Here is a 72,089-nt window from a genome sequence, read left to right on the forward strand (position 1 = left end):
GTTCTACTCGTGCATATAACATCTACGCATAAACCTAGCTCGGATGCCACAGTTGGGGAATGTAGTAATTTCAAAATTTCCTACGCACATGCAAGATCATGGTGATGCATAGCAACGAGAGGGGAGAGTGTTGTCCACGTACCCTCGTAGACCGAAAGCGGAAGCGTTATGACAACGCGGTTGATGTAGTCGTACGTCTTCACGATCGACCGATCCTAGAACCGAAAGTACGGCACCTCTGCGATCTGCACACGTTCGGCTCGGTGACGTCCCACGAACTCATGATCCAGCAGAGTGTCGAGGGAGAGCTTCGTCAGCACGACGGCATGATGACGGTGATGATGAAGCTACCGGCACAGGGCTTCGCCTAAGCAGTGCAACGATATGACCGACGTGGATTATGGTGGAGGGGGGCACCGCACACGGCTAAGAGATCAATGATCAACTTGTGTGTCTATGGGGTGCCCCTTGGCCACGTATATAAAGGATGGAGGGAGGAGGAGGCCGACCCTCATAGGGCGCGCCCAAAGTGTGGAGTCCTACTAGGACTCCCTAGTCCTAGTAGGATTCCACCTCCCACATTGAATAGGAAAAAGGGAAGGGAGAAGGAGAAGCAAGGAAGGGGGTGCCCCCTTTCCCTAGTCCAATTCGGACTGGTCCATGGGGAAGGGGCGCGGCCACCCTTGAGGCCTTTCTCTCCTTTCCCGTATGGCCCATTAAGGCCCAATACGAATTACCGTAACTCTCCGGTACTCCGAAAAATACCGGAATCACTCGGAACCTTTCCGATGTCCAAATATAGCCTTCCAATATTTCGATCTTTACGTCTCGACCATTTCGACACTCCTCGTCATGTCCTCGATCTCATCCGGGACTCCGAACAAACTTCGTTCATCAAATCACATAACTCATAATACAAATCGTCACAGAACGTTAAGCGTGCGGACCCTACGGGTTCGAGAACTATGTAGACATGACCGAGACTCATCTTCGGTCAATAACCAATAGCGGAACTTGGATGCTCATATTGGTTCCTACATATTCTACGAAGATCTTTATCGGTCAAACCGCATAACACCATACATTGTTCCCTTTGTCATCGGTATGTTACTTGCCCGAGATTCGATCGTCGGTACCTCAATACCTAGTTCAATCTCGTTACCGGCAAGTCTCTTTACTCGTTTCGTAATGCATCATCCCGCAACAAACTCATTAGTCACAATGCTTGCAAGTCTTATAGTGATGTGCATTACCGAGAGGGCCCAGAGATACCTCTCCGATACACGGAGTGACAAATCCTAATCTCGATCTATGTCAACTCAACAAACACCATCGGAGACACCTGCAGAGCATCTTTATAATCACCCAGTTACGTTGTGACGTTTGACAACACACAAGGTGTTCCTCCGGTATTCGGGAGTTGCATAATCTCATAGTCATAGGAACATGTATAAGTCATGAAGAAAGCAATAGCAATGAAATTATAACGATCATAATGCTAGGCTAACGAATGGGTCTTGTCCATCACATCATTCTCCTAATGATGATCCCATTCATCAAATGACAACACATGTCTATGGTTAGGAAACATAACCATCTTTGATAAACGAGCTAGTCAAGTAGAGGCATACTAGGGACACTTTGTTTTGTCTATGTATTCACGCATGTACTAAGTTTCCGGTTAATACAATTCTAGCATGAATAATAAACATTTATCATGAAATAAGGAAATAAATAATAACTTTATTATTGCCTCTAGGGCATATTTCCTTCATGTACATCCCACACGGTAATCCAAGAAAAATATTTCCATAGGTATGTACATCCCACACGGTGAATCCCAGAAAAACATTTCCGTTCGTATGTATATCACACACAGTCAATCCAAGGACTACGTTTCTGTTCTTATGTACATCCCATAGAGTCAATCCAGGGAAAACGTTTCCGTTCGTATGTACATCCCACACAGTTTTATGTATACGCTCGTGTGTGAAAGGTGTAACTATCACACACGCTCTTCCTTGGTTAACTGTTTGCTTTCATTAACTACATCACACACGATTTGATGTAGAAAACTGTGTGGCATTGGGCTATCCATCACAAGCTCTTTTACTGCCAGAACCGTTTGCAAAGTTCCATGACCGTCTGTTCTCTTTTTATTTTTGCCTGTAATTTATTATTCGAATTGGAAATTTTGAAATATGAAACGTGCAATTCAAATTCTCAGCACAATGTTTCAACAACGAATCCATAAATAAAATTGCCAGTACAATATGTTCAGTAATTACAGGATTAGGCAACAATTAACTATGATGAACCACATTATTTAAAGGCGGTAAAGGTGAAGAGACAAGTGTAAATCATTTTGACTGCTAAAGTTCACTATTGTCTTCGACGAAGTGTAAATAAAGAGCTTAATTCCAATCACCCGTTTCTTTCGCCTAACAATCTTTCTTAGTTTCCTCACTAGACGCTTGTTCATGAATATCTCATTGCCCCATACGCAAAAGGGATCGAAGCATGGATCAGAACCGCTCATATATGTACCTACAAGCAAACAGTAAATGTTGGAAGCTAAACTGAGATTGCACAAATGATGTAAAATACAACTACCTATGTTCCTAAGTACAAGTATTTTTTTTAGATTTCAATATGAACTACATACGAATGTATGTAGAATTATAGATATAGTTTAGATTAGAATCTAGATTCACTCATTTTGCTCCTTATGTAGTCTATATTGGAATCTCTAAACATACTTATATTTAGGAATAGATGTGTATAAGACATGGGATGCAGCTAACCTCGACGGCAAACAACATCATCGCCCATTGTAGCCCTGTGTAAGTACACGGAAAGCCAATGTTCACTGCAACAGGGTTAACATCCACCAAAAATAGCAACTGGTAATAAAACGGCAGCATCTGTAGTGATATCTTCATTTCGAAAGAGTAGCACGGTAGCAAAGGGGCGGATTAAAAAATGGATACAACTGTTAATTGCAACAGGCTTAACAACATCCTAATTCATGTTTTGTAAGTTTGTAGCCATTGAAATACAACTCTTTAAAAAAATGGATACAACTGTTAATTGCAACAGGCTTAATGGCCGTTGAAACCGGTACTGATAAAAATGCAATTGGCAGAGTTAAACATCACAGGGCAGGTGCTGCCAGAGCAGATAATGGCTCAGTTGTCTATAAAAAGGTAGGGAAAATAGCTAAAACGTGTTAGGCATGTTTACTACAACATGCTTAATACATCGACCGTACAAAACATAGCCATTAATTGCAACTGGTATTGGTAAGATTGAACTGGTGAGTACATACTTGGTAAGTCCTGAGAGGTAGTTGCTGGGGCACTTCATCTTGGCCAGAGCTCGCCCAAAGTCAGCAACGGCGAAATCGAGATGTTCCTCCGGGTCGAAGCATGGATCAGTGCCACTGACATGTGTACCTACAGGCAACCAGCAAATGTTACAAGTTAAACTGCAATTACGCAAATTATGTGAAGTACTGTAAGACATGGGATGCAGCTCACCTTGACGGCAAACAAAAGCATCGGGCTTTATGACCCTGCGTAAGTACATGGACATGCATGTTAAGTACAACAGGGTTAGCATCCACTAAAAATAGCAAATGGGTAGCATCTCTAGTGATATCCTGAGTCACGTATTGTAAGTTTGTTGCTAGTATTGGTGAAATTGAGCTGGACACGGTAATATTTGAACATCACACAGTGTGTAGTACTGAAATAAACAAGGCACGAACATGCTTAATACATCAACCGAACAAATCATAGTTGTTGCAAGTGGTATTGGTAAGATTTAGCTGGTCATATCTTACCTGTTAAGTCCTGGGGGGTAGTCGCTGGGGGACTTCATCTGGGCCAGAGCCAGCACCATGTCGGCGGCGGCGGCGGAGGCGAGGTGTTCCTCCGGGTCAACACGCACAGCGGCCATCGCGCCATGGACCGCTATCAGCTCCTCGCGGGGGGATTTGGAGGCATGAGGATGTTTCGCAGGCGCCATTTAAGCAATCAGGCCAGGGCCATGATAGAGATCGGTGGGTTACCTGACTAGATCCGAGCAGAATGTAGATGTGGTTGAAGTTGTGGTTGCGGCGGCGGTGGTTTGAGATGCCGGTAGGGGAAGGCGCAAGGGGGGGATATTGAGGGTGGGGATGTGGTTGGAGGAATAAATTCTAAAATCGCGCGCCTAATGAAAATTTCGCTGCGAAACTTGAAACTTGGGCGGGGGAAACACACAACGCAGACGAAGCGCGTAAAATACTCGTGTGCGAGAAAAAAGAAAGTTGGCAGATCCCGTCTCCAAAAATGTACATGTGTACTTGATTTTTTCGGTCAATGGTAAGCCTGGTTTATTAGGAAACATCGCACAGGTAACAGACTTACGGGTCATTAACGCAAAAAAGCAGACGGGTACGACATCGAAACCGTGTGTTTTGTGATCTTCTAATGATTAACGCAAAAAAACGCACACGGGCACACATGCTAATCAACACTCAAAGCCCTCAAAGGATGCTCTGACCGACATTGTACGTTAATACTACAAACTTAAAGTACTACTGGTAATTTGCTCTAATACTACAAACTTAAACTACTTCTCACATGCTGCCATCGGGGCATGCTGGCTAGACGTCGGCGTTCTCCTTCCCAGCCTTGTAGGCGGCAGCCCACCGTGCTTCGATCTCCGCCAAGCTCTCCTCACCATGGCATGCGGCCTCTTTTTTCTTGCGCCGTCTGGACTCTCTTTTCTTGACTGCTTTCTTCCTTTTCCGCTCCTTCTGTGCGGCTTTGGCCGCCTCTAGATCCACTGCCCATTCGGCCATGGCAGCCTCAAAGTCCGCCCATGTAACTGTCTGGCCGCCGGCGGCGATGAACTCGGCGCGGCGAGATGCCATCGCTTCCTTACCATGTGTGTGGTCGCGGGCGGCGAGGAACGCGGCACGGCGGGATGCCATCGCTTCCTGACCAGTTACTGTGCGCCACGGTGCCATGGACGACGCCTGGAGAGAGCTCTGGGACGGAGGGGCCGGGCAGCCGTATAGTGCGGTGGTATTCAAGAGCTCAACGACAAACGACAACAGAAATTTGGCTTCCCTTACAATTTTGCTCGTTCATTATCGCACACGGTTCATCTCCGTCGCTTCCGGAAACAGTGTGCGCTGAGCCTATTGTGTGTTGCGTTATGATTGGCAGGAACCCCAGCCACGCGGATCGCGCGTGTGCACTGTAGGATGCGCCGCGATCGAACGGCAATCCACGTCCCTCACATCACACCCGTGCACCTGTAGCTGGATTGGATTTATATGCACTAGATGCCTAGAAAATGCACATAATCCCCTAAATATGGTAAATGAGCTCGAAAAAATGCCAAATTTGAACACGGTGATTTGCAGGGTGTATGTTCGCCGTAGAAAAGAACTCCAGGGCAAAGTAGGAAGAAAATTTGGATTCCCCTTCAATCTTGGGGATTTCCCTCTCGAAAGCGTGGAACTTCCTCGGTGATGGTTCGATTTATGAAGGGCGTGCATGATGACATAAGCCAAACCTTCTCAAATTTTTACCAGGGCATGGTGAGGTCATACCATGGCACCATGCCAGACGTCATGTTTTTAAGCATTTATTCCATTTTCTCTATAGTTGAAAACCCAACAAACAAACATTTATGGTTGACTATTGCCACACATTTCACCGAAATATCTGTCCATTCCTTGTAAAAGGCATGAGAATTTACTAAATGGAACGACCATGGTTTTCCAGGCCGTTCTTGTGGACCCTTTCATGCACCGATTGTTTGAACTTGAATTATGCGCATTAATGCCTAGGAAATGCACATAATCCCCTAAATATGGCAAATGAACCCGGAAAAGTGCCAAATTTGAACACGGTGATTTGCAGGTTGTATGTTCATCGTAGAAAAAAACTCGTGGACAAAAGGACAAAGGAAATTTGGACCCCCTTCAATCTTGGTGATTTCCCCCTCGAAACCATGAAACTTCCTCGGTGATGGTTCGATTTGATGAAAGGCATGCATCACGACATAAGGAAAACATTCTCCAATTTTTACCAGGGCATGGTGAGGCCATACAATGGTACCACGCCAGGCGTCATGTTTTCCGACCATGTGTTTCATTTTCTGTATAGTTGTTAACCCAGTAAGCGACGCGTTTATGGTTGACTATTGCCACACATTTCCTTGAAATTTCTGCCCATTCCTTGTAAAAGGCATGAGAATGTACTAAATAACACGAGTATGATTTTCCAGACCGTCCTTGTGCACCTTTTCATGCACCGATTGTTCGAATTTGAATTATGTCAATTAATGCCTAGAAAATGCACATAATGCCATAAATATGGTAAAAGAGCCCAGGAAAATGTCAAATTTGAACACATTGCATTTGAGGCGGTATGTCGATTGTTGGAAAAAAACTGAATGAAAAACTAGGACGTAAATTTGGATTCCCCTTCAATCTTGCGGATTTCCCTCTCGAAAGCATGGAACTTCCTAGGTGATGGTTCGATTTATGAAGGGCGTGCATGATGACATAAGCCAAACCTTCTCCAATTTTTACCAGGGCATGGTGAGGTCATACCATGGCACCATGCCAGGCGTCATGTTTTTTAAGCATTTATTTCATTTTTCTATAGCTGAAAACCCAACAAACAAACATTTGTTGTTGACTATTGCCACACATTTCATCGAAATATCTGTCCATTCCTTGTAAAAGGCATGAGAATTTACTAAATGGCACGAGCATGGTTTTCCAGGACGTTCTTGTGGACCCTTTCATGCACCGATTGTTTGAACTTGAATTATGTGCATTAATGCCTAGGAAATGCACATAATCCCCTAAATATGGCAATGAACCCAGAAAAGTGCCAAATTTGAACACGGTAATTTTGCAGGTTGTATGTTCATCATAGAAAAAACTCGTGGACAAAGGACAAAGGAAATTTGGATCCCCCTTCAATCTTGGTGATTTCCCCCTCGAAACCATGAAACTTCCTCGGTGATGGTTCGTTTTATGAAAGGCGTGCATGACGACATTTTTACCAGGGCACGGTGAGGTCATACCATGGCACCACACCAGGCATCATGTTTTCCAAGCATGTATTTCATTTTTGTATAGTTCTTAACCCAGTAAACGACGCGTTTATGGTTGACTATTGCCACACATTTCCTTGAAATATCTGCCCATTCCTTGTAAAAGGCATGAGAATGTACTAAATAACACGAGCATGGTTTTCCAAACCGTTCTTGTGCACCTTTTCATGCACCGATTGTTCGAATTTGAATTATGTGCATAATTAATGCCTAGAAAGTGCACATAATCCCCTAAGTATGGTAAATGAGTTCGGAAAATGTCAAATTTGAACACGTTGCATTTGAGGCAGTATGTTGATCGTTGGAAAAAATGAATGACAAACTAGGGAGGAAATTTGGATTCCCTTCAATCTTGGCGATTTCCCTCTCAAAAGCATTGGACTTCCTCGGTGATGGTTCAATTTATGAAGAGCATGCATGATGACATAAATCAAACCTTCTCAGCTTTTAACCAGGGCATGGTGAGGCCATACCATGGCACCATGCTAGCCGTCATGTTTTTCAAGCACATATTTCATTGTTCTATATATAGTTGATAACCCAGTAAATGACGCGTTTGTGGTTGACTATTGCCACACATTCCATTGAAATCTCTGCCCTTTCCTTGTAAAAGGGTTGAGAAATTACTAAATACCACGAGTATGGTTTTTCCAAACCGTTCTTGTGCACCCTTTCATGCACCGATTGTTTGAATTTGAATTATGTGCATTAATGCCGCACTTAGAAACATTTGCCATTGTGGTGGATGTAGAATGGCTCTCCCCCACCTCTCCTCCTCCACCACCACCGAGCCATGCGCCCCTTGATCTAGGAATTCATGGAGGGCCTCCTACACTGGGACTTCTCGCCCGGCCTCGCGGTCGCGGCTCAGGTGCGTCGCCGTTTTGGATCTTCTGTTCACTTCTCCCCCTCTGGATCGACCAAGGAATTTTTCTTGGTCGTATACTTATCGTCGGCCTCCTTTTCTCTTTCCGAAGAATCAATGGCCATTGCTCTACAATGCTGCATCGGAGGTCTCCCTTCTGGTCTAAATGTGCAACATATTGAGGGTCGATCCTTTAGGTTTTCCATGGCTTCAAATCGTGTGGGACACTTCATCTATGGCCTCAAAGATCGGGTTTGGCCCAACTTTGTTTGTCATTTTCAACTTTATCGTGATGGTTTCATTCGATCAAGGCATTCGGACAGTCATAGTCCTGAGGTTGCTTCTCGTTCTCCGATCGCAATCAAATCAAAACTCTCATTCCTGGCAGCTGGTCATTCTAATGATACTAGTGCTCATTCGGAGCTTCAAAAATTTGGTCTTGCTCTACCGTCGACAATGGTCACTACGCTGGAATCAACATCTAAAGTTTCATTTCCGGTGAAGGACTTTTCTGCAATTGTGGCTAATTCAAATTCTCATGGTAAGGCTCCATCCACGAAGCAAGTTTCGTCAACTTTAGTGACAGATATTACTTTTGGCAGTCTTCCATCAATTCATTATGACAGAGTTATGGCACATAATGCAAAGTTTGAAGGCTGTCGGTTTAGGTGGGAAACTTGGCAATCTATCCCAAATTTCATTATGTTGCATATTACGGATTTTTGACGCGTTGGTCACTCGAAGCAACACATTCCAACCGTATGGAAATTAAGCAGTGTCCCCTCACAGGAATATATCTACATGAGGTTAAACTTATGTACTTCATGCAAGGCCAAGGGACACCTAGCCGAATCTTGCCCTGGCACGTATTGCACCATCTGTGGGGACAGACCTTGCACATGTGGCGTGGTGGTTACTACTGAAATATCCAACATATCCAACCCGACGAGTGCTACGTCTGGGAGCCCACCTCCAGGCCCATCATGTTTCATTTGTGGCTCTTATACCCACTTCACATTTGGCTGTCCAGGGGCTTTTCATTGTCGTGCTTGCACATTATTGGGCCACACTACTCCACAATGTTCTGACCTCAATGCAAACCGTTACTTTTGGAGTCCCAAACTGAATCAGCCCTTTACGACCTGTACCTCCTCTGGTTTGGACAAAAAATTGGGCACTAATCGTGAGGCTCCACAAGTTCATTTGGAAAGTAATCGCGATATTCATTTGGTATCCTCTACTAAGGAATTTTCTGTTTCTATGGGAACAAATGATCCTCCCAAACAATGCCACAAATCAGCACCGGTCACGGTTGACACTATGGGCAAGGAAAAATCCCATGCAAATCACTCAGGGCCACAGAATCATCAAACCAATTTACCCCTGCCATTTACCACACCTACCAACTTTGGCTTGGGAACACAGCTGCTGACCGGAGCCCTTCAATGTAATAATTGTGGACTTGGGGACACATGGCTTCATCCTGCTCTACCCGACGGTGGAGAAAGGGGTGGCGTTGGGTCCCCAAGTCACTCCCAAAGGCTGCCGCTCCGCATTCCGCCTCGACCTCCACACCATCCCCTGCTCCGCTGCAGAGAACCCCAACAATGGCCAACTTTCCCATCAATGTCATCCCCTACCTTCCGCCGGGCATGACCGTGGAGCTTGGGCCGCCGGATCGCATGGTGCATGATGACATGGTAGTTGGTCCGATCCCTCCACTGTGACATGACTTCCTCGCCATTGCTGAAGCAAACAGGGTCATCCCCTTCTACCGCAAGGCCGAACTCCTCCACATCATTGAAGGTTTGCTCCATGAATCTGAGTTCTTTCCCACAGAAGTAGGTGACCACCCCCTTGGTGTTGGTATCTTTGGATTTACACACACTGTCACTAGAGATGCAGTAGTTGGCACCGCATTTGAGATTGATGAAGATGAGTTTGATGAACATGTTGTGATTTCTTTCGTCCCACATGATGCTGCTCTAAATATGTGTGTTCCTTCCTTCAGGCCTGAGATCTGGTTGCTTTACATTGGATTTCCATATGATTATCGGACTCACCATTACATGCATAAATCTGTTGATAAGTTTGGGCAGTTGGTTGAATGGCATAATCCTAGAGGCGATCGTAGAATTGTGCTGCTGAAGGTTAGAGTGATCCATCTCAAGTTCGTACCTAAGAGTCTGGTTATGCGTCAGCTTGGGGGTGCCCAACACAGCTGGACCGTGGATGTAACTATGCTGCGAAGCAGCGACTGGAATGCCCACATTCCGGATGTCCCTCTGGCCAGCGAGGATCCGCCGCTAGAGGATGGTATCCCTCATCCCCTACATGGCGACAACCTAACTGCAGAGCAGATCTATCAAATGCAGCTTCATAATTGGATTGCACAAAATGTCGCTGCCAATGCGAATGCGCATGCAGCTAATGCTAATGCAGAGCAGGAGGAAGATGGAGAATTTCAGTTTCAACCACAGTGGGGAGTCTGGCCTCCTTTCCCACCACACTCGCCGCCTACAGTGTTCAACTTTCAAGCTTGGCTTGCTGGAGAAGGGTTACAGGTCTACCATGGCATTCCTCCCACCAATAATCTGCAGGATAGCCCGGCTGCAGCATGGAATGACTCAATCTCCATCTTCAGTAGCTCTGACTCTAGTGCTACTCTGTCTGATGGGTATGCTGTGGTTCCTCTGAATATCTTCAATCAACTCCTTTCTGCCAGTGGTACTGCCATAGATATTATGACTACGGATGTACCTCAGTCCAGTGCCACTTTCCACAGCCCAAGTGCTGCCTTACAGGAGGTAAACCCCATGGAACTGTCTTTGACTATATCCAACGCTGGTTTGCAATTTTCCATGCTCTCCAATGAGGATACAGATGCATCTCTGCTACTGAATGATTGTGTGCCCATGTTGAGGCTGAATACTTATCTCAGAGCTACTATCAGGCCCATCATTGCAGCTTATGGCCCCTGGAGTTCAGGGTTTGGATTTCATGACAGCTCAGTGTAGTTCAATGTCAGTATTGTTGAAACAGATGGCAGTTCTCTGTGTTGTCAGCATCCAAAACTGTCTACCATTCTGTAGATTCAGTTCCCTACACTAATCTGATCCCAGGCAGTACTTCTTGGGCCTTGTCTCCTGGGAATGACGCACTCATGCCACTTGTGGATACTGTCAACGTCTCAAGGGCTCCTAATTCTAGTGTGGTCATTACAGAAATTGTGGAAGAGGTAGATCAGGCATCTCTGGAAGATGCAATAATCCCTATGAACACTATGGTTCCCCCTGCTGGGTCTGATGACATGAGTCTGACAGTTCAGGATGATGCAGTGCTTCCTCGGAGCCCTATTGTTCCCTCCTCTGGTTCTGCAGCGTGTGCCCTGACTTGTTCTACTGCTGATTCTATGAGCTCGGGCAAAACAGTGACTAGGAGGGGGAAAGCTAAAGCTCCTGCCTCTGCGGTTGAGGTTCGTCGGAGCAATCGCTCCAACAAATATGATGGCTTCAATATACCTTCTGTTTCTGATAGCAAGTCCAAACCATCCAAAGTTAAGCCCAGAATTGTTCCAACTGCTGCTGCTACTCAAGTTGACCTAGCTGATTCGGTCACCCAACAGGAGGACTGCATTCCTCCACCCACCCCTGTCCAGGTGCTGCAACACATTGGGGTCACCAAATGTGCCATTCCGCCAGAAGAAATCACTGTTGAAGCTCTCATGGCAGAAGCTGAGGATGGCCCATCCAACGCTTGAATTACCAGACGGCTCTTGCACCGCTGCTTTCATATTTTGCTCTAGCTTATCATGTCGTTTATGTTGAACTGGAATATTTTATGCTGGAATGTACGTGGCTTAAATTCTGAACCTAAGCTTTTGGCTCTTTCTAATGCTATCTCTTCCAGTGGTTGCGCAATCATTTGTCTGCAAGAAACAAAAAAATCTGTTATTGATAACATGTTCATTAAATCTTGTTGCCCGAAGAGATTTGATAGATTTGCATACATCCCTTCTCGTGGTGCATCGGGAGGCATCACCACAATTTGGAATAGCGCCATTTTCACTAGAACCGTTCTCATGGAGGAAGAATTTTCCTTGGCCATCAAATTTCGTTCCACATAATCGACTCAGGAATGGACCCTAGTTAACATTTATGGCCCGTGTCAGGGCGATTCAAGAGTGACCTACACCAACTGGCTGCATAATCTTAATATCCCTCCTAATGAAGATTGGCTTATACTTGGGGACTTTAATTACATCCGAAGCCCCGCAACAGAAACAAACCTAGAGGTAATCTGAATGACATGATTTCTTTTAATGACATCATACGCTCTCAACAGCTAATTGAACTGCCCATCAAAGGTCGTGCCTACACATGGAGCAACATGCAGATTGACCCTCTCCTTGAGCAATTAGATTGGTTCCTCACTTCCAATAACTGGACCTCCTCTTACCCCAACACTATAGTTATGCCCTTGGGGAAACTAGTTTCAGATCATATCCCATGTGTTGTTAAAATTGAAACATCCATCCCTCACAACAAAATCTTCAGGTTTGAGTCATATTGGACGGAACATCCCGGATTTTTTGAACTGGTGCAATCAGTCTGGTCAAGACCAATTAGGCATAAAAACGCAAATGCTGCCACTTTGCTAGCCAGAAAGTTCAAGGCCCTCAGATATGAATTAAAACGGTGGAGCAAACACATTTCTAAACTGTCAGTGGCAATCGAAAACTCGAACCTTGCGTTGGCCAACCTTGATGCTCTTGAAAACCTCAGAACACTCACCACTCCAGAGCACAATTTCAGGAAAATTCTGAAGAAATACATCCTCCGACTGTTGAACTACCAAAGAAAATACTGGCAAAAGAGATGCACTATTCGATGGGTTAAGTTTGGTGATGAAGACCCTAAATTTTTGAAAGCCCTGGCCTCGAAGAGATACAGGCGTAATACAATTCCAACACTCAAACTATCGGATGACACGGTGGTAGAGGACCACACCCGTAAAGAGGCAGTCATATACCAAGCTTTTAAAGAGAGACTAGGAAAGTCAGGGGAGTTCCAAATGAAATTTAACCTGCAAAACATCATCAAAAAGGTGGAGGGACTGGATCACCTAACTTTCCCTTTCGCCAAGGAGGAGATTGATGCTATCAGCAAGGAAATGCCTGCCGATCGTGCACCTAGTCCGGATGGAATCTCTGGTGTCTTCTTCAAAAAATGCTGGCACTTCATTAAAGAAGACTTTTATGAGTTATGCAATCAGTTCTATGGGGGGGACTCAATCTTGAGAGTATTAATGATGAATTTATCACACTCATTCCCAAGGTTCACTCCCTGGAGACAGTATCTGATTTCAGACCCATCACATTGCTCAATTGCTGCCTCAAGATTCTCACCAAACTACTTGCAAACAGACTCCAAAAACTCATACTTAAAATTGTACACCGTAACCAATATGGCTTCCTCAAAGGTTGATCAATACAAGATTGTCTGGCCTGGGCCTTCGAGTACATACATCAATGTCAAGCTTCCAAAGAAAAGATCGTCCTTCTAAAACTGGATTTTGCCAAAGCGTTTGACACGATTGAACATGATGCAATGATTAAAATTATGGAACACATGGGTTTTAATGATTAGTGGCTTGACTGGATTAAATGTATCTTCTCCTCGGGCAAGTCAGCGGTGCTTTTAAATGGTGTCCCAGGTAGGCAATTTATCTGCAAATGTGGGGTTTGCCAAGGAGATCCTTTCTCACCACTTATATTTGTGCTAGCGGCTGACCTCCTTCAAGCTGCCATCAATGATGCCTTCAGACAAGAGAGAATCCATCTTCTGTTCCAAGAACCAACATGATTACCCGGTGATTCAGTACGCCGATGATACGATCATCATTCTCCCCGCCTGTCCCGATCAAGCCCGAACGATTAAGGACATTCTCTCTGACTATGCAGTCTCCATTGGGCTGAAGATAAACTTTCACAAGTCCACACTCATCCCAATCAACTGTGATGCCAGCAGCTACAATGAGATCTCAACTATCTTTGGCTGTAAAGTTCGAACCATGCCATTCACTTACTTAGGACTACCCCTCGGGACAACCAAGCCCTCGGTTCAAGACCTCATGCCTCTTGTTTGCACGATGGAAAGAAGAATGACAAGCACACTAGCTTTGATGTCCTATGGGGCAAACTGTCACTCCGCAATACAATGATCACGTCCCTAACCATCTTTGCTCTCTGCACTCTCAAAATGCCGCCAAAGATACTAGAACTCCTCGACAAAATAAGAAGGAAATGCCTTTGGACAAAAAAGACAGAACAAGGGGACAAATGTAAATCGCTGGCGGTCTGGAGCATGGTTTGCCAACCAAAGCAATGTGGTGGACTTGGAATAATAAATCTCCGTATCCAAGTGAAGCTCTGCTCCTAAAGTATCTACATAAATTCTATAACCGACACGATTTGCCATGGGTGGAACTCATATGGTCAACTTACTACACAAGCAAGATCCCCCATGCCACGGAGCCATGCGGATCGTTCTGGTGGAGGGATGTGTTCAAGCTCACCCCAATTTACAGAGGTATATCCAAAGCAAATGTACACGATGGAACCACGGTACTTATGTGGAAGGATCTGTAGCTGGACAACACACTGGATGAAACATATCCGCGAGCCTTCTCCTACGCAATAAATGAGGATATATTAGTTAAAGCTTTCCTGGGGTCAACGTCACTGCATGAAATGTTTCACCTTCCCCACTCAGTCCAAGCACTTGAAGAAGTCCGTGAGTTGCAACAAAAAGTGATCCATATAGGCAACAATGCAGACCCAAATCCTCATGACACCTGGACATACTGCTGGGGATCAAAGGAATACAAGGCCAACAGATACTACAAATTCTACTTTAGAGATCTGCAGGCACACCAATCATACCAATGGCTATGGAAAGCGAAGGTGTCGTTGAAAATCAAAGTGTTTGGGTGGCTCCTGCTCTCTGACCGCCTAAACACACGCAACATGCTCAAGAGGAGACACTACAACATTGGGGATGATTACAATTGCCTTTTATGTGATCAACAAATAGAAGAGGACGTGGAACATACGATCTTTCAATGCTCTCTCAGTAAGCACTGCTGGTCCATCCTTGGGATCACATGGGAAGACACTGGATCCAGACTTCAATGGATAAGCCATGCAGCCACTAATTGGACCAAGCCCATGTTCATGGAAATATTCCTACAGGCTGCTTGGAGTATCTGGAAAGAGAGAAATAACAAGCACTTCAGAAGCACCACCCCCCGCTTTCCATTCTTGGCTTGAACGATTTAAACATGATTTTAGCCTCCTCCAGCATAGAACTAGGACTGATAAGAGAGACTTCATTCTCTCCTTTGTACAAAACTTGGCTCCTCCTTAACCTCTCCAACATAAAGTAGTTGTTACTCCCTCCCAAAGTGGAGGATGAGTATCTTGTAATTATGTTATGTACATTGTACCATACTTTTGAGTAATACAAACATAGTGGGAGCCTCTCCCACTGTCTGGTCTATCAAAAAAAGCACATAATCCCCTAAATGTTGTAAATGAACCCGGAAAAGTGTCAAATTTGAACACGGTGATTAGCAGGGTTTATGTTCATCGTAGAAAAAAAACTCATGGATGAAGGACAAAGGAAATTTGGATTCCCATTCAATCTCGGTGATTTACTATCGCACACGATTCATCTCCGTCGCCTCTATGAACCGTGTGTGTTCACTCACACATGCAAAAGGAAAAAGAAAACCCTCGCCCATTTCGTCCCCACTCATTCGCCGTGGACTCCTCCGCAACTCTACACCCTAAGCTCGACGGCTGTTGGCGGCGGGCGTAGGTCGCGCTCCAAATGGCACCGGATTTCACCCCTACCGCTTTCCGCGCCTATCTGCACCGACATTCTAGACTCTGGTCGACTGGGGTTTTCTACGGGATTGGGCCGGGGATTTTTCTCATGGAGAAGGTAATCAACTTAATTAGTGAAATATTCACTCATATCTTATCGCAGTCTGTCCGTCGCTGTTAATCAACCGGCGGAAATCACCATGGAATCATTTTTGTTCTAGCTGATTCGTGGGTGTTCATTCATGTGTCCACAGTGCGAGCACAAATCGGGCAACTGTGATCGTGGCCAGTTGGAAACGAAGTTCTATCTCACCATTCCGGATGACTTCAGGGAGCGCTCGGTATGTTCAATCTCGACCTACCACGGTCGGCATGGCCTAAATTTGTGAACATATACCGTCTGTTGCTACATTATCTATATATTTGCATCAAATCTTTGTTACATTATCTATTTTTAATTCTATATTTTTGTACTCTGCTTTCATCTATATATGGATCGGTTCTATCAGTTACTCCCATATTTGCATCTTGCTCTGTTATTTCAATATATCTAATTTATGATCTTAATTTTCATTTCAAGCAGTACATCCCTTGCTTTGCAAGAACATGAGTAGAAGGAAATCTTGGGCTTTACTTTGCTGATGACTCTCAGGATGTCATATTGACAACGCAGCATGGATTTACAATGACGGTTAGCGTAAAACTTGATAAAGATGGTCAGTCCTATTTTAATGCGGAACCTTTGGAGAAAAATGTCTAAGTGTTATGAACTGAAAGCTGGCAATAAAATTCTAGTGCGTGCACCACAGCCTGGTCTAATTAACATGGATGTTTACTTCCCCAACGTTATCAGCCGATCAATGTCTGATCAAGGTTAGTGTCCTTTCAACTTTCTCCATGCTGTCATATTACTATTTAAGCAACCAATTGTGATATCATATTCTGACTCCGTTCCTAGGCAGTAACAAATTCTATTTACCAATTTATGCACACTATATATTCTTAAGCATGTTCTGAATAAATAATACCTTTCCACCTTTTATGAAGGATATGTTGATGCATAGTGAATGATCTGTATGTTACTAAGCGTACCAAACTTCACTGGAAGGACTTGAAGCATGTCATAAACTTTGTTGATAATCTGACAGAGATAGCACAACGTATGAACGCTGGATTTTGGATGGGATTAATTAGACATATGGTGCACACACTGAACAAGACCAATTGTGTGCACGAAATGCTGGTAAAAAGTCTTATTTTAATGTTGATGCTCATAAACTATATATATCTTCAACGATATGTTACAATTGTTTTTTATTCTACATGTCAACAGAAATTGCCCCCTGTAGCAGTTCCTGGATCGATTTCCCGGCGTGGTCGAATTACACTTGTGCCTGCTAATAACGCCAAAGTGATTGCAATGTACTGCATTTCCCGCAAAAATGGAACCATTCAAATTAACAAGTTCTCGCTTCTCGTGGCAATGCATGCATATTGGAAAGTTGGAGACACTGTTCTACTCATGCTCTACCAAGGCACAAGAGGGCTCTTCCTTTTCATTGATGAGATGCTGAGTCGCAGTGATCAACCTGCTTCCAGTGGATAGTTGTGGTTGTTGGCCCTCAGCCTCTTAAAATGTGCTAGTTGTTACTATATATGTTAAGTATGTAGATATGGACCATATGGTTGTTGGCCCTTAGCCTCTTAAAATGTGATAGTTGTTACTATGTTAAGTATGTAGATATGGACCATATGGTTGTCAAAACCGTGTTACGAAGATCCTCCTTTTTTCGAATAGTGTAACCACTATATATATGTTACTCAAATGTTGTTACCCAAGTTCATAAATTTTCATGGAAAGTATTAGTATCGTACACAGTTCATTGAGTTTAACCGTGTGCCCGATGTCCAGATGGCATTTGCATATTAACTGTCCATATTGCAAATTCACACACATATTAACATAACGAAACGTATGTGTAACATACTAATCATCACACACGAGTACTCGCAGACGCATCGTGTGTGATACTCCGCCACCGCAAGCAACTAGTTTGCATTTTTCAAAGTTTTTGGTACACACAGAATCGCACACGAAGTAACTGTATTGACCGTCTGTGTTGAGTTTCTCATCGCAAACAGTTCATCCGAGTCGGCTGTTTGCCACGTATCACACACATCTTGTTTACATGACTCGTTTGTGTTCTTTTGGCTCATCGCAAATAGTTCATCCATGTGAACTGTATGCCGCATATCACACACATCTTGTTAAGTTGAACCGTTTATTGTTGTGTTCCCTAATCGAAAACGGTTCGTCCGAGTTAATCGTATGCCGTATATCGCACACACATTGATATGGCTGCCCGTTTCTGTTGTTCTACCTAATCGCAAATAGTTCGAATGGATTAACCGTGTGTCCTGCATCGCACACACATTGTTATGGCTGCCCATTTCTGTTGTTCTGCCTCATCGCAGACAGTTTGAATGGATTAACCGTGTGTCCTGCATCGCACACGCAACTAAAATCTGAACCGTGTTTGATGGCCCCGCTATCGCAAATGTTTTGCACCTTTCTTGATGGTTTTTTTACACCACCGTTTGCGATTATTGCATCGCACATAGTTTCGGCAAAGGGTCGCTGATCGTAGTGTCGCGTTAGAAGTATCCTGCAGTAGTGATAATCCTCAGATCACGGACCCAGTCCGCATCATTGCTACTATCATCTTTCAAATTATTTTTCTCTAGGAAAATATCAAAAATAAGGGAGCTATATCGCGAGCTATTGATCTACAACATAGATTTGCAAATACTATCAGGACTAAGTTCATGATAAATTAAGTTCAATTAATCAAATTACTAATGAAATCTCACTTAAATCAACATCCCTCAAGTTGTTTAAGCGATACATGATCCATATCAACTAACGCATGTCCGATCATCACGTGAGTGGGGTAGTCATCAATGGTGAACATCTCAATATTGATCATATCTACTATATGACTCGTGTTCGACCTTTCGGTCTCCAGTGTTCCAAGGTCATGTCTATACATGCTAGGCTCGTCAAGTTTAACCCAAGTATTCCGCGTGTGTAAATCTGGCTTACACCCGTTGTATGTGAACATAGAGTCTATCACACCCAATCATCACGTGGTGTCTCGAAACGACGAACTTTTCCAACGGTGCATACTCGGGGAGAACACTTATATTTTGAAATTTAGTGAAGGGATCATCTTATAATGCTACCGTCATTCTAAGCAAAATAAGATGCACAAAAGATAAACATCACATGCAAACAAAATATGTGACATGATATGGCCATCATCATCTCGTGCTTTTGATCTCCATCTCCAAAGCATCGTCATGATCTCCATCATCACCCTCGACATCTTGATCTGCGTCGTTCCGTTGTGGTCGTCTCGCCAACTATTTCTTCTACAACTATTGCTAATTCATAGTGATAAAGTAAAGCAATTACATGGCTTTTGCATTTTATACAATAAAGGGACAACCATAAGGCTCATGTCGGTTGCCAGATATCTTACAAAACATGATCATCTCATACAATAACGTATATCACATCATGTCTTGACCATATCACATCACAACATGCCCTGCAAAAACAAGTTAGACGTCCTCTACTTTGTTGTTGCAAGTTTTACGTGGCTGCTATGGGCTTCTAGCTGAAGGAAATATGCCCTAGAGGCAATAATAAAGTATTATATATTTCCTTATATCATGATCAATGTTTATTATTCATGCTAGAATTGTATTAACCGGAAACATAATACATGTGTGAATACATAGACAAAAAGAGTGTCACTAGTATGCCTCTACTTGACTAGCTCGTTAATCAAAGATGGTTATGTTTCCTAGCCATAGACATGAGTTGTCATTTGATTAACGGGGTCACCTCATTAGGAGAATGACGTGATTGACTTGACCCATTCCGTTAGCTTAGCACCCGATCGTTTAGTATGTTGCTATTGCTTTCTTCATGACTTATACATGTTCCTATGACTATGAGATTATGCAACTCCCGTTTACCGGAGGAACACTTTGTGTGCTACCAAATGTCACAACGTAACTGGGTGATTATAAAGGTGCTCTACAGGTGTCTCCAAAGGTACTTGTTGGGTTGGCGTATTTCGAGATTAGGATTTGTCACTCCGATTGTCGGAGAGGTATCTCTGGGCCCACTCGGTAATGCACATCACTATAAGCCTTGCAAACATTGTGACTAATGAGTTAGTTGCGGGATGATGTATTACGGAGCGAGTAAAGAGACTTGCCGGTAATGAGATTGAACTAGGTATCGAGATACCGACGATCGAATCTCGGGCAAGTAACATACCGATGACAAAGGGAACAACGTATGTTGTTATGCGGTCTGACCGATAAAGATCTTCGTAGAATATGTGGGAGCCAATATGGGCATCCAGGTCCCGCTATTGGTTATTGACCGGAGAGGTGTCTCGGTCATGTCTACATAGTTCTCGAACCCAAAGGGTCCGCACGCTTAAAGTTACGATGACAGTTTTATTATGAGTTTATGTATGTTGATGTACCGAAGGAGTTCGGAGTCCCGGATGAGATCGGGGACATGACGAGGAGTCTCGAAATGGTCGAGACGTAAAGATCAATATATTGGACGACTATATTCGGACTTCGGAAAGGTTCCGAGTGATTCGGGTATTTTTCGGAGTACCGGAGAGTTACAGGAATACGTATTGGGCCTTATTGGGCCATACGGGAAAGAAGGAAAAGGGCCTCAAGGGTGGCCGCACCCCTCCCCTTGGTCTGGTCCGAATTGGACTAGGGAAGGGGGGCGCCCCCTTCCTTCCTTCTCTTTTTCCCTTCCTCTTTTCCTATTCCATATGGGAGGTGGAATCCTACTAGGACTAGGGAGTCCTAGTAGGACTCCACACTTGGTGCGCCCCCTCCTAGGACCGGCCTCCTCCTCCCTTGCTCCTTTATATACGGGGGCAGGGGGGCACCTCTCTACACACTTGATATACGATATTTTAGCCGTGTGCGGTGCCCCCCTCCACCAGATTACACCTCGATAATACCGTCGCGGAGCTTAGGGGAAGCCCTGCGTCGGTGGAACATCATCATCGTCACCACACCGTCGTGCTGACGAAACTCTCCCTCAACACTTGGCTGGATCGGAGTTCGAGGGACGTCATCGAGCTGAACGTGTGTAGAACTTCGGAGGTGCCGTGCGTTCGGTACTTGATCGGTTGGATCGTGAAGACGTACGACTACATCAACCGCGTTGTGATAACGCTTCCGCTGTCGGTCTACGAGGGTACGTGGACAACACTCTTCCCTCTCGTTGCTATGCATCACCATGATCTTGCGTGTGCGTAGGAAATTTTTTGAAATTACTACGTTCCCTAACAGTGGCATCCGAGCCTGGTTTTATGCGTTGATGCTATGCACGAGTAGAACACAAGTGAGTTGTGGGCGATATAAGTCATACTGCTTACCAGCATGTCATACTTTGGTTCAGCGGTATTGTGAGATGAAGCGGCCCGGACCGACATTACGCGTACACTTACGCGAGACTGGTTTCACCGTTCGGAGCACTCGTTGCTTAAAGGTGACTGGCGGGTGTCTGTCTCTCTCACTTTAGTTGAACCGAGTGTGGCTACGCCCGGTCCTTGCGAAGGTTAAAACAGCACCAACTTGACAAACTATCGTTGTGGTTTTGATGCGTAGGTAAGAACGGTTCTTGCTAAGCCCGTAGCAGCCACGTAAAAACTTGCAACAACAAAGTAGAGGACGTCTAACTTGTTTTTGCAGGGCATGTTGTGATGTGATATGGTCAAGACATGATGTGATATAATGTGTTGTATGAGATGATCATGTTTTGTAACCGAGTTATCGGCAACTGGCAGGAGCCATATGGTTGTCGCTTTATTGTATGAGATGCAATCGCCATGTAATAGTTTTACTTTATCACTAAGCGGTAGCGATAGTCGTAAAAGCAATAAGTTGGCGAGACGACAACGATACTACGATGGAGATCAAGGTGTCGCGCCGGTGACGATGGTGATTATGACGGTGCTTCGGAGATGGAGATCACAAGCACAAGATGATGATGGCCATATCATATCACTTATATTGATTGCATGTGATGTTAATCTTTTATGCATCTTATCTTGCTTTGATTGACGGTAGCATTATAAGATGATCTCTCACTAAATTTTCAAGATAAAAGTGTTCTCCCTGAGTATGCACCGTTGCAAAAGTTCTTCGTGCTGAGACACCACGTGATGATCGGGTGTGATAGGCTCTACGTTCAAATACAACGGGTGCAAAACAGTTGCACACGCGGAATACTCAGGTTAAACTTGACGAGCCTAGCATATGTACAGATATGGCCTCGGAACACAGAGACCGAAAGGTCGAGCGTGAATCATATAGTAGATATGATCAACATAGTGATGTTCACCATTGAAACTACTCCATCTCACGTGATGATCGGACATGGTTTAGTTGATTTGGATCACGTAATCACTTAGATGATTAGAGGGATATCTATCTAAGTGGGAGTTCTTAAGTAATATGATTAATTGAACTTAAATTTATCATGAACTTAGTCCTGATAGTATTTTGCAAATTATGTTATAGATCAATAGCTCGCGTTGTTGCTTCCCTGTGTTTATTTTTGATATGTTCCTAGAGAAAAATTATGTTGAAAGATGTTAGTAGCAAAGATGCGGATTGGATCCGTGATCTGAGGATTATCCTCATTGCTGCACAGAAAATTATGTCCTTGATGCACCGCTAGGTGACAGACCTATTGCAGGAGCAGATGCAGACGTTATGAACGTTTGGCTAGCTCAATATGATGACTACTTGATAGTTTAGTGCACCATGCTTAACGGCTTAGAATCGGGACTTCAAAGACGTTTTGAACGTCATGGACCATATGAGATGTTCCAGGAGTTGAAGTTAATATTTCAAGCAAATACCCGAGTTGAGAGATATGAAGTCTCCAACAAGTTCTATAGCTAAAAGATGGAGGAGAATCGCTCAACTAGTGAGCTTGTGCTCAGATTGTCTGGGTACTACAATTGCTTAAATCAAGTGGGAGTTTATCTTCCAGATAAAATAGTAATTGACAGAATTCTCTAGTCACCATCACCAAGTTAGTAGAACTTCATGATGAACTATAGTATGCAAGGGATGACGAAAGTAATTCCCGAGCTCTTCGTGATGCTGAAATCGACGAAGGTAGAAATCAAGAAAAACATCAAGTGTTGATGGTTGACGAGACCACTAGTTTCAAGAAAAGGGCAAAGGGAAGAAGGGGAACTTCAAAAAGAGCAGCAAGCAAGTTGCTACTCAAGTGAAGAAGCCCAAGTCTGTACCTAAGCCTGAGACTAAGTGCTTCTACTGCAAAGGGACTGGTCAACTGGAAGCGGAACTACCCCAACTATTTGGTGGATAAGAAGGATGGCAAAGTGAACAAAGGTATATTGGATATACATGTTATTGATGTGTACTTTACTGGTGTTTATAGCAACCCCTCGGTATTTGATACTGGTTCAGTTGCTAAGAGTAGTAACTCGAAACGAGAGTTGCAGAATAAACAGAGACTAGTAAAAGGCGAGGTGACGATGTGTGTTGGAAGTAGTTCCAAGATTGATATGATCATCATCGCACACTCCCTATACTTTCGGGATTAGTGTTGAAACTAAATAAGTGTTATTTGGTGTTTGCGTTGAGCATGAATATGATTTGATCATGTTTATTGCAATACGGTTATTCATTTAAGTTAGAGAACAATTGTTGTTCTGTTTACATGAATAAAAACCTTCTATGGTCATACACACCAACGAAAATGGTTTGTTGGATCTCGATCGTAGTGATACACATAATCATAATAATGAAGCCAAAAGATGCAAAGTTAATAATGATAGTGCAACTTATTTGTGGCACTGCCGTTTAGGTCATATTGGTGTAAAGCGCATGAAGAAACTCCATACTGATGGAATTTTGGAATCACTTGATTATGGATCACTTGATGCTTGCGAACCATGCCTCATGGGCAAGATGACTAAAACGCTGTTCTCCGGAACTATGGAGAGAGCAACAGATTTGTTGGAAATCATACATACAGATGTATGTGGTCCGATGAATATTGAGGCTCGTAGCAGGTATCATTATTTTCTAACCTTCACAGATGATTTGAGCAGATATGGATATATCTACTTAACGAAACAGAGGTCTGAAACATTTGAAAAGTTCATATAATTTCAGAGTGAAGCGAAAATCATCGTAACAAGAAAATAAAGTTTCTACGATTTGATCGTGGAGAAGAGTATTTTGGTTACGAGTTTGGCCTTCAGTTAAAACAATGTGCAATAGTTTTCACTACTCACGCCACCTGGAACACCACAGTGTAATGGTGTGTCCGAACATCGTAACCGTACTTTATTAGATATGGTGCAATATATGATGTCTCTTACCGATCTACCACTATCGTTTTGGGGTTATGCATTAGAGACAGCTACATTCACGTTAAATAGGGCACCATCAAAATCCGTTGAGACGACGCCTTATGAACTGTGGTTTGGCAAGAAACCAAAGTTGTCGTTTCTTAAAGTTTGGGGTTGCGATGCTTATGTGAAAATGTTTCATCCTGATAAGCTCAAACCCAAATCGGAGAAATGTGTCTTCATCGGATACCCAAAGGAGACAGTTGGGTACACCTTCTATCACAGATCCGGAGGCAAGACATTCGTTGCTTAGTATGGATCCTTTCTAGAGAAGGAGTTTCTCTCGAAAGAAGTGAGTGGGAGGAAAGTAGAACTTGATAAGGTAACTGTACCTGCTCCCTTATTGGAAAGTAGTTCATCACAAGAAACGGTTCCTGTGACGTCTATACCAATGAGTGAGGAAGTTAATGATGATGATCATGAAACTTCAGATCAAGTTGTAACTAAACCTTGTAGGTCAACCAGAGTAAGATCCGCACCAGAGTGGTACGGTAATCCTGTTCTGGAGGTTATGTTACTAGACCATGACAAACCTACGAACTATGAAGAAGCGATGGTGAGCCCAGATTCCGCAAAATGGCTTGAGACCATGAAATCTGAGATGAGATCCATGTAAGAGAACAAAGTATGGACTTTGGTTGACTTGCCCGATGATCGGCAAGCAATTGAGAATAAATGGATCGTCAAGAGGAAGACGGGCGCTGATAGTAGTATCTCTATCTACAAAGCTAGAATTGTCGCAAAAAGGTTTTCGACAAGTTCAAGATATTGACTACGATGAGAGTTTCTCACTCGTATCTATGCTTAAGTCTGTCTGAATCATGTTAGCAATTGCCGCATTTTATGAAATATGGCAGATGGATAAACAAAACTGCATTCCTTAATGGATTTATTAAAGAAGAGTTGTATATGATGCAACCAGGAGGTTTTGTCAATCCTAAAGGTGCTAACAAAATATGCAAGCTCCAGCGATCCATCTATGGACTGGTGCAAGCATCTCGGAGTTGGAATATACACTTTGATAAGTTGATCAAAGGATATAGTTTTATACAGACTTGCGGTGAAGCCCGTATTTACAAGAAAGTGAGTGGGTGCACTACAACATTTCTGATAAGTATATGTGAATGACATATTGTTGATCGGAAATAATGTAGAATTATTCTGCAAAGCATAAAGGAGTGTTTGAAAGGAGTTTTTTCAAAGAAAGACCTCGGTGAAGCTGCTTACATATTGAGCATCAAGATCTATAGAGATAGATCAAGACGCTTGATAAGTTTTTTCAATGAGTACATACCTTAACAAGATTTTGAAGTAGTTCAAAATGGAACAGTCAAAGAAAGAGTTCTTGCCTGTGTTACAAGGTATGAAATTGAGTAAGACTCAAAGCCCGACCACGGCAGAAGATAGAAAGAGAATGAAAGTCATTCCCTATGCCTTGGCCATAGGTTCTATAAAGTATGCCATGTTGTGTACCAGATCTATTGTATACCCTACACTGATTTTGGCAAGGGAGTACAATAGTGATCTAGGAGTAGATCACTGGACAGCGGTCAAAATTATCCTTAGTGAAATAAGGACATGTTTCTCGATTATGGAAGTGACAAAAGGTTCGTCGTAAAGGGTTACGTCGATGCAAGTTTTGACACTAATCTAGATGACTCTTAGTCTCGGTCTAGATACATATTGAAAGTGGGAGCAATTAGCTAGAGTAGCTCCGTGCAGAGCATTGCAGACATAGAAATTTGCAAATATACTTACGGATCTGAATGTGACAGACCCGTTGACTAAAATTATCTCACAATCAAAACATGATCACACCTTAGTACTCTTTGGGTGATAATCACATAGCAATGTGAACTAGATTATTGACTCTAGTAAACCCTTTGAGTGTTGGTCACATAGATATGTGAACTATGGGTGTTAATCACATGGTGATGTGAATTATTGATGTTAAATCACATGGCGATGTGAACTAGATTATTGACTCTAGTGCAAGTGGGAGACTGAAGGAAATATGCCCTAGAGGCAATAATAAAGTATTATATATTTCCTTATATCATGATAAATGTTTATTATTCATGCTAGAATTGTATTAACCGGAAACATAATACATGTGTGAATACATAGACAAACAGAGTGTCACTAGTATGCCTCTACTTGACTAGCTCGTTAATCAAAGATGGTTATGTTTCCTAGCCATAGATATGAGTTGTCATTTGATTAACGGGATCACCTCATTAGGAGAATGACGTGATTGACTTGACCCATTCCGTTAGCTTAGCACCTGATCATTTAGTATGTTGCTATTGCTTTCTTCATGACTTATACATGTTCCTATGACTATGAGATTATGCAACTCCCGTTTACAGGAGGAACACTTTGTGTGCTACCAAACGTCACAACGTAACTGGGTGATTATAAAGGTGCTCTACAGGTGTCTCCAAAGGTACTTGTTGGGTTGGCGTATTTCGAGATTAGGATTTGTCACTCCGATTGTCGGAGAGGTATCCCTGGGCCCACTCGGTAATGCACATCACTATAAGCCTTGCAAGCATTGTGACTAATGAGTTAGTTGCGGGATGATGTATTACGGAACGAGTAAAGAGACTTGCCGGTAATGAGATTGAACTAGGTATCGAGATACCGACGATCGAATCTCGGGCAAATAACATACCGATGACAAAGGGAACAACGTATGTTGTTATGCGGTCTGACCGATAAAGATCTTCGTAGAATATGTGGGAGCCAATATGGGCATCCAGGTCCCGCTATTGGTTATTGACCGGAGAGGTGTCTCGGTCATGTATACATAGTTCTCGAACCCAAAGGGTCCGCACGCTTAAAGTTACGATGACAGTTTTATTATGAGTTTATGTATGTTGATGTACCGAAGGAGTTCGGAGTCCCGGATGAAATCGGGGACATGACGAGGAGTCTCGAAATGGTCGAGACGTAAAGATCGATATATTGGACGACTATATTCGGACTTCGGAAAGGTTCCGAGTGATTCGGGTATTTTTCGGAGTACGGGAGAGTTACGGGAATACGTATTGGGCCTTATTGGGCCATACGGGAAAGAAGGAAAAGGGCCTCAAGGGTGGCCGCACCCCTCCCCTTGGTCTGGTCCGAATTGGACTAGGGAAGGGGGGCGCCCCCTTCCTTCCTTCTCTTTTTCCCTACCTCTTTTCCTATTCCATATGGGAGGTGGAATCCTACTAGGACTAGGGAGTCCTAGTAGGACTCCACACTTGGTGCGCCCCCTCCTAGGACCGGCCTCCTCCTCCCTTGCTCCTTTATATACGGGGGCAGGGGGCACCTCTCTACACACTTGATATACGATATTTTAGCCGTGTGCGGTGCCCCCCTCCACCAGATTACACCTCGATAATACCGTCGCGGAGCTTAGGGGAAGCCCTGCGTCGGTGGAACATCATCATCGTCACCACACCGTCGTGCTGACGAAACTCTCCCTCAACACTTGGCTGGATCGGAGTTCGAGGGACGTCATCGAGCTGAACGTGTGTAGAACTTCGGAGGTGCCGTGCGTTCGGTACTTGATCGGTTGGATCGTGAAGACGTACGACTACATCAACCGCGTTGTGATAACGCTTCCGCTGTCGGTCTACGAGGGTACGTGGACAACACTCTTCCCTCTCGTTGCTATGCATCACCATGATCTTGCGTGTGCGTAGGAATTTTTTTGAAATTACTACGTTCCCTAACACTAGCAAGAACCGTTCTTACCAACGCACAAAACCACAACGGTGTTTCATCAAGTTTGCTGTTTAAACCTTCCTCAAGGACCGGTCGCGGTCAAATTCGATTCAACTAAAGTAGGAGAAACAGACACCCGCTAGCCACCTTTATGCAAAACTAGTTGCATGTCTGTCGGTGGAACCGGTGTCATGTACGTGGACATGTGAGGTTGGTCCGGGCCGCTTCATCTTACAATACCGCCGAATCAAAATAAGACGTTGTTGGTAAGTAGTATTACTACCACCGCCACAACTCTTTGTGTTCTACTCGTGCATATCATCTACGCATAGACTTGGCTCATGATGCCACTGTTGGGGAACGTTGCATGGAAAACAAAAAACTTCTACGCACACGCAATGATCTATCCATGGAGATGCATAGCAACGAGGGGGAGAGTGTGTCTACGTGCCCTCGTAGACCGTAAGCGGAAGCGTTTCACAACGCGGTTGATGTAGTCAAACTTCTTCGCGCTTTGACCGATCAAGTACCGAACGCACGACACCTCCGCATTCAGCACACGTTCAGCTCGGTGATGTCCCTCGCCTTCTTGATCCAGCAAGACGTCGATGTAGTAGATGAGTTCCGTCAGCACGATGGCGTGGTGATGGTGATGGTGAAGTGATCTCCGCAAGGCTTCGTCTAAGCACTACGAAAATATGACCGGGGGTGTAAACGGTGGAGGGGGGCGCCGCACACGGCTAGGCAATTGTCTGGTGTGTGCTAGGCACCCCTCCCACATATATATAGGTGGGAGGGGGAGGGGAGAGGCCAGGGCGCGCCCTAGGGCTGGCCGCCGGCCCCCTAGAGGCTTGCCAGGCCCTGCACCTCCCCCTGCCATGTTTGTCGGAGGGGGAAGGAAAGAGGGGAAGAGAGAAGGAAGTGGCCTATTCCACACTTGCCTTTCCTCCTTCCCCATTCCTTCTCCACCTATGGCCGACCCATATCGGGGGCGCACCAGCCCCTTGTGGCTTGTGCGTTTCCCCTCTTGGCCCATAAGGCCCATACCTTTCGTCGGGGGGTGCCCGGAACCCCTTCTGGTGACCCGATATGTACCTGGTACCCTCCCACACTTCCGGTGTCCGAATACCATAGTCCTATATACCAATCTTTACCTCTCGACCATTTCAAGACTCCCCGTCATGTCTGTTATCTCATCCAGGACTCCGAACAACGTTCGGTCACCAAATTACATAACTCATATAATACTATATCGTCATCGAACGTTAAGCGTGCAGACCCTATGGGTTCGAGAACTATGTAGACATGACCGAGACACCTCTCCGGCCAATAACCAATAGCGGAACCTGGATGCTCATATTGGCTCCTGCATATTCTACGAAGATATTTATCGATCGAACCGTTATGACAACATACGTAGTTCCCTTTGTCCATCGGTATGTTACTTGCCCGAGATTGAATTGTCGGTATCTTCATACCTAGTTCAATCTCGTTACCGGCAAGTCTCTTTACTCCTTCCGTAATACATCACCTCGTGACTAACTCCTTAGTCATTTGCTTGCAAGCTTATGATGTGTATTACCGAGAGGGCCCAGAGATACCTCTCCGATACTCGGAGTGACAAATCCTAATCTCAATCTATGCCAACTCAACAAACACCCTCGGAGATACCTGTAGAGAATCTTTATGATCACCCAGTTACGTTGTGACGTTTGATAGCACACAAGGCATTCCTCTGGTATCCGAGAGTTGCATAATCTCATAGTCGGAGGAATATGTATTTGAGATGAAGAAGGCGATAGCAATAAACTGAACGATCAATATGCTAAGCTAACGGATGGGTCTAGTCCATCACATCATTCTCCTAATGTCGTGATCCCATTATCAAATGACAACACATGTCTATGGTTAGGAAACCTTAACCATCTTTGATCAACGAGCTAGTCTAGTAGAGGCTTACTAGGGACACGGTATTTGTTTATGTATTCACACATGTATTTAAGTTTCTGATCAATACAACTCTAGCATGAATAATAAACCTTTATCATGAATAAGAAAATATAAAATAACAACATTATTATTGCCTCTAGGGCATATTTCCTTCAGGGAAGGGTGGGATGGATGGGTAGGGGCTAGATCCACTTGCCAAACAACAAATCCATGGACCAAAACAACAAAATCTCACAAGATATAACAAATTGCAAGAAAATGTTTAGGCTATTTTTTGTGGGGATTTTCAAATTGGGACCAAAAAGTAACGAAATTAGGCTAGAAAATGGGGGGTAGGGACTCCAAGACGTGAATCAACCTTGCTCATGATACCAAGATGTTGTAGGGTGAAACCCTAGGTGGGATCTTTTCACAATTGGAGGGGGGAAAGTGATGAACACACAAGAACATAAGGAGAAGAATCACTCAAACAAACCCAAATATCACATCCACTAGAGTAGTATACATGAGATCCACAAGCATACAAGAACAATTCAAGGAAAAGTAGCACTAGGGTAAAGTTCTTCCCACTCCAAGGAGATGAGGTCTTGATGTTGATCTTCTCCAAGAGGAGGCCATGATAATCCACAAGGATTCTTCCCAAAGAGGGGTCTTGATCTCCAAGAGGAGGAGATACAAGGAGCAAAGATCTCTAGTGTCTATCAAATACTTTGCTAACCTCACAAATGAGCTATATGGGGAGTACTTATAGCCTAGGGACGAAATTGGGGGAAAACGGGGGTACAAGGATCTTTTGCCCATAGTGCACGCATGCACAACTGGAGGGGTTCGGACACCCAAGGTAAAAGTGGTCCGGGCACCCGGGAGTAGATACATCAAGGGGGCCGGGCACCCAGACCGGATCGAGGGCCGCGCCCTAGGCGCTGTAGAGGCCGGGCACCCGGGAGTGATGGCCCGGGCACCCCGGGTGGGCTGGCAACTCCCAGGCGGGGTGGGGGGCACCCGTGGGATGAAGGCCTGGGTACCCGGGGGTGGCGGGCGGCCGGGCACCCGGGGCGGCCAAGGCCAGCGCTAGGGATAGGGGCCGAGCACCCGGGGTGGCCAAGGACGTTTCCCAGCCGGCGACCGGGCACCCGGGGGTATAGGGGCCGGGCATCCGGAGTGTCCAGGTCCTCCGTGTCTTCATCCTTTCCGTGACGTCACTCTTCTTCCTTCTCCGTGGTCGCTTGGATCTCCGTCCTACCTTCCTCACGGTCATCTCCTATAGGTGCTTGGGTCTTCCTCCAAGCTTCCTCATGGACTTCTTCTTGGTACCTAAGAATACCCAACGTTTCCATTTGAGGTAGGACCCAACTCTCCTGTGAATCCAGATGAAGTTCGAAGAGGAAAGAGTTAACCTTGGTTTCGATGGCACGTGCGCGAGCTCTTGTCATTGGTCCTCCTCGTGGTGCTTGACATTGGTCCTCCTCGTGGTGCTTGATGAGTTGTAGTAGAGTCCATGGGGATGATGGAGGGGTGCTTCTCATCATCGCCCCTCCTTCTTCCTTGGGCTCCCCCCTAGATGGGAGAGTTCCCCCTCTGGTCCATGGCCTCCATGGCGGCGGAGGGGCAGGAGCCCCTCCTAAATTGGATCTATCTCTTTGTTCTCTTCTGTTTCGTGTTCTTATTTTCTGGCCGAAAACCGTTTCTTATATTCCCAGAGATCCGTAACTCCAATTGCACTGAGATTTTAACACGACTTTTTCCGGATATAAGCTTCCTTGCGCCCGAAGAAGAGCTCCAACCGACTTACGGGGAAGCCACGATACACCTGGGCGCGCCAGGGGGCTGGGGCGCGCCCTGGTGGGTGTTGGAGGCCGTGGGCCTCCGCTTGCGTTGATTCCACCTCCCAAAAATCACAAATATTCCAAAATAATTCTCCATACATTTTTATTGTGTTTGGACTTCGTTTGATATGAATATTCTGCGAAACAAAAAACATGTAACAAACAGGAACTAGCACTGGACACTGGATCAATATGTTAGTCCAATAAATCATATAAAATGTTGCCAAAAGTATGTGAAAGTTGTATAATATTGGCATGAAACAATCAAATATTATAGATACGACAGAGACGTATCAGCATCCGCAAGCTTAAATCCTGCTCGTCCTCGAGTAGGTAAATGATAAAAAAGATAATTTTTGATGTGGAATGCTACCTAGCATAATCTTGATTATATATCTAATCATGACATGAATATTAAGACACGAGTGATTCAAAACAATAGTCTATAATTTGACATAAAGACATCAATACTCAGGCATCCTAACAAACAGTTATGTCTTTCAAAATATCAATGCTAAAGAACGCTATCCCTATAAAATCATATAGTCATGTCATGATCCATCTTCTTAACACAAAGTATTTATCATGCACAACCCCGATGACAAACCGAGCAATTGGTTCATATGTTTTAACGCACTTCAGCTTTTTCAACCCTCGCACAATACATGAGCGCAAGCCATGGACATAGCACTATGGATAGAATAGAGTATGATGATAGAGGTAAACATAGAGAAGACAAAAAAGTAAGAAAGTTTCACATCAATGCGGCTAATCAACGGATTATGGAGATGCCCATCAATTGATATCAATGCGAGGACTAGAGATTGCCATGCAACGGATGCACTAAGAGCTATAAGTGTATGAAAGCTCAAACTGAAACTAAGTGGGTGTGCATCTAACTCTATAAGGAATAATTCCCACTAGTATATGAAAGTGACAACATAGGAGACTCTCTATATGAAAAACATGGTGCTACTCTGAAGCACAAATATGGAATTTGCATGCCCCTTCTCTCTTTTCTCTTATTTTTTTTCTTTTCCTATTTTTTTCTTTTTTCTTGTGCTCTTTTTGGTCTCATTTTTTTATTTTTTTTATGTATTTGTCCGGAGCCTCATCCCGATTTGTAGGGAATTATAGTTTTCATCATCCTTTCCTCACTAGGACATGCTCTAATAATGAATACTGATGATCATCACACTTCTATTTACTTACAACTTAATATCACAACTCGATACCTAGAACAAAGTATGACTTTATATGAATGTCTCTGGCAGTGTACCAGGACGTGCAATGATCTAGCGTAGTAGAGATATCAAAAAACGGACAAACCATAAAAATATCATGCTAGCTATTTTACGAGGTTAACGATATGTACTACTGCTGAAGATGTTGAATGGCCAGCATCGTGCGGACGACAGGCAACGCCAGTGGCCAGTGCGCCGCCGGGTTCCGACGTTTAGTCATGCCTAATCCCTAGCAATATGTGCCAACTCCTCAAGAAATTCCTTAGTTCATCTACCGTGATCTGAACACGAGGTGAAAGGCGGCGCTTGTAGGTACGTGATGCCTGGCTCGAAACCCGTGTTGTTATGTCGATGCATCAGACTCCATAACCTACTATTTGGGCCAAGTCCAATTCCAGTCCTACATATTGGGGCTCAAAAAGAAAAACCTTACGTGCATCTATGTCGTGGCAAATCCTATACGACACCCTCGGCGCCTGTTATAGGCTTAGCGGTATAGGGCGCACACCCCTTGTCCGCGTTGGGCCGGCCCACGTTCCATTTTTTCTGTTTTAAATAAACAAAAAACAACACATGTACGTGCCGTGGTTGGAACAGGAGATCTCCTGGTTAAATTCTCGCTACCACAACCAACCAGCTAGGGTGTGCGTGTGTGCGTTCATAGGGTGAGTGTATGCGCATGTATATGAGCGCTTGCATCTGTACTGTGTTAAAAAAGCCTTTGACATGTTTAGTTATAGTTTTTTACTTCTTTTCTTCTCTTTTTTATGCTGGAATGGTTTTTTGTTTTTCTTATATTTTATTCATTTCCATTTCACTTTATTCTGCTAAACGTTTTTTATTCGTTTCAAATTCATGAACTTTTTTGAAATTTGATGAACCTTTTTTTAAATTCAATGCACTTTTTCAAATTCGATGAACTTTTCCAAATTTCACGAACTCTTTCTCAAATGCAATGAACTTTTTTCAAATGCGATGAACTTTTTTTCAAATGCGATGAACTTTTTTCAAATGCGATGAACTCTTTTCAAATTCGATGAATTTGTTTTTCAAAATTGTGAACTTTTATGAAATTCATGTCCTTTTTATAATTCGTGATTTTTTTAGATTTATCATGATTTTTTACTGTTTTTTGAAAGTCAATGTTTGACCAGTCAACTAGTCAACCGTGACCAGTCACCGTGATCGACCGAACCAAGAAACACGATCGATGGAATAAGGGAAATCAGTGGTCAGCGATTTTTGTTGAGTTGTTGGGCCAGCCCATGAGCTGAGGCGCATGTGCGCCAAGATGCAGAACCGGCGCTTAAAGCGCCCGTTAGGAGCTCCCCTATGTTGTTAGCTACTCCGCTTGCGTGCGCGTACCTGCGAGGCCCCCCTCTATTTCTGGGGACCCGGGGCGGCCGCCCCCTGCACCGGATGCGGCTCCTCTACTGTGCCTCTTAGCACGGCGCAGGTGTCGTGCCTCCTTCATACGCCTGCGGACGTACTCACATGGGTCAGAATATGAGAATTACCAAAAGCTAATCTGCCCAGCCCATCCATTAGTTGTATCACACGTCTCAACTGATTAACTATATCGGGCTCGAAAAAGAACTCATCAACTATAAACCCCTAAAACACTAATTAGCTATAAAAAATAATTAACTGGTATAATTAATACATGACCAACACTGTAAAATGAAAATGAACTTATATAAGAAAAAATGTTTTGCTAAATTTGGTCATATTTTACGCAGAGCTGATTTTAATCAATTTGATTGGCACCTTTTTTTGGCTTTATTCCATAGTACATGTAACTAGCACATTCGTCGATCACACACAACTATAGTTAGGGCATCTTCAACACTGACCCGTAAATCTCCCGCAATCGTCCAGACCGCGCTGTCCTGACCACGAAAGCCATCCAACGCCGACCTGTATCGGTCCGCGAGGCGGTTCATACGCGATTTCTCCTGCAAACCGGAGACAAAAGTGAGGGAGGTTTGCGGGAGTCTGGACCGATCCCAAGCCCGCTTCTGACCACCCTGGTCCATGAAAAACCCGTCACCCGCCCCTCCCGCGCTTTCCTTCCGATGCACGCGCTGCTTACCGCACCGCATTCATGCCGGCCCAGAGCACGCGAAGGCCGGCATTTGATGCCGCGATGTGACCGAAGGGAGGGAGGGCGGCACTGACCGACGCGACCTGTCGGCAGTCGCCGCTTCATTGCGGACGCAGGTTCCCAAGGAACCAACTCCTTCCGCTACACCGCATTGAAGCGGCCGGCCCTTCGCATGGCATGGCGGCGGCTATTTAAGTCGTGCTCCGGCGCCATTCACATCACATCCTCGCCCAGCTCCCTCTACATCTTCGGTGATGGGCAAGTCCTGGACGTCGGCGCCGGCAGGCGATTTCGGGGCGGGATCCAAGCGCTGTCTCCGCCGCCTCGATGGGGAGATGGCCAGGTACGGCGAGGAATGGTCCCTCGCCGAGATCCCCGCCGCTGCCCTCTCCCCCAGCCCATGTCCTCGGTGGTCATGGCCGCACTGCGCACGGCGCAGGAGGAGGCGGAGAGGAACATCCGCGAGCGTCAGGCGGCCGCCGAAAAGCCCTGTCGCGACGCCACCACCTTCCGCCGTCCCAAGCCTGACTCCGACAACTCTGATGGTTTGTTGGGCAACAATGACGAAGGACGGAGGGATCTAGGGCAGCAGTGCCCAACGCGACATTGGTGAAGCGGGTGCCGACCAAAGGGATCCAGGGTGGCCATCCTCAATGACGGCCCGGTGCACGCTTGGATCCAGTGTGACGATTTTTAACTGTAGTTAAGTACTCCCTCTGTAAAGATATATAAGAACGTTCAGTGATTTAATCGCTCTTATATTTCTTTACAGAGGAAGCACGACCTATGGACATGCAACTGTGGTTGCAAGCCTGTGCACTAGCGATGGAAGCGGACGGCGTCCGAATGCCCCGAAGCAAAAACTGCACCAATGTTCATTACTCTATAATAACAAATGCCCCGAAGCAAAAACTGCACCAATGTTCATTACTCTATAATAACCGTGTTAGTTTAATTATTATTTTTGTTCATGGACCGTCACGGACACACGGACACCATCTGCTTACATCCTTGTACGGATGTACCACTGCAGTTGGCAGTTGCCTACAATCGATTGGCATATGACTATAGTTGTGTGTGGTCGATCGAATGTGATTGGCATATGACTACATGTACTATGGAATAAAGACAAAAAAGGTGCCAATCAAATTGATTAAAATCCGCTCTGCGTAAAATATGACCAATACTATTTAACAAAACATTTTTTTCTTATATAAGTTCATTTTCATTTTACAGTGTTGGTCATGTATTAATTATACTAGTTAATTAGTTTTTTAGGGGTTTATAGTTGATCAGTTCTTCTTTGAGCGGGATATAGTTAGTCATTTTTTTGGGACAAATATAGTTAATCAGTTGAGACGTATGATACATCTAATGGATGGACTGGGCAGATTAGCTCTTGGTAATTCTCATATTCTGGCCCATGTGAGTGTGTCCGCACGCGTACGAAGGAGGCATGACACCGTGCCATGATAAGAGGCACGGTAGAGGAGCCGCGTCCCCATGCCCCCCCCCCCCTCAAGGCCGGCCCTCCTAGGCTTGACAGACTCCAGATCCAAGTTGGGGAAACTAAGTGTCGATGGTTCTTACTCAGAGGTAGAGCAACTCGGTGGAACTGATCTACAAAGGACATGGGGTGAGATTATATTCACTTCATGCTAGCTTCCATTTTCTTGCCATGATTTATTGAATTGTGAAGCTCTCATCGATTATTGAGGGAGTGGCATTAGCAAAATGATGGTGTGATCTCCCCCTAACCAATGAATCAGACTGCTTACAAGCGGTAAAGTTGATTCGAAGCACAAGATTGATCATTGGAGACACGTACTCCTAGTGCATGAAATGAAATAAGCTTTGTGAGGAGATCGCAAAATTACTCACATATGCTTCGTAGTGCTGCCTTGATAGCATCCACTAGTGATAATACTCTCTCAACTACAAGATTCAGGTCCGGATTACAAGCTCGAAGAGCCAAATGGGAAAGAGAGAAGGGAAGGGGAAGAGAGCCGCCACCGCCAGTTCCTGATCCTTCTCTAGATGAACCCTAGTTAGCCCTCCCGTGCCTTAAGTACTCTTCTGCCGGCCGGTTGTTGGGCCGCTCACCCATTCTGGGCCTGTTACCTTGGTGTTGGGCTTCCGATCACGGACGGGCCTGCTTTGCACCCCTTCTTGGGCCTCGCTGCTCTGCCCTTGTCGGCATGTAGCTGGAGTGTCGCTGACAATCCCCTCTCCTTGAAAAACGGCTTGTCCCCAAGCCGGCGCATCAGGAAAGCGTTGCCGGAGGCGTCCGAGGTCTTCCCACTTGGCCTTGTCTTCAGTAGAGTGCGACCAGTGTGTGAGGTCCTGCCTGATCGTCTTGCGCCCAATATGCTTGTCACGAAGGCGGAGGACACGCAGCGGCACCCATGCCGGGGCACGCAAAAAGCGCCGGTGCAGGTCCTCCAAATCCTCCCAGGTGGTGTCGTCGGTCGGCGCCCCGGTCTAGCGGATCTCGCCTTGGCGGACCATCTTGTTGGCCGTCTTGCGCCAACGGTATTGAAGCACCTCTAGAGGAACCTGAAATGCCAACACATTAGAAGGAAGGGCAGCCACTGGCTGCTCTGGTCGGAGGTGTGCTGGCCTGAGTTGCGACACATGGAACATGGGGTGGACCAAGGAGCCTTCCGGTAGCTGGAGACGATACGCCACAGCTCCAATCTTGGTCAACACCGTGAAGGGGCCAAAGAACTTGAACGCTAGCTTGTGGCACGCCCGCTGAGCCACCGATGTCTGCACATATGGCTGTAACTTCAAGAACACCTTGTCCCCAGGCTGAAAGGCGCACTCTGGCCTCCTCTTGTCCGTCTGATCCTTCATTCGTTGTTGCGCCCGGTGCAAATGCTGCTTGACCATATTGAGCATCAGCTACCGCTCCTCCATCCAGGCCCGGATGTCCAAGGGCTGGGAATCATCAGTCATGACCAGGCCCAAGGAGCGGGGATCCCTGCCGTATAAGATAGCAAAAGGTGATTTCCCCAAGCTGGAGTGGGTGCTTGTGTTGTACCAAAACTCCGCTAGGGACAACCATTTGCACCACTGTTTTGGGGACACCTGGAAGTAGCAGCGGAGGAAGGTCTCGAGGCATTGGTTGACCCTTGCGGTCTGCCCATCCGTTTGCGGATGCCGTGCTGTGCTCAAGAACAATTCATTACCCGTGATCTTGAAGAGGTGTTGCCAAAACTTGTGAAAAGAGGATCTCTTTCTGATATAATGTATGTCGGCATCCCGTGATGCTTGTAGATATGGTCCATGAACTGTTGCACCACCATCTGAGCGGTGAAAGGGTGTACCAGAGGCACAAAGTGCGCGTACTTGGTCAACTTGTCGACCACCACCATAATGCAATTGTGACGTCCTGATGGAGGAAGGCCATCTATGAAATCCATGGTGGCCATCTCCCATGGCTCGCCTAGAATTGGAATCGGTTGGAGCAGTTCGGGGTACCTTGCTCTGTCCGGCTTAGCTTGCTGGCATGTTGTGCATGTGCGCACGTATTCTCTAACAGTGCGACGCATTCCTGGCCAAGAGAAGTGCTACTTGATTCGAGCCAAGGTAACAGGGAAGCGCGAGTACCCTCCAGTCGCCGAGTCATGCAAGGCCGAGGTAATCTTGTGCTGCAGCTTCGTGTTGTGCCCCAGCCACACCTTGCCCTTGTGGTGCAAAACTCCTTTTTGCAGAGAAAAAGGACCATGTTGCTCCCCCGCTGCTAAGCTGGTGACTAACTTCTGACAGTGAGGGTCCGAGGCATAGCCCCTCTGCAGTTCCTCGAGCCAAGATGCTTTGCATTCAGTAATAGCTGCAGCTCCTTCCAATGTTTCATGAGCTCGTCTAGATAGTGCGTTGGCTGCTTTGTTTTCTTCTCCTTTCTTGTAACAGATCCTGTACTGAAGGCCCAGTAGCTTAGTGAAAGCCTTGTGTTTCCATACGGTGGTGAGACGTTGTTCCTCTAAGTGTATCAGGCTCTTCTGGTCCGTTCTGATATCGAACTCAGCTACTTGCAAGTACGAGTGCCATTGGTCCACCGCATGCAAGATGGCCATGCACTCCTTCTCATATGTGGAGAGGCCAGCGGACTTGGGACACAAAGCCTTGCTCAGAAACACAATTGGGTGTTCATCCTGCTGCAGCACCGCCCCGATGCCCTTGTCGCATGCGTCCGTCTCCACCATGAAGGGCCTCTCAAAGTTCAGCAAGGCCAGGACTGGAGCGGTGATCAACGACTTTTTGAGAGTCTCGAATGCCTCTTGGGTTTCAGCTGTCCAGACAAACACTGTCCCTTTGTGAAGAAGCTGGGTCAGGGGCCGACAAATCATTCCAAAGAGCTAAACAAACTTCCGGTAATACCCTGCAAGGCCGAGGAATCCCCAAAGTTCCTTGACGGAGACCGGGGTCAGCCAAGAGCGGACCGCTTCAATTTTGTCTTGCTCGGTCGACACTCCCTCTGCGCTAATGTTGTAGCCCAGGTAAGAGATCTGTTGTTGTGCAAAAAGACATTTGGATTCCTTTACTTGCCACTAATCCTTCCGAAGCAGCCCCAAAACTTGATCCAGATGTTTCAAATGGTCCTCCCATGTTTTACTAAATACCAAGATGTCGTTGAAAAGCACCAGAATAAACTCTCTTAGCGCTGGGGACAGTGTGACGTTCATTGCTCCTTGGAAGGTATATGGCGCATATGCGAGCCCAAAAGACATGACCTTGTACTCGTAGTGGCCGTTGTGAGTTTGAAAAGCTGTCTTGGTCGCCTCTTCTTCTGCCAGCCGGATTTGATGGTAACCCACTTGAAGATTTAGCTTGGAGAACCAGCGGGCTCCGGATAGCTTGTCCAGAAGCTCGTCAATCACCGGCAATGGATACTTGGTCTTACAAGTCAATGCATTGAGTCTTCGGTAATCCACACGATCGCCATGTGAGGTCTTTCTTCCTGACCAACACAACAGGGGACGAAAAGAGACTATGGCTCACCTGGATGATTCCTTGCTTCAGGAGCTCGGCCACTTGCTTCTCGATTTCCGTTTTGAGTGCTGGAGGTACCGATATGGTCGAACGAAAAATAGTTGTGCTCCTGGCACCAGAGGAATGTGGTGGTCGCAAGCCCTCAATGGTGGCATGCCTTGGGGTTCGGCAAACACATCCCTGTATCGGTCAAGCAGGTCGTTAACTTGTGGTGGCAGCATTTTCTGCTCCGGCGGGTCCAATTGGTACAATTGCATGATCAGGAGGCTGTCATTATCTTTAGACAGGGCTTGTAGTTGCGCTGCTGTCACCAGCGAGCATTGAGGACCATTGTTGGGGAGTCCCTGCAATCTGAACGTGCATCCTTGTTGCTAGAATTCAATGTAGCGCTTCACCCAGTCCACCTGCATCGGGCTGTGACTCTCCAACCAATCCATTCCGAGGATAATATCATAGCTCCCCAATGGCAGAACTTTTAGATTGTTGCAGAATTGCTGGCCTTGACTCCACCATGCGCAGTTGGCCACTTCATGAGTGCACAATAGCTCGCCTCCATCTGCTACCTTAACTCGGAGACGTCGCGCCAAGGGTGTGGCCTTGAGTTCACCCTGGATCAGGTCTTGCTTGTATAAAGGAAGACGAATTGCCCGAGTCGATGAGCACCAAGACTTGAGTCTCCCCGATCCACCCTTGTAACTGCGGTGCTTTGGGTGATGACGTGTCGTCCAGTGCGTGACAAGATATCGCCGTGCAGTTTGCCGCCTCCCTATCCTGCTGCTCTTCATCTTCCGATGTGGTGTTGCTCTCGGTGTCAAGCATCTGCAGCAGTTCTTCGATGAAATGGAGGGGCACGGAGGCTGGGCAGCGGTGATCATGCCCCCAACGCTCCCCGCACGTGAAGCACAGCCCCTTAGCCCGGCGGTAGGCACGCAGGGCTGCGACCTTGTTGGCGTCTTGCGCCAGTCTTGCCGCATCGAGCGCCCGGCGGTCTTCTGCCCCGACTAGCCCTCCTCCGCGAGGAAGAGCAGCTGCCACGGGTAGGACCCCGACTGTCCTGGTAATGCGCGACAGGCCCCCCTCCTGGCGACGCGGTCGCTCCCTTCGGAAGCCTCAGCCAGCTCCTGTTGCAAGAGAGCCAAGGAGCCAGCCGCCTCCAGATCCACCGGTCGTTGAATGAGCACGACCGCCCGGATATCGTCGCGTAGGACCTCCACAAACCTCGTCAAAAAGTACAAAGGGAGACCTCTGAATACGACAACAAATGATTCATGAGAGCATCAAATTGTTCTATGTATTCCACGACCGAACCAACTTGCTTACTATGATAAAACTGCCTAATCAATTGTTGATGCTGGTCATGCCCAAATTTTCTGAAAAGGAATTCACATAAACCTTCCCAATCCAGGCCAATAACCTTGCGCTGGACGGACTGCAACCAAATTGCGGTGGTGGTGGAAAATTTTTAGCATGGCCATGGGCAACCAGAACGACTGGTCTACCCCGTACATAGAAAAGTATTGCTCGCATAACCCCTTCCACAGCCACGGGTTCTCCCCATCAAACTGTGGGAAGGTCATGGCCGGTAAAGCATGGTTATGGCCCCCTCCCATGGACGACGAGGCCAAGCTGCCTCCCAACAGGGGAGGCGGTGAACGGAAACGGGGACGATGGCGGAGGAGCGGGCGGGCGCTGTGACTGACCTACGCCCGGGGTAGTTCCTTGGAACTGCCCCCGGGTTTGATGGTGATCGTCGTGGCCAACGGGCCCAGAAGATGGCCTCCATGGTGCCATGGGTGCGGCGGCCTTGGGGTTTGCCACCGCCTTGCCAGTCCCCTCTGGAATGTCGATGACGGCGTGGGCTGGTACGCCGGCGCCGCCCTATGAAGGGCACCCACCGCCTCCTGCAGGTCAGAGACGCGGGCCTCCAACTCCGGCTTCCACACTTGGATAGCGTCGACCTTGGCGCTGAGGTCGCTAATCGACCCCTTGATGTTAGTGCAAAGCTCCCCCATGAGCTCCCTTATGAACTTCTTAGCCTCGTCGTCCATGGCGAGCCTCTTCTACTTCTCACTCCTTCTCACTCCTTGTCTCGATGATGGAACGGATTGGGTGGGAAAATGGCTCTAGATACCAATTGATAGCATCCACTAATGATAATACTCTCTCAACTACAAGATTCAGGTCCGGATTACAAGCTCAAAGAGCCAAATGGGAAAGAGAGAGGGGAAGGGGAAGAGAGCCGCCGCCGCCAGTTCCTGATCCTTCTTTGGATGAAACCTAGCGTAACCCTCCCGTGGCTTAAGTACTCTTCTGCCGGCCAGTTGTTGGGCCGCTCACCCATTTTGGGCATGTTACCTTGGTGTTGGGCTTCTGATCCCGGACGGGCCTGGTTTGCACCCCTTCCTGGGCCTCGCTGCTATGCCTTGTCGGCCTGTAGCTGGAGTGTTGCTGACATGCCTGGCTTGGTTCTACACTGAATGATGTACCCACCTTGAAGGTTACTTTGCTAGAGAGTAAGTCCTATTGACCAAAGAAGCGGAAAAAGCCGTCGGTACTTCTTAATGATGTACGTAAGCGGGTTATCCTGGCTAACAATAATGCCATGCTTAGATTTAGGGATTAGGAATTCTTATTGGGAAGTAGATTGGATTGTCATTCAAGTTGGAGCAGATCTTATTGGTTCAACTTAGGCATTGTTGTATCAATTAAAATAACTATCTTCATCAAGTAAGCGCTTAGATTCTAGTTCAAAGATAGGAGCATTAAGCTCTAAGCACAACTTTCTATTAAGTATTGCAATCATTTGCTTTGAGTAATACAAGTCATTTAGAAAAAAAGATTGCTACTAAGACTTGAGGCTGGGATTGATTGTTGGTAGTGAGGGGCTCTTCATGTAGAGATGAATACGGAGTATATTGTAATCAATGTTTCCTTTTGCAATCATATATTGTAATCAATGTTGAATATATCAAATAGTATTATCAATACACTTCCTTTTTCCCTTCCTCGAAAATAAATATATTTATTTTTCCTCAATAAAAAGGCACTACACAAAAAAGAATACCGGTGAGGCGCTTGTGAAAAATCACAACCAAGGGCCTGGTTTGCATTTGCCAAAACTTTGAGGCACTACACAAAGAAAGAAAACTTTGCCAAACCACAGCCAGCCGAGTGAGGCATACCGGGGCAGCAGCTGATTCAACAATCCTCGACGGATCTTCTGTGCACACGCCCACCTACAACTGCGCCATAGATGAAGCCACCGGGCGCAAAGAATCCTAGGTGGTTTTCGGCGCGACCGTGGGCTCCCCACAAAACCGAGAGCGTGTGCCGCTCCCTCTAGCGGAGGCGGCTGCTGCTGTTCGGCGCCGATACCGGCGGCGGCCGTCTGCCCCCGCTCCTCTTTTTATTCGCCGCTCCAACCCACCGGCCAGCGCAAAACCCAGAGTTGACCACAAGAGTCCCTCAGAGAAAAAAAGAGTTGACAACCAGAGACCGGTGGCCAGGCTTTGCAGATGGAGAGGGTTGACGGAGGAGCGGGGCTGGGTGCGCGTGGGTCTGCGGCGGCGATGCTGGGCATGGAGATGCACCTCGTCCACCAGCCGCAGCCGCAGATCCACGCGGCCTCCTCGTTCCAGCAGCCGCCGGAGCACCTCCACCATGCCAACGGCGGCGGCTTGCAGGTCCAGCACCACCAGGCCATGCCGGTGAGGCAGCAGCACCCGCAGCCGCCGTACGCGGCTTATGTGGCGCCGCCGTCGAGGGCGGTCAAGGCGCATGAAGAGGAGGAGATGGGCAACGGCGTCGGGAATGGCGGCGGCGTCGTGCAGCAGCCGAGGGCGGGGGCGGGGGCGGGGGCGGCGGGGTGCCCGTGGTCCCGGATGAAGTGGACGGACGCGATGGTGCGTCTGCTCATCGCGGTGGTGTACAACGCCGGGGACGACGGGGAGGGCGTGTCTGCAGGAGGCAAGGCGGCGGCGTCGCACTCGCACGGGAAGGCGGGGGCCTCTGCGGCGGCGGCGCACGGAGGGCACGGGCCGCAGGCGGCGGCGCAGCAGAAGAAGGGTAAGTGGAAGTCCGTGTCCCGGGCGATGATGGAGAACGGCTTCGCGGTGTCGCCGCAGCAGTGCGAGGACAAGTTCAACGACCTCAACAAGCGCTACAAGCGCGTCGTCGACCTGCTCGGCCGCGGCACGGCGTGCAAGGTGGTCGAGAACCCCGCGCTGCTCGACGCCATGGGCGAGCTCACCGCCAAGGCCAAGGAGGAGGCGCGCAAGCTGCTCAGCTCCAAGCACCTCTTCTTCCGCGAGATGTGCACCTACCACAACCCCCCCGGCGCCGCCGCAGCAGCCTCGCACGGCACCGACGACGGCGCGGCCTGCTTCCACCACCCGCAGCCGGCGGCAGTGCCCGGCGCTGCCAACTCGTCCGCCGGCCGCCAGGTGGTAGCGATGGTGAATTCCTCCACGCGTTCTGAGGACGACAGCGAGGACGACGTCCTCAGCAGCAAAGAGGCTGAAGAGGAGGAGGAGGACGACGACTACGACCTGGACGACGTGGAGGAGAAGGCGCCGGGCACCAACCGCCGCGGGGGCTGCGTCGACGACGGCAATGGCTTCCACAACTACGGCGGGCACAAGAACAAGCGCCGTCGCGGCGAGAGCAACGCTGCGGCCGGAGAAGACGGAGAAGAGGACGGGAACAAGCACGCCCGCAGGAGGCCGTGCGCCATGCAGCAGCTGCAGCGCGAGCTGGCCGCGGCGGAGGCCGGCGGCGACCAGCAGCAGCTGCGGCAGTGGATGCAGCGGCGCGCGCTGGAGCTGGAGAAGCAGAAGCTGGCGTACGAGGTCCGCGAGTACGCGCTGGAGAAGCAGCGCCACAAGTGGGAGCAGTTCAAGGCCACCAAGGAGTGGGACATGGAGCACGAGCGGCTGCGGATCGAGCGCCGGCGCGTCGACGGCCAGCGCATGCTGCTCGTGCTCAAGCAGAAGGAGTTCGACCTGGACCTCGCCGAGGCCTACAACAACTACTCGTCGTCCGTGGACCACCACCCGGGCGCCCAGACCCCGCCGCCCGCCGGCTTCCAGCAGCAGCCGGGCTCCAGCCCCTCCACCACAGGGCACCCCAACTAGCTAGGCAGGCAGGGCAGGACACCATGCATACATTAGATTTAGCTTTTCCCTTAGGCCACCATGCATACTCCATTTTTACTTTTCCTTCGCCAGCATGAATTACCTTTTCGCTTTCGATTCGTTGTAATCAGCAGTAGCAGTGGAGCAATAACCTGTAAGATGTCTATGGTCTCTTGAGTTGAGAAGTTTCAGAATTCAGATGCCTATGGTCTCTTGTTGATTTGCCTGGAATAATCGTTGTGTCATGGAGCCTGTACTTTGTCACCATTGAGAGCATTGGAGTATCTTACCTAGATCGTGGATGTCCATGGGCATCTCCGAGGTCTCCGAGGTGTATGCACTCTGCACCAGCCCCATGGTCGGGGCGGTGCTGATCCCGAGCCACACGGGGGCACGCCGAGGTCCACTGCGCACGCGGTGTGCCTTGGCCTTTTGCAGTGGCTCTACCTAGGAATCGTCGATCGTCGCCGTACCTTTCTCCTCCCCTTTCGCTGGTCAAATGCGTATCCTCACCTTTTGCAGTGGCCGCCTTAAAGCAGCTCCAACGCGCGCGGACCCAAATGAATGACGATTTTATTCGTTTTTTTCTGTTTGGGTCGGTCATGTTAGAACTGGTGAAAGCGTTTCTACTTTCCTCGAGGGAGAGCCACATACGTCTATTTATTGAGGCAGAACCTTGCTGTGAAGTACAAGAGATGGATTAGGAATCCAGCTATCACAAGGAGATAGAAGCCACTTTAGCTAGATTTCAGTCAGTTGACTTTTAGTTATTTGGTTAGTCGATTTTTTGGCTCTTGAATTGTGTTTTAAGATTTGTGTGGTTCTTCTTTTTTCTGTCACGTTTTGCTGGTGTACTGGGCTGGGCTGTTTGAATTTGACTGACTCCTATTTTGGGCGAGTCAATTTTGTTCTTCGGCTGGATTTTGGTGCGTGCATGCTTTTTTCCATGGGTTCGCTTTTGTTTTCTGCACGTGTACGCTTTTATTTTCTATTTACCAGTTGAATTTTGTTTTTTTTTTCTTTGTGTGTATTCCGGATGTTGAGTATGTGTAAATGTATACATGTACAAATTACATTAGAGTACGGAAACTTCACTCTCATATATTTATTTTATATATTATAAGAAGTGCATTTTTTGTGCTAATTGTGTGGAAATTTTTGTTTTTTTCATTTTCTTTATTCCTAAGGGTAATAGCAATTCTAATTGTTTTGTGCTATTTTTTTTCTAATTAAATACATTTTTATTATTATGTGTATGAATGCATGAGAGTACTATACAATATTTGTGTAAATTATACTAGACTGCTAAAGTTGCATTATTATATGTGTATTCGCTGCATATTATAAAAAGTTCATTTTCATTGCAATGTTGTGTGCAAGTTTTTTTTATTTTCTTTCTTCTTAAGAGTAATACCAATGTCACTAATTTACTATATCTTAGAAAACTTTATTTGTTTTATTAAGTTTAGTTTTTAATTCATATCCTATTTTTAAGGACGATACCAATGCCACTAATTCCTTCCTTGTTTAAAAACTTTGTTTTTATGTAAAATTCACTATTATATGTTTATTCTTGCATCACTAAAAAATTGCAATTTATGTGTAAGTTCTGTGAAAATTGTATCATTATTATCTTTACTTTATTTCTTCTTAAAGGGTGGTACCAATGCCACTATACTTGATTTCTTCTTAGAAAAATCTATTTTTAATTTTGTGTTTGTAAGTAAGTATACACGCAAGTATGATACACCATGTGTGTAAATTATAGTGGAGAGCAAAAATTGCACTGTATATGCTTATTTTTTGCATATTACAAAAGTGTAATTTTAGGTTATACTTGTGTGCAAGTTATTTTTTAATTTTCTATCTTCTTAAAGGGTTTCATTTTCCCCTAGAAGACTCCATTATTTTGTTTTAGTTTTAGTTTTAGTATTTTTTTCTTAAAGGGATTCATTATTCCTTAGAACAATTCATTATTTTGTTTTATTTTTATTTTTTGTTTTCTTTCTTCTTAAAGGGTTTCATTCTTCCCTAGGAAACATTATTAATATTTTTTGGGTTTTTTATTTTCTTTCTTCTTAAAGGGTTTCAATCTTCCCTAGAAAATTTATTATTTTGTTATTGATTTTTATTTTCTTTCTTCTTAAAGGGTTTCAATCTTCCCTAGAAAAATCATCATTTTGTTTTCATTTTTATTTTTATTTTTATTTTATTTCTTTAACGGTAATTCCAATATTTTTCCTCTATTATGTGGTTATCCTTTGTATTATAAAAAGCGCAATTTTTGTGTAAAATGTGTGCACTAAATTATTCCTTCTTAGGAAACTTATTTTTTGCGAAACTTATTTTTGATTCCACTAAATAATTCCTTCTTAGGAAACTTATTTTTTGCGAAACTTTCACCATTATATACTTATTCTTGCATATTATAAAAATGCAATTTCTGTATAAATTGTATACAAATTTTGCCATTATTTGAAATATATATTCATTTTCTCTAGAAAACTTCATTATTTTTACTTTGTTTCAGTTTTTATTTCATTATTTTCTTCCTTAAGGAAATACTAATGCCACAAATTCATTCCTTACTAGAAAACTTTTTTTTGCGAAAAATCCACTATTATATGCTTATTCTTGCATATTATAAAAAGCCCAATTCGTGCGTAAATTGTGTGCATTTTTTAATTTTCTTTCTTTCACTTTTAAGGGCGATACGAATGCATATTATAAAAAGACGCAAATTCTATGTAAATTATGTGCAAATTCGGTTATTATTTCTATGAGTTTCTTTTTCATTTCCTTTCTTCTGGAGGGTAATACCAATGCCACTAATTCATTCTTACTTAGAATAATTCATTAGTTTGATTTTGTTTGATTTTTCTTCATTTTCTTTCTTCATTATGGGTAATACCAATGCCAGTAATTCATTACTTGTTTGCAACCTTTTTTTTTGAGAAAATTCCACTATTATATGCTTATTCTTCTATATTATAAAAGAGTGCAATTTTCTGTGTAAATTGTGTGCAAAATTCATCATTATTTTTTTGATTGTTTGCATTTCCATTTTTCTTTAAGGGTAATACCAATGATACCTTCCAAAAATGCCTTATAAAAAGGTAGTACTAATGGCACTTATTCATTTCATTTTTAAAAAGTTTTCTTTGCGAAAAAATCCACTATTACATGCTTATTTTTGCATTTATGAAAATGCGCAATTTCATTGTAAATGGTTTGTAGTTTTTGTCATTATTTGTTTTCGTTATCTCTTTCTGTCATCTTTAAGGTTAGTACCAATGCCACTAATTCATTCTTAGATACCCTTTTTTCACAAAATTCCACTAGTATATAATTATTCCTGGATATTTTTTTAAAAAAGTGCATTTTCTATGTAAATTGTGTGCAAATGTTGTCATTTTTTTTTTAATTTTGTCTTCCTAAAGTGTAATACTAATGGCATGAATGTATTATTAAAAAAAAAAACTTCTTTATGGGTAATACTAATGGCATCAATTCGTTCCGTCTTAGAGAACTTTCATTTTGCAATAATTCCTCTATTATATGCTTATTCTTACATATTGTAAACAATCGTACTAGCAATCTTCCTGTACATACACATTATCAGCTCATACCGTGCACCAAACGGTGCTAGATCGAATCATGTCTTGTCCAATCGGGCTCAGCTCATCTCATTATACACACACGTAGGACAACTCGTCATAGCACCGCTTGGTTATGAAACAGTACCAGATTAAAGATTTTTTATTACGGAAACCAAATTAAAGATTCCACGAGTCAGCTTTACTACTATTAGTTAGCCTGCATGGCCGCCACTAGGCTGGTTCACTACCACCGCTAACCACACCACAGCTAGCAGCCTAGCGGTGCATGTCGTTACAGTTTTGTCAATATTAAGGCATGCACCAGCCGGTCCACTACTACCAAGGAAAGCGTCGCTAGTACACACATTGACTGAAACAAAATGTGGTCGACTAATATTGTTTTCAGTGGACTGTCATCTAGTCGCTCCCGATAGAAGTAGATACAGGATAGAAGAGATTGAGATAGTTAAAATTACATGGAGAACATTTCTCAAACTCTAATACCCTCCCTTAATCTAAACTATCATATGTTAAGATTTCTCTTGAATTCTTCAAAAGGTTTAACTGGCAAGGCTTTAGTGAACCCATCTGCTATTTGATCCTTGGATGGAATGAATCTTATGTCCAACTTCTTCTCTGCCACTCTTTCTCGCACAAAATGAAAACCAATTTCAATATGCTTAGTTCTGCCATGAAAGACTGGATTAGCAGAGAGATAGGTGGCTCCCAAATTGTCACACCATAAACATGACACACAATGTTGCTTAATTCCCAACTCATTAAGCAATGATTCCACCCAAATAATTTCAGCAGTGGCATTTGCAAGTGATTTGTACTCAGCCTCTGTACTTGACCTTGATACTGTAGCAATACATCCTGCCCAGTCAGCATTAGAGAAAGCATTAACAAGGAAGAACTAGAACGTCTGAACTGAAGTCCAAACTCACAGTGTGCTTAATGTATCGTACAATGCTTTTGACAGCTGTCCAATGAGTGGTGGTAGGAGCATGCATATATTAAAAAACCTTGTTTACAACAAATGATATATCTGGTTGCGTCAAAGCCAAGTACGGTAGAGCTCCAACAGTGCTTCTATACTTTGTACTCTCTTCCTCCTTAAGTAATTCACCTTCATGTGCTGAAAGCTATTCTGAAGAAGACAATGGTGTGGGAGGTGACTTGCAGTCTTTCATTCCCATACGAGCCAAAAATTCAATGGCATATTTTTCTTGACTCAACACAATGCCATCTTGAATCTTTTTAACTTCAATACCTAGGAAGAAGTGTAAATCATCGAGATCCTTCAAAGCAAATTCTGAACTTAAGTTATGCAAAAGAGCATTAGTGGCATTTTGTGAGGAGCTTGCAACTATGATGTCATCAACATAAATGAGCACGAACATGACAGTATTTGCCTTGTTATAAATGAAGAGAGAAGTATCTGCTTTGGATGCCACAAAATCAAGATGTTTCAATTGTGAGCTCAGCTTTGAGAACCATGCACGAGGGGACAGTTTCAGACCATAAAGAGCCTTCTCAAGTTTGCAAACTGTCGGGGTTTTGGTGCGACATATGCCAAAGGATGGCTTATCATGGTGGGGGAGAGTAAGATGTCGCCGGTGCCTGGAAACGGGATGAGGCGTAAACACGAACACCGACGCACTTTACCCAGGTTCGGGGCTCTCCTAGGAGATAACACCCCTAGTCCTGCTCAGTGGGGTCTCCGCATGATCACTATCTCAACAAGTAGCTACAAGTTGCTCCTTGAGCTGTTTTGCTAGAAGAGGAAGAAGGGCAGGGCTATCTCTACTCCTCTCTCTATGTGTGTGTGTGGTCTAAGAGGCTGAACCCTTTGCATGGGTGCCCTGGGGGGTTTATATAGGCCTACCCCCCAGGGGTACAACGGTAATCTGGTCGGATGTGGGACCCGGCCATCAGTGTCTCTGGTGGCCGGCTTCTCCGCCGGCTGCTGGGGCCCGCCACCTGGTGGGTCCCGCCGACTGTCTTGTACTTGGCCGACAGGTCGCGCCCGCCGATTGCTTAGCACTGTGGCAGTGCCTTTGATGATGTGTGCTTTGTCGGGGAGAGCGTGGCTACAGTCCCGCCGCCTGGTGGGCGTTCACTGTAGCCACTCTCCATCTCTTCTGGTTAATGGCGCACAAACTCCAAGGAAGGGGGAGGGCCGCCTAGTCAGGAGCCGGCCTCCCCCTGAGCCGACTGGTCAGGGCCCGCCGCCTGTGGGCCGTACCGACAACCCGTTGTGGGAGCATGGCCTTCTCTGCCATGGGTGATGTCATGGGCGATGTGGCAACAGTGCTGCGCCGGGCGAGGAATGTCCGCCCAGTACGCTGCACTGTGGCCATGCTCCGCCCTGGATTCGGGGGTGGCAAGCTGCACTGTAGCCACGGCCCGTCTCGTCGTGATTACGAGGGTGCTAACTTTCAGGGCACGAGGGGCCGCCTGCTAGAAGCCGGCCTATCTGGAGGCCGCCTGCTAGGGGTCGGCCCACTCGGTGGCCGTCTTCTGGAATCCGCCGCCTTCTAGCAGCCGGCCCCAAGAAGGCGGTCTTTTCCTTGATGCTTGACGGGCGCAGCCGGCCCCGATGTCTTGAAATACCAAGGGAGCCTGATGAGGCTACCGGTGGTCATTTACTCCGACAGTAGTCCCCGAAGCTGGTGGGGCGCCGCGGCTGAGAAGGCGAGGAGCCCCAGCAGCTTCCTACTCTGAGTGGTCAGGTCGCTTTGGTTCCGTCTTCCAAAGTGCCGGCTGGCAGGAGTCGGACGTGACCAGGCAGGCCGCTTGGTGATTTTGAAACGTCGTGGCTGGAGCCAGGTGGCACGCCAGCCGGGCGCCAGGCTTGCCGCCCGCTGTTCGCACACCATGCGGCGCCAGCCAGCCGGGCTGGCCTGCCAGCCCACGCGTGCGACGGGACGTCGCCGCAGGCAGGGGCCCGCCACTACCGGGCCTCGGCACGCGCGCGGATCCGCTGTGGCCGAGGTGGACGGTTGAAATTCCGAGGTGCAGTCATTATCCGCTGTTATGGCGCGGTAATCATGGGGTCGTGGGCGCAGTTATCCCACGACCCCCACGTTCTCGCCCCCTCGGCTCCGCTGCCTGGGGCTATAAGTAGGGGGGAGGAGGGGGGCAGCAGACGCACGCGCGCCCTCCTCTCCCTTTTCGTTCGCCGTTTTTTCTTCTTCTTCTCCGCTGCCGCAGCGCCTCTTCCTCTCGCCGAAGCGCTGCCGCAACTCTCCGTCATTGGGATTCTTCTTGCCGCGGCCTTCTCGCTCCGCCGCGGTTCCGCCCGCTCGCCACCGCACCGTGCCTCCGACGAGCTCCATCGTCCATGGCGCGCTTACGGTCCGGCGATTGGGACGGCTCCAACGTCCATGAGGATCACCTCATGTTTCTTCATCAGACGTGGCGGCTGCCCCAGGAGGCGAACGTGAAGGTACGCGTCCCCCCCATGACTGAAATCTCGTCGGTGCCGGAGGAGGACGAGCGCATCGTCTTCCGGTCACATTTCCTCCTTTGCTTCGGCCTTCCGGCGAGCGGCTTCTTTTGCACTTTCCTCAATTTCTACCAAGTCCAGCCGCACCACCTCACACCAAACACGGTGGTGCTGCTGGCCGCCTTCGTCACCATGTGTGAAGGTTACCTCGGCACTCTCCCCACGCTCGAGCTCTGGGCCGAGTGCTTCTACATCAAGCTCGGCACCGCCGCCAAGGGCACGCCGGCTCAGTGAGCCTGCGTAGCGGTGCGGCGTCCGGGTGCCGAGAACCGCTTCCCGGCCATCACTCTGCTGCAGTCGGCCAAGCTGTGGCAGAAGTCCTACTTCTACGTCAAAAATCTCCACCCGACGATGGACTACATCAACATGCCGGCTTACGTAGCCGGCCCGCCTGCTGAGCCGCGTGCCAGCTGGCGGTACAAGCCGGCCACTCTGCCGGCCACCTCCAACGCCGCCCTCGCCCGAATGCAGGTGATGATGGAGTCGGAGGGCCTCAAGGGCTCGGACCTGCTGGCCGCCTACGTGGCGCGCCGAGTGCTTCCCCTTTAGGCCCGACCGCACATCATCAGTAGCATGAGCGGGCACCAGGACCCGTGCCGGATGTGCACGCGGGACCTGCTAGACGTGGAGGTGGTTCGACTGGTCAATTACTTCTCCAACTTCAAGCTGTCGGAGAAGGACTGGCAGTTCGGCAAGCAGCCGTACGACCGCGCGCACCTGCCGCCTGCGGTGAGTCTTGTTGTTCTTTTCTTTCCTTTGCTTGCTCGAATTCTTTTTTGCCGTCTGGTCAGTCGGCAATGGAACGGGTCTTCTAGACCCAGTCAGCCGCCGATGCTCTAGAGCCGGGCTACGTGTTCATGCCGGACCGGACGCGAAGCGATGTGGATGACCCCGACTTGGGGGCGGCCGCCATGGAGGATGACGACGCCACGGGTGGCGGTGGCGGAGCAGGCGGCTCCAGAGGAGGAGGCGGCCTCGAGGACTGGCCAGATGACGACGAGGAGGAGAACGAGCCACGCCACCCACCGGTCGCCAAAAAGGCGGGCGCGAGCTCTTCAGCTGCGCCGACTACACCAGGCGGCACACCAAAGCACCGAGCCGGCTCGCTGCTGTTCGACAGCCGGCCGAAGAAGCTCAAAAGCTTGTCCGCCACGACCAAGCGGTAGGAGGCCGCCGCGAGGGCGGCCCAGTTCCAGAAGGCCCCAAAGCAGCCCCCGATGGTCTCCGCGTAAGTGCTCGATTTTCTTGCGTTTCCCTTTATTGTTTCTTGCAAACTCTTTCTGAGTTTCTTCTTTTTCTTGTTTGAACAGGGCTCCGCTCTCTCTTGAGCGGTCGGCCTCTGCTTCCGTGATCGGGGCGGCGGAAGGTTCCGCCAACACCCGCCGCATAAACCCGCTCGCTGACCTCTAGGAGGTGACAGAAAAGAATGCGCGGGAGGCGCGCGAGGAGCGGGAGGAGGCGGAACGACAGAGGGCGGAGACGGCCAAGGCGGCACAGGAGAGGGCGGACGCGGCGGCCAAGGCCCAAGCCGATGCCGCGGCTAAGGCTTAGCCGGACGTCGCGACCAAGGCACAGGCGGACGCGACCGCCAGGGCGCAAGCGGAAGAGGCCGCACACGGCCAGACTCCGCAGCTCGTCATCCCCATGCATTCCGCGCCGCCGGTGCCAGAGATCCCGGCGCCGACTGGAGGAGTCGGCGATGACCAGCCGGTCATGGAGAGGGAGGAGGGCAACGCCGTCATCTTGAGGGCGGAGGTGCCCCTGCAAGGGCCGACTGCTGAGGCCCACGGCAGTCGGCCTGACGTGCTGTTGGCACCGCCAGTCGGCGGCGAGCTGGTGGTGGGGGTGACCCCCGTGGTCCGCACTCCGGCATGCTGGAGTGCGGCAAAGGCGACTTCGGCGCCGCGGCCGCAGGAGATCGGGGACGCAAGCTCGTCGGCCCCTGAAGCAGAGGCCACCAGTGCCGCCCCGCGAGAGTGTATGTCTGGGGATGGGATGAGTGTCCTGAACAAGGCTGCGCATGAGGTTCAGACCCAGCTTCAAGCCCAAGGCACCACCCTCCAGAACTACACGAAGGCGTTCTTGCCGACGCGAGCAGCCGTCCGGGTATGCCTCTTGTACTTTGTTTTGATTCTTGTACTCTTCCGTGGGGGCGCGCCAGCGCACCCACTGGGTGTAGTCCCCGAGTTCCGGGCCGGCTGCTGAGCAGGCGGCTCGGAACTTAAAGGTAAGTTCCAAGTGCCGACCCTTTCTTTCCTTCTGTTGTCTTTGTTGCAGGATTACCACAACATCTGTGTGGCCGCCTTCAACTCCCAGGTCCAGGAACTGGCCAAGCGGACCACTGAATTGTTCGACAGCCGAAGTAAGCCTTCATCTTTTCTCTCTTGCGGGGGCGCGTTAGCGCACCCGCTGGGTGTAGCCCCCGAGATTTGGGCCGACTGCTGAGCAGTCGGGCCGGATCTCCCGGCAACCACTTTTCTTATTTGTCGATTTGTTGATTTTCTTGTCTTTGTAGAAGCCAACGCCGCCTTGCAGCAGCAACTGGGCGAAGCCCAAACCGCACTGCACGCCAAGGAGGAGGAGTGCAACAAGGTGGCCCAGGAGCGCAACCGCCTGGTCAAGGAGCTGGCGGACCAGGTGGACCGTCACAAGGCGGCCCTCCAGAAGGCGAAGGACAGCGAGGCCAGGCTCCTGGCCGAGTTCGAGACCGAGCGCTCATCCTGGGCTGAGACAGAGAAGGCGCTGAATGACGGCTTCGGCGAGATCGAAGACATGATCGACGGTGAGTTATCTTTCTTCTCTTTCTGCCGCCGACAATTATATGAGCCGGCTTCTGATTTAAGACTTCTTCTTTTTGCCTGCACCAATTTCTTCCCTGGCTATGCCGTTGCCGCCAGCCAGGCCATCGAGGCTTGCCGCGACGAGCGAAGGCAAGCTGGTACGGAGATCGCGCCCAACGCCCCTCAGACTCTCGCCGAGCAGCTTCTTGCCATCCAGGCTCATCTCCATCCGGCTCATCGGATGCTCCGCCGCCTGCAACGTGTCAGAGCCCAAGTGATCTCCGCCCTCTGGCCAGGTGTCCAGGCTCCGCGCACCCCCAGTCGGACCGCTGACTGGTTAGATGTGGCTTTCGGACGCTTTGAGGCGTGGAAGGGCTCCTCAGCCCGGGCAAGCGCATGGCGGGCCTTGGAATTCGTCAAGGCGTGGTATCCTGGACTAAGCCTAGCCCAATTGGCCACATTCGGGCAGGAAGCCAATGCGGAGTTGGTGGCGGTGAGGCGTGAGCTCAGTCAACGCGCGGCGGCGATCGCCGAGTACACCGTGACCGGCGTTTTCCTCCCCGAGCTGGACGAGGAGGGTGCTGAGGTGCCGCCGAACTGGTTCGGGCTGAACCCGGACGACGGTGAAGACTCGATGGAGGAGATCGCCTCCAGCGACGAAGGCAAGGACGAGGAGGGCAAGGATGGTGGAGACGACGCGCCGGATGTCGGAGCGGACAGCCAGCCTCAGCTCGACCGTGCCTCGAGCAACGAGCCGCGTGCGAGTGCGTCGACTTCTGCTGATGGCGACCAAGCCGAGACTTGCCAGACGGCCACTCCACTAGCCAGCGTCGCCGACTCCACCAGCCTGCCGGACCCGCCTGCTGCTCCTTTGGCCTAGGCGGCCAATTTTATCTTAACTTTTCATGCTTTGTAGTCTCGCGAACAAACTTGTTAAATGTGCGCAGTTCCACCCGCTGGGGGTGTATTCAAACTTCGTTGAATGCTGGCCAAGGGCCTTTTGATATGTAAATTAAATTCCGCATGAGTTGTGCTTTGCCGAGTTCCGACTTGTCTTGCTTCCTGTTCTTTTGGATTTTTTCCTTTGTTGCCTTCCCTTGGATGCCGCCTTGCCAGCCAGACAGCCGCTTTGCGGTCTGTGGCCTGGTCAAGTACTTAGCCATTTGGGAGGGCAAGTACTTTGGCCGTTTTAGAACATAGCAAGTAAGTAAGAAGCCGACCGGCCGGCTGCTCAGCATCCGGTCGGTGAGGCAAGGAGCCGGCTTGGCCTATGTGAGTGCTTTTTGTCCTTAGCCATTTTTCATGTGGGCACCGTTTCTTGCCTTTAACTCTTGCCAGCCGGACAGTCGTTCTGCGAACTGCGGCTTATGGCAAGAAAGGGCTTAGATGCCAGCACATTACTTGTCCGACTGCAGGTAGCACCGAGATAGTACAAGGCGGCAAGCCCCCGGGCCGACTGGTCGAACCCGGTGCCAGGCGAAAGAATGAAATAACACATTCATAGGCATAAAAACTTATCATATAGATAAAAAGAGTAGCCCCCGAGTGCTCCTCGAGGGACCCTATGTCTTTGCGCTTAATACAAAAGGTAGCATGGTACGTACTGCATGAACTGTAAAATCTTCGAAGCAGATTTGCATTCCATGGGCGCTTGGTCTCCTTGCCGCAGTCGTCCCTCTTGCGTGCCCTGGGCTTCTGTGCATCGATCAGGTAGTAGGAGTCGTTGCCCAATGCTTTGCTGATGATGAAGGGGCCTTCCCAAGGGCCGAGAGCTTGTGCTGGCCGGCTGTTCGCTGGATCAGCCGGAGCACAAGGTTCCCCTCTTGGAAGGATCTTGGCTTGACCTTCTGACTGTGGTAGCGGCGCAGACTCTGCTGGTTGATGGCGGACCGCCTGAGTGCCAACAGCCGGCCCTCTTCCAGCAGATCGACGCCATCTTCTCATGCTTCCTTCGCATCTGCCTCCGTGTACATGGTGACCCGAGGTGAGTCGAACTCAATGTCAGTTGGGATGACAGCCTCGGCCCCGTACACGAGGAAGAAAGGAGTGAAGCCGGTTGACTTGTTCGGAGTGGTGCGCAGGCTCCAAAGGACGGTGGGCAGCTCGTCAATCCAGCAGCCGGCCGAGCACTCGAGTGGCTCGACCAGTCGGGGCTTGATGCCGGAGAGGATGAGGCCGTTTGCTCGCTCGGCTTTGCCATTTGACTGCAGATGGGCAATAGACGCTAAGTCCAGTCGGATGCCCTGCGTCATGCAGAAACGAGCCAAAGCGCCTTTGGCAAAGTTTGTGCCATTGTTGGTGATGATGCTGTGTGGTACACCATACCGGACGGTGATATCGGCAATGAAGGTCACAGTAGCCGGACCGTTTAGCTTTTTGATTGGCTTCGCCTCAATCCACTTGGTGAATTTGTCTAAGGCGACAAGTAAATGAGTCATGCCGCCGCATGCTGTTTTGAATGGGCCCACCATGTCCAGCCCCCATACGGCAAAGGGCCAAGTCAGGGGGATGGTCCTGAGTGCAGAAGCCGGCAGATGTTGCTTGGAGCTGAATTTCTGGCACCCTTTGCATTTCTTGACCAGATCCTTGGCATCTTTTAGAGCAGTCGGCTAGAAGAAACCGTGGCGGAAGGCCTTGGCCACAAGGGATCTGGAGGCCTCGCGGTGGCTGCACTCGCCTTGGTGGATGTCTTTGAGGATTGCTTGGCCCTTCTCTAGCTCTACGCAGCGCTGGAACACGCCAGTGACACTGTGCCTCACAAGTTCTCTGTTGACGATGGTGTATGCTGCTGCCCAACGTTGCACCTGTCGGGCCAAAATCTTGTCGGCTGGTAGCTCTCTACTCACCAGAAAGTTGAGGATGGGCTGCGCCCATGATGGTGCTTCGATTTCATCAACTGTCATCACGGCCACTGATACTAGGGCGGCTGGGTTGGGTGGCGGTGGGGTGGAGTCGGCTGCCGCTTGCTGCGTCATTGAAGTCCCCGGGCCGACTGCTGCAGCCCCCTGATACATCTCCATCGTATCTACTTTTCCAAACACTTTTGCCCTTGCTTTGGACTCTAACTTGCATGATTTGAATGGAACTAACCCGGACTGACGCTGTTTTCAGCAGAATTGCCATGGTGTTATTTTTGTGCAGAAATAAAAGTTCTTGGAATGACCTGAAAATCAACGGAGAATATTTTTGGAATATATAAAAATACTGGCGAAAGAATCAAGGCCAGGGGGCCCACACCCTGTCCACGAGGGTGGGAGGCGCGCCTACCCCCCTGGGCGTGCCCCCTGCCTCGTGGGCCCCTGGTGCTCCACCGACCTCAACTCCAACTCCATATATTCACGTTCGGGGAGAAAAAAATGGGAGAGAAGGATTCATCACGTTTTACAATACGGAGCCGCCGCAAAGCCCTAAACTCTCTCGGGAGGGCTGATCTGGAGTCCGTTCGGGGCTCCGGAGAGGGGAATCCGTCGCCGTCATCATCATCAACCTTCCTCCATCACCAATTTGGTGATGCTCACCGCCATGCGTGAGTAATTCCATCGTAGGCTTGCTGGACGGTGATGGGTTGGATGAGATTTATCATGTAATCGAGTTAGTTTTGTTAGGGTTTGATCCGTAGTATCCACAATGTTCTGAGATTGATGTTGCTATGACTTTGCTATGCTTAATGCTTGTCACTAGGGCCCGAGTGCCATGAATTCAGATCTGAACCTATTATGTTTTCATGAATATATGTGAGTTCTTGATCTTATCTTGCAAGTCATTAGTCACCTACTATGTGTTATGATCCGGCAACCCCGAAGTGACAATAATCGGGACCACTCCCGGTGATGACCGTAGTTTGAGGAGTTCATGTATTCAATAAGTGTTAATGCTTTGGTCCGGTACTCTATTAAAAGGAGGCCTTAATATCCCTTAGTTTCCAATAGGACCCCGCTGCCACGGGAGGGTAGGACAAAAGATGTCATGCAAGTTCTTTTCCATAAGCACGTATGACTATATTCAGAATACATGCCTACATTACATTGATGAACTGGAGCTAGTTCTGTGTCACCCTATGTTATAACTGTTGCATGAATGATCGCATCCGACATAATTATCCATCATTGATCCAATACCTACGAGCTTTTCACATATTGATCTCTGCTTAGTTACTTTACCGTTGCCACTGTTACAATCACTACAATACTGCTACTGTTACTTTTGCCACTGTTACCATTACTTCCATATTACGTTGCTACTAAATACTTTGCTGTAGATATTAAGTTATCCAGGTGTGGTTGAATTGACAACTCTGTTGCTAATACTTGAGAATATTCTTTGGCTCCCCTTGTGTCGAATCAATAAATCTGTGTTGAATACTCTACCCTCGAAAACTGTTGCGATCCCCTACACTTGTGGGTTATCAAGACTATTTTCTGGCGCCGTTGCCGGGGAGCATAGCTCTATTCTTTGAGTCACTTGGGATTTATATCTGCTGGTCACTATGAGGAACTTGAAAGACAAGAAAACCAAAATTTATCCCTCAACTACGAGGGGAGGTAAGGAACTGCCATCTAGCTCTGCACTTGATTCACCTTCTGTTTGAGTAAGCTTGCGACACCTAAACCTGCTTCTGCTATTAATTCTGATATGTCGCATGTTATTGATGATGCCACTTCTGCTTTGCATGATACTTATGATGAAACTACTTCTATGCTTGATAATACTGTGCCACTAGGTGAATTTCTTGATGAACAACTTGCTAGGGCTAGAGAGAATGAAATTATTGAAATTGATAATATTGATGAAAGTGATGATGAAGATTCTCCCCCTAGATATGAATTGCCTGTTGTGCCTGAGGGTTATGTTATGGATGAAGAAACTGCTAGAGATTTTCTTGCTTGCAATGATAGGAATGATCTTAAGAAACTATTAGCTAAGCTGAAAGAAAAATCTCTAAGAGGTTGTTTGGATAAGTAGAATATATAGAATCCATTCTCTATAAAGCTGGAAAACAGTCTAATCGAATAAAATCCCGTTTGGCTACTTCAACTAATCCCTAGATATAGGAAACTTGGTTTTCTAAAACCTGGAATTCTGCGTTTATAGAAAAACGACTATGAGTCGTTTTTCTAAAAACTCGATTTGCGTATACCTAGTCTCGTCGCCTCCTACTCCACGCCGTCTGTCCGCGCGGCATTCATGCCTCCGCCTCCTCGGTGTCGTCTGTGGTGGTCACGACGCCTTCTCCTCCATGCCGCCCGCCATGGTCCCGCCTCCTCCTCCTCCATGCCGTCCGTCATGGTTGCACTGTCGACCATGGTTGCGCATCGTCTCTTCCTCCACACCGTCCATCTTTGCAGGGCTGTCGGTCGTGGTCCTGCGGTGATCACGTTGTTCGCCATGGTCGAGTCTCCATCGAGGCCAGCTCCTCGACGGTCTATTTGCAGCATGGACGTACATCCACTCTGTTTGCAGTCTGGACGACCGGCGTCGAGGGGCGGCGGGTGTACGTCCGATAGCAGCTTCCTATTGCTGGTCATTGCCCTGAACTTGCGCTCTCTGGACGTGTACGTGATGGCCACGAACATCATGCTCGCGGATGCCCTGCGTACCGGTGTGGACAAAGCAGCCTGCTTACTTACCGTCGAGGCGCTCGTGGAGGCAGAGCGGCACGGTGAAGTAGAAGAAGGCATGCATCTGTGTGGCCTTGCCGCTATACGCAAAGAGAAGTCGAAGAGGAAGCGGCGTCCAGGGACGCTCGAGATGGCATCAGGAAGTGTCAAATATCAGGAACTGCGGAGAAACTCCGTCGGTGCTCAATCTGGGTAAAAGTTCATGGTTGTAGTTCACAAGAGAATAAGGCTGAATCGTTGTACAAGCAGGAAACAAGACGTACTAGTTTCATCGTTTTCTAACCCAAACAAGATTTTTTATAAACTGATTTTTCACAAAACAGTTGGTAAAACGGGTTTTGCTAAAATCTGCTAAAAACCTGTTTTATATAAATCCATCGCTAATATTCCTTATACAAACAACCCCTAAATGCTAGAATGAAATATGACCCTGCTTTTGCTACTTCACCTATCTGTGTTACTGATAAGGATTATGATTTCTCTGTTGATCCCGAGATAATTACTTTGGTTGAATCTGATCCTTTCTATGGCTATGAATCTGAAACTATTGTGGCACATCTTACTAAATTAAATGATATAGCCACCCTGTTCACTAATGATGAGAAAACTCGCTACTATTATATCCTTAATTTATTTTCGTTCTCATTAAAGGGTGATGCTAAGACATGGTTTAATTCTCTTGATCCTGGTTGTGTGCGTAGTCCCCAGGATATGATTTATTACTTCTCTGCTAAATATTTCCCCGCTCATAAGAAACAAGCCGCTTTAAGGGAAATATATAATTTTGTGCAAATTGAAGAAGAGAGTCTCCCACAAGCTTGGGGGAGGCTTCTCCAATTACTTAATGCTTTGCCTGATCATCCTCTCAAGAAAAATGAAATACTTGATATCTTTTATAATGGACTAACCGATGCTTCCAGAGACCACCTGGATAGTTGTGCTGGTTGTGTTTTCAGGGAAAGAACTGTCGATCAAGCTGAATTGCTATTGAATAATATGTTGACTAATGAAAATAATTGGACACTTCCTGAACCAACTCCTAAGCCAACTCCGAAGAAAAGGGGTATTCTATTTCTCAGTCCTGAAGATATGCAAGAGGCAAAGAAATCTATGAAAGAAAAAGGTATAAAAGCTAAAGATGTTAAGAATTTACCTCATATTGAAGAAATACATGGTCTTAATTTACCACCAATTGAAGAAATACATGGTCTTGATAACCTGACACAGGTAGTAAAGGTAAATTCTCTCTATAGATATGATAAAGCTGAAATCCCTTCTACTAAGTTTGCTAGCCAATGCTTGGATGAGTTTGATGACTTTATGGCTAAACAAGAAAACTTCAATGCTTATGTTGGTAGACAATTGAAACGCAATGCTTATATGATTGAACACTTGAGTGATTATATGTCTGGAGTTAAAGGTGAACTTAAACTCATTAGTAAACATACTTCTATGGTTACCACTCAAGTAGAACAAGTGCTTAAAGCTCAGAATGATTTGCTCAATGAATTAAATAATAAGAAAAATGATAACACAGTTAGAGTTATGACTAGAGGGGGTAAAATGACTCAGGAACCTTTGTATCTTGAGGGCCACCCTAAAAGAGAATTGAGCAGGATTCTTAGAGAACTAATGTTGATGCACCTAGTCCTTCTAAGAGGAAGAAAAAGAAAAATGATAGGACTTTGCATGCTTCTAGTGAACCTGTTGTTGACACACCTGAGAATCCCAATGATATTTCTGTTTCTGATGCTGAAACACAATCTGGTAATGAACATGAACCTAGTGATAATATTAATGATGATGTTCATGTTGATGCTCAACCTAGCAATGACAATGATGTAGAGATTGAACCTGCTGTTGATCTTGATAACCCACAATCAAAGAATCAACGTTATGATAAGAGAGACTTTGTTGCTAGGAAGCATGGTAAAGAAAGAGAGCCATGGGTAAACCCATGCCTTTTCCTCCTAAACCATCCAAGAAAAAGGATGATGAGGATTTTGAGCGCTTTGCTGAAATGATTAGACCTATCTTTTTGCGTATGCGTTTGACTGATATGCTTAAAATGAATCCTTATGCTAGTATATGAAAGATATTGTTACTAATAAAAGAAAGATAGCGGAAGCTGAAATTTCCACCATACTTGCTAATTATACTTTTAAGGGTGGAATACCAAAGAAACTTGGAGATCCAGGAGTACCCACTATACCATGCTCCATTAAAAGAAACTATGTTAAAACTGCTTTATGTGATCTTGGAGCCGATGTTAGTGTTATGCCTCTCTCTTTATATCGTAGACTTGATTTGAATAAGTTGATACCTACTGAAATATCTTTGCAAATGGTCGATAAATCAACTGCTATACCTGTCGGTATTTGTGAGGATGTGCCTGTTGTGGTTGCAAACGTTACTATTTTAACGGACTTTGTTATTCTTGATATTCCCGAGGACGATAGTATGTCTATTATTCCTGGTAGACCCTTTTTGAATACTGCAGGGTTGTAATTGATTGCAACAAAGGCAATGTCACTTTTCATGTTAATGATAATGAGCATACGGTACACTTTCCGAGGAAACAACCTCAAGTCCACAGTATAAACTCTATTTGAAAAATTCCATCGATTATTTTTGAAGGTTTTGAATTTCCTCTCCCTACTGTCAAGAAGAAATATGATATTCTTATTGTTGAGGTAACTTAGTGTTATTCGAAACTTCTCCGGTTTCATGTGATTCGAAACGAGTTTGTTAACAAGACTTGATCAACCTTGTTAGTGGATTCCTTTTGATGAGCATCAGATGGATGAAGCTAGAAAGCACAACCTTCTGTACCCTCCTTTTACTTTCTGTTATTTAGATTAAATAAAGAAAAAAAAATAGTATTTTCAGTCTGTTTTCTGAATTATCCGTGCAATAAAAATACCCCGAAAATAAAAGTTCTCCAAATGTCCCGAAATTGAAATATGATTTTTTCTAGAATATTTGAGAATATCTGGCACTTAGAACTCAGTAGGGGGAGCAAGCACCTGGCCACGAGGGTCCAGGGTGCGCCCCCTGCCTCATGGGCCCCTGTTGGCCCCCCTCTACTTATTCCTGCACCCACACACTCCTTCCTCCCAAAAAAATCACCAACCCTCTCAAGCACGAGTTCTAGCTCATCTTGCTGCCATTTTCGATCTCCTTGCTCAAAGCTCCACTCACAAAACTGCTTTGGGGGATTGTTCTTCGGTATGTGACTCCTCCAATGGTCCAATTAGTTTTTGTTCTAGTGCTTTATTCATTGCAAATTTTTGCTGCTTAGGTGACCCTGTTCTTGAGCTTGCATGTCAAATTTATATGGTCCCAAGTAGTTCTAATGCATGATATAGTCTCTAGGCACTTGTGGGAGTAGTTGCTATCAATTTTTTTGAGTTTGTTCACTTTTATTTTGAGTTACTAAAAATTTCAGAATTTTTCAGAGGAAGAAATATGTTTAGGAAAATGTATCGAGGTGGTTCTTCAAGGAAGCAAGGAACCAGGCCCACAATATGTGAGCTGGACCTTGAACCACCAAGAGAAGCTCAAGTGCGGCCTTGTGAATGGCTGTCAGAAGATTTCATGGTCTGAGCAGGAATTAAGGAGGAATTTGACGCATATGTGCGTAATGCCGAACTCGAGGGCTTCATGCTAGATAAGTGCCTCCAATACTACTACCTTACTGATTCCTTTGTGAGAAGGTTTAGATTTTCATCATCACGCAACTCTCACATGGTCCTGTTTGATCTTTATGATAAATCTTATACCATGGACTTAGAAGATTTTAATACTGCTTGTAAACTCCCACAATGGGGTAGTGCTAGTGAACCTCGCAAATCTGAGTTTAAAGATTTTCTTGCTAGTATCACTGTGCGGGAATCTAGAGAAATAACACAAGCTACCATAGGGAGCATTCATTTTCCAGCTATACGTTATTTTGCTCTCTTTATAGGTAGATGCATAAATGGTAAGGATGAGGCATGCCACATGTGTGTTCCTGATCTCAGTGTTCTCAAGAGTGCTGTATTAGGAGATAAACAATATAACTTGGGAGCTATTGTTGCGCGTAGGTTGCATAATAACAGTATAAGTGGAGATTTGTTTGGTGGAATTTATGCAACCCATTTAGCTAATTATCTTGGGGTACCCATTCGTGAATATGATATGGAGTTGCCTCCCGCTTATTTAGATTTTAATGCTATGGTTCGCCATCAGTTTATTGAGAGGAATGAACAGCCTCTCCAGTACCGACTAATCTTTGACAGACATCGCGCTGTCTATATTGCTCTCCCTGCTCCTGCTTTCTTTGATTTTCAGGCAAAAGGGAGATACATTATAACCAGGGAGGAGGCGAACGAGTATAAGAGGGAGACGGAGGCAGCTCGCCTCCAAGCCGCAACCCACGATGCAATAGCTGCTGCATCTCAGTACGACCCCAGCTACAACTTTGATCCATGGGCATAAACCAACTTAGGCCAAAAGCCTAAGCTTGGGGGAGTACGTATTTCTCACCGACATTACATTCATGTTCACACACTCATGCTAGTTGTCGGTGTTCATACTTTTTCATTGTACTATCCAGTTTATTTTCTTTTTCCTGTCTTCTTCTTGTGTGCTTGAAAAAAAACTTTAAGAAAAACAAAAAAACATTAGTTGTAGCTTTTAGCTAGTTTACTTTTCATGCCTGTAGTAGTAGCAATTAAAAGAAAACCCAAAATTATTTCTCGTTCTTCTTTTTGCTTGTTGGGAGCTTGCCCGTGTAAATAGTTTTATTTCCTTTCTTTTCTTTGGGGTCGAGAGGAGAAGACCATGATGAAAATGTTAAAGTGGCTCTTATATGCATTGTTGTTGATTTAACCAGGAGCCCATATTATCTTGTCTTCTCCTTTGTATTAAATGCTTGCAGATTCCAGCTTAGTTCAATGCACGTGTACTATTATTATTATCCACACCGTTCGGTCATGCAAGTGAAAGGCGATAATGACGATATATGATGGACTGATTGAGATGAGATAAGCTGGTATGAACTCGACCTCTCATGTTTTTGTAAATATGATTAGTTCATCGTTCCTGATTCAGCCTATTATGAATAAACATGTTTCCAATAACAATTAGAGATTATAGTTGCTTATGCCTGAAAGTGCGTTATATCGACTAGAGGGGGGGGGGGGTGAATAGGCGATTTTTATGAATTCTTCATTGAGGAATTTGCGGGTGAGGAAATTCCTTAGTGAAGAACTACTAGCAGCGGAATAAGTACTCAAAAGTAAACATAACAGAACACAAGCATGGTCATCATGATGAAATGAAGACAAGCACAGAGTACAGAAAGCGTAATCACAGGATAACACACGATGAAGACAAACAGACTGAAGAAATTGAACTGAGGAAATTGAGAAAGTCTTCAGTCAAAGTCTTCAACCAGATATGAACAAGTGCACAACACAGTTATGAGGAAATGAAAGAGTTGAGGAAATAGAACCAGTAAGCTCGGTGAAGACAATGATTTGGTAGACCAGTTCCAACTGATGTCTCAGTTGTACATCTGGTTGGAGCGGCTAGGTATTTAAACCTGAGGACACACAGTCCCGGACACACAGTCCTCACCGTATTCTCCTTGAGCTAAGGTGACACACACCTCGCCCAATCACTCGTGGTAAGTCTTCAGGTGACTTCCGAACCTTCACAAACTCGGTCACTCGGCGATCCACAATTCCTCTTGGATGCTCTAGACCATGACACCTAACCGTCTGGAAGAAGCACAGTCTTCAAAGGTAACAACCGTCGGATCCACACAGGATCAATCTCTTCAGTGATGCTCAATCACTTTGGGTTTGTAGGTGTTTTGGTTGGGTTTTCCTCACTCGATGATTTTTGCTCAAAGTCCTCGGAGGATGGGATGCTCTCAAATGACAAGTGTCAGTTTCTCTCGGAGCAGCCAACCAGCTAGTGGTTGTAGGGGGCGGCTATTTATAGCCTAGGGAGCAGCCCGACATGATAAGACATAAATGCCCTTCAATGATATGACCGTTAGGTGGGTAGATATTTTGGGACAGCTGGCACAAGGCACAACAACGGTCGGAAATTTGAGTATCAAATTCCTCAGGGCTATCATGTTCCTCACTGTGTAGGCAATCCGCACTGGCGAATTCCTAACTCCTCAGTCAGAACAAATTCCTCAGAGACGAGAAGAACTTCGTCTCTGTCACTGAAGAATATGACTGAACTGTATGAGATTTCCAATGGCTTCACTCGAAGGGATTGGTAGGTGTAGGATTTTGAGTTGAGCATCACATGGAAATTTTTCCTTAGTATTTCCTCGACCCCCTTTAACAGTACGGTGTTTCCTATGACTCAAGAAAGAGAAAATGAAACTACGAAAACAAAAGTCTTCATGCTTCATGTTCCTCGAATGAATACCAAGTCTTCAAGGTCACACCAATTTCTTCACTTTCAAAGTCTTCAGTCGAAGAACTTCATTTTTAGGGGTCGACTTTTTCTGTAAATATCAAACTCCTCATAGACTTATAGTCCTGTGTACACTCATAAACACATTAGGCCCTTAACCTATAAGTCTTCAATACACCAAAATCACTAAGGGGCACTAGATGCACTTACAATCTCCCCCTTTTTGGTGATTGACGACAATATAGGTTAAGTTTTCAACGGGGATAAACATATGAAGTGTAAATACTGATATTGAGGAATTTGATTGCAAGATATAGAAGAACTCCCCCTGAAGATGTGCATAGTGAGGAATTTGCTTTTGAAGCAATGCACACTTGAAGAGTTGAATCATGGAGATCTCCCCCTATATCTTGTAATTCATACACGCATTTAACATATGATATGAAGAATTTGAAATGCATGATGAAATATGGTGACTGATGTAATTCAGCATGCGTGCATAAACATTAATGAGGAATAAGCATGCAGAAAACCACAACAAAAGTATCAGGCCACCATAGAGTTTAAGTTTACAACTCGATCCAGCAAAGTCATCAGAAGAACGAGAGTTGTAACTTTTCAACAAAAAACGCCCATATAGGATAGACCCGCTTGAAGACTAACTCAAATTTCTCCCCCTTTGTCATCGAATGACCAGAGGATCGAAACTGAGGACTAACGCCCCTGAAGAATATCAAGTTGATGAAGGAGCGTCAGCGCTGTTGGGGTCGATTGTTGATGTTGGGCCTGCCACAGTGTCGTCCAAGTCTTCATGCTCGTCGGTGTCACGCGATGAAGAATATGAGCTGGCCACCAAGGAAGGAACCTTGACCTTCTTGTATTTCTTCGGTGGAGGAGCAGACCAGTCAAAGTATTCCTTGAGACCCATTTTCTTTAGATCTTCTTTACTATAAACATGAGACAGAACATCCCAGGTACGGTTGAAGGTTTCATGGAGGTAGTAATGGGTTTTCTTCACTGCATTGTGGGTAGCAGTCATGTTGTGAAGAATTGAACCAAACTGACGCTTGACCCATTTGTGATTGCGATCAACCTTCTGGTGAAGACTGAGGAGAAGCTCACGATCAGTCATCACCCTGGGAGCTGTGCCTTGAGGATTTTGCATGGTAGCGTTGGCGGCAGAGTCATGGGTGGCAGAGTCGTCATTGGTGGAGTAGGATGCAGCTTTGCGAAATTTACCATCCAATGGACGAATGCCTTCATCAATAACAGCAGAAGCCTTGCCCTTGTCATCAGCTGAGGAAATGTCCGTTTGAGGACTTCAATCGGGGGCAAGTAGCTGTAGTGATTCAGAGTATCAGCTTTGTAGTTGAGTGAAGACCTTGTTCTGATGAATCTCATAATCCACGGAGCATAAGGCTTCAGCTCAAACGATGACATTGTGACATTGGCCAGATTCCTCATGAAGAAATCATGGAAGTTGACGGGAACGCTATGCATGATATTGAAAAGCAGATTCTTCATGATGCCAACAACTTCTTCTTCATTCGAGTCGTGGCCCTTGATAGGATTAAATGTCTTCATCAGAATGCGATAGACAGTCCGAGGCACATATAGTAATTCCTTCACGAGGAATTTTGTTCTTGGGGCCTGACCTGGCTTCAATGGCTTCATCAGCACTTGCATATAGTGGTATGTAAGCTCAGGCTCTTGGTACATGCAACGAGCAGCTTCAAGGGGAGGACTGAGAGGCAAGGCACGAAGCAATTCAGTAGCTGGTGCCTTATAGTGAGTATTTTCAGACATCTAGTCCAGCACCCAGGAGTTCACATCTTCAGAGTCTCTGGTGATGTGCAGCGTTGCATAAAATTGAAGAATGAGTTCTTCATTCCAATCACAGATATCAGTGCAGAAATTTAACAGTCCAGCGTTGTGAAGAACACTGAGGGCTGGCACGAAGCATGGCAGAGATTCCATATCCACGTGAGGAATGTGCTCATGATCGAAGACTTTGTCTTTGTTAAACAGCACTGAGGAATAGAAATTTGCCTGGCTAGCAGTCCAGAAATGCCTCTTCCTAATGCGAGCAGAGTCATAGGGGTTGTAATCTGTGAAGAATACATGCTCGCCGAAGAAATCATCAGTCTTGAATTTTTGCTTCCTTGAGAATGGATTCTTTGGCTTGGGTTGAGGAGTGTCGGTCAGTTGCATCACAACATCAGGAATCGCAATCTCAGGTTCTTCAGGCTGAGGAATTTCTGGTTCCTCTTCAATGGCAGTCTGCGTCTTCAATGATTCAGCAGCAGCAGTTTCTTCAGCACTAGTGGTTGGAATTTCTTCATGTACAGACGGAGTGGGGTGAGTTTCTTCAGAGCCCAATGGAACAATATGTGCTGGGGACTGAGGGATTTGTTGCAATGGCGTGAATAGAGGAGAGTTGGGATGCTGACTATCCCAAAAATCATCATTCATCAATGGAGTAGTACTCCCAATGTCCACGTCAGAATTTTGTTCATCCAATTCCTCAACGCCGGCCTCTTCTGCAGTGAACTAAGGCGGCGAGGAGACAATTGGAGTTGAAGGGATTGCGTCCGCTTCAATTTCTTCATCCATCTGCTCTGAGGAAGCAGCAGAGGGAATGTCTTCATCAGATTCACTTGAAATCACATAGTCTTCATCAAAAGGAACAAGGTCCTTTGATGGCATGGTTGAGATAGGAACAACATCAATTGGGTTGTCAAATGAGCTGGTCAATTTCTTCATCTTCTTCGGAGCTGAAGAATCTGATGAAGCTGATGCTTTCCTTTTCCTCACCGCTGCACGCTCTGCAGCCTTGGTCTTCTTCACATCTGATGCAGATGGAAGGATCGGAGTTGGGGTAGGCGCAGGAGGAGCAGAGAAATTTGGTTGAATTTCTTCAGGCACAACTGATGCAGTTGCCCTGACTTCTTCATTTTCTTCAGGCGCACCACTAGTGGATGCCCTGGTAATTTCTTCAGTAGCTGGAATGCAGTCATCAGCCCTGGAACTCACATTTTCTTCAGCAGCCTGATTTTCATCAGCGGTGCTGGCGTGCTCTTCTGTTGGTTGAGCAGATGCTTCGGCTTGAGGAATTTCTGGTTGCGATGGAGCTGCAACCTTTGAAGTGAATTTCTCGGTCAGTTTTACAAACCTGACCTTGGCTCCTTGCCAATTAGCATAGTAAGCATTGAAGTCATCGTTGAGGCCTTTGATTTCAGCCTGGATCTTCACTAGTTCTTCAGTTGTCATAGAGACAACATTTTTCTTCAGGAAGCGCTCCTTCCTGTACTGAGCTTTCTTCAGCTGCCTGGCCTTCTCAAATTTCCATTTTTCTTCTTCAATGAAGGCAGTCAGAACATGACTTTGACCAGGAGTGAGGTTCATCTTCGGAAAAGGAGTGTTGGGATCCTTGTGCCAGAGATCGATGTATTCTAGGATCAACTTCAGATCCAAAAGCAGTGGCACATTGCTTCCTTTGGCTCTAGCGGCCTTGACTTGTCTTTCTCTGATGATTTCGGCTAGTTCATCATCATCAGCCTCATCATCATCAGAGGGCACTTGGAAAGCAACCTGCTTCTTGTGAGGACTTGGTCGAGGACCTCGTCCAGCAGCAGACTTTTTCTTCAGCAGAGAGGGGCCAGCTGAGGAACTTGGAGCAACTAAGGAACTTGCAGAGGCTCCTGAGGCAATAGATATGCCTGCAGTCCTTTGGCACGTGGCGAGATGCATAGGTGCTGAGGATTTAGTCGGAGCAGCCGAAGACTTTAGCGGAGGAGCTAAGGACTTTGGAGGAGCAGGAGCAATTTGAGGAGTTGGCCATGAGGGCTTTGAGAAATCTGGCCGTGAGGGCAATGCTAAGGAACTTGGCCGTGAGGGCATTGAAGGTGAAGCACTTGGCTTATGTGCAGGCTTCTTTGCCATGGACTTTTTCGGCTTGACAGTAGAGGCCTCAGCAGAGGCAGCAGTAGCAGCAGAGTCCTTGACAGCAGGAAGTAGGGTATTACCTCCATCGAGAGGGCCCGAACCTGGGTAAACATCGTGTCCCCCGCCTCCTGTTACCATCCGCCTTAGACGCACAGTTCGGGACCCCCTACCCGAGATCCGCTGGTTTTGACACCGACATTGGTGCTTCCATTGAGAGTTCCACTGTGCTGTCACCATAAGGCTTGATGGCTCGTCTCGTTGTCAAGGACAACATCAGCTCTAGGGGAGCCCTGGCTGTAGGCCAAACTCTCCGACTAGGCGGCTTCGTCATGACCGCCCGCTTGGCCGTTGCGCCGACGATGACTTCTCGGGTCATCGAAAACAGCCTCCGCGTTGGCTCGGAATTCGCCGAGGAGATGGATCCAATGGAGCTTTCTTCCTTGAACGAGCTCGTGGATCACATCGCCGCCTTGGGAGTCGCTACAGACTATGATCGGATCGGGCTTAAAACCGACCAAAGGGAGATTAACTCTCCGCCGGTCACCCATCAGATAGCGGTGGTGGAGGAGCAATGTAGCGATTCTTCCTCTATTTTGAGGACAAACTATGTCCGGATTCCCGAGCTCTCCAAGACGGATACCCGTCTACGGGAGGACATGGCCAAGCTTTGAACCTAGAATCAGACAGCGGGCCAGACCTATTGGGCAACATCCCGGAGCCCGAACTTCTAAGATCGGAAACTCCCCCACCCCTGGGTCTCAGATCGGGTCAGGGTTCGGACTTAAATCTACCCACCCACCCAGATATAAGTGATATTTCCCACATTAGACAAGAGCCCCAAGAGACAGTACATCACT

At 46.6% G+C, this 72,089-nt stretch overlaps 3 protein-coding genes and 1 pseudogene across 3 annotated transcripts; 1 reads left to right on the forward strand and 3 right to left on the reverse strand.

Moving 5' to 3' along the window:
• Window positions 1-37,710: 37,710 nt before the first annotated feature.
• Window positions 37,711-38,121, reverse strand: LOC141042723 (uncharacterized). The gene has a single exon (XM_073511601.1). The coding sequence runs from the start codon at window positions 38,119-38,121 to the stop codon at window positions 37,711-37,713; it is 411 nt and encodes a 136-aa protein (XP_073367702.1).
• A 2,286-nt stretch (window positions 38,122-40,407) lies between these two features.
• Window positions 40,408-42,272, reverse strand: LOC141042724 (uncharacterized; annotated as a pseudogene).
• A 1,475-nt stretch (window positions 42,273-43,747) lies between these two features.
• LOC109756958 (uncharacterized) lies at window positions 43,748-45,554 on the forward strand. Its single transcript, XM_020315789.4, has one exon. It carries the CDS (start codon window positions 43,794-43,796, stop codon window positions 45,354-45,356), a length of 1,563 nt encoding a protein of 520 aa, XP_020171378.3. The 5' UTR covers window positions 43,748-43,793; the 3' UTR covers window positions 45,357-45,554.
• A 12,301-nt stretch (window positions 45,555-57,855) lies between these two features.
• Window positions 57,856-58,221, reverse strand: LOC109756957 (uncharacterized). The gene has a single exon (XM_020315788.1). It carries the CDS (start codon window positions 58,219-58,221, stop codon window positions 57,856-57,858), a length of 366 nt encoding a protein of 121 aa, XP_020171377.1.
• Between the last annotated feature and the right edge of the window lie 13,868 nt (window positions 58,222-72,089).

This window comes from Aegilops tauschii, chromosome 3 (assembly GCF_002575655.3).
Source record: "Aegilops tauschii subsp. strangulata cultivar AL8/78 chromosome 3, Aet v6.0, whole genome shotgun sequence".
NCBI classification, from domain to species: domain Eukaryota; kingdom Viridiplantae; phylum Streptophyta; class Magnoliopsida; order Poales; family Poaceae; genus Aegilops; species Aegilops tauschii.

Excerpts from the sequence above, each read along its gene's own strand:
- LOC109756957 (XM_020315788.1), bottom strand. The coding sequence starts at position 58,221 with ATGACGCAGCAAGCGGCAGCCGACTCCACCCCACCGCCACCCAACCCA.
- LOC141042723 (XM_073511601.1), bottom strand. The coding sequence starts at position 38,121 with ATGGTCAAGCAGCATTTGCACCGGGCGCAACAACGAATGAAGGATCAG.
- LOC109756958 (XM_020315789.4), top strand. The coding sequence starts at position 43,794 with ATGCTGGGCATGGAGATGCACCTCGTCCACCAGCCGCAGCCGCAGATC.